The sequence below is a fragment of the Acomys russatus genome, chromosome 15 (assembly GCF_903995435.1).
Source record: "Acomys russatus chromosome 15, mAcoRus1.1, whole genome shotgun sequence".
In the NCBI taxonomy this organism is placed as follows: domain Eukaryota; kingdom Metazoa; phylum Chordata; class Mammalia; order Rodentia; family Muridae; genus Acomys; species Acomys russatus.
Genome location: NC_067151.1, coordinates 61512896 through 61582739, shown reverse-complemented (window position 1 = coordinate 61582739; position 69844 = coordinate 61512896). Strand labels below are relative to the sequence as shown.

Below are 69844 nucleotides of genomic sequence, written 5' to 3'. Positions count from 1 at the left end.
CAAGCACTTGGGGAGACAAGATCAGAAATTCAAGGTCACTCTGGGCTACACAATCTATTTAAGATGAGTACATGAGACCCTGTCCAAAATATTAAAATACCATAGGCCAGTTGAGATGACACACACCTTTAATCCCAGCACTGTGAAGCTAGAGGCAGGGATATCCCAGTGAATTTGAGGCCAGCCTGGCTTACATACTAAGTTCTAGGACAGCTAGGGTTATGCAGAGACGTCAGCAGTTTAAATCAGTTATTATAGGCATGGTCTGAGTGTTAGTATAGCAACAGGGTGCTTGCTTGCCTAACACTTAAAAATTCCTAGATTCAAACCTTAGGACCAGAGCCAGGTGGTGGTGGCGCACGCTTTTAATCCCAGCACCCAGGAGCCAGAGGCCAGTCTGGTCTACAGAGTCCAGGATAGCCAAGGCTACACAGAGAAACCCTTAGGACCACCACCAAATTTTTATTTTATAATCAAATAATAATAGAATTTAAAGACTTGAATGGTAGCCATGCAGTGCTGGCACATACCTTTAATCCCAGCACTGGGGGGTAGAGGGGAGTAGGCAGATCTCTGAGTTCAGAGGACAGCCTGGTCTACAGAAGGAGTTCTAGGACAGCCATGGCTACACAAAAAAGCTCTGTCTCCAAAAACCAAGATTTGAATGCTAAAGCCACAACTAATCCTTCTAATTTAGCTTTTAAAAATATTTTCCCTGGCTGGAAAGATGGCTCAGAGGTTTAAGAGCACTGTCTGCTCTTCCAAAGGTCCTGAGCTCAATCCCCAGCAACCATATGGTGGCTCCTAAGCATCTATGAGATCTGGTGTCCTCTTGTGGCATGCTGGCTCACATGTAGGTAGAATACTATATAAATATTAAATAAATAAATCTTTTATTTTATGTATATAGGTGTTTTGCCTGCACAGATCTGTGTACCAAATGTGTAGAGTGCTGTTGTCAGCTGCCATTTGGGTCATAAAATCTAAGCTACGTCCTTTGGAAGAACAGCAAGTATTCTTAACTGCTGAGCCATCTCTCCAGCCCAAGACTTTCTAAATTCTTAAAATACTCATTTTTATTACTTCTAATTGTATTTAGTATTTGCATAGATAGGTGCCCTCGGAGGCCAAAGGCATCATATGCCCTAGAACTGGACTTACAAGTGGTTGTGAGATATCCTACTTAAGTGGTAGAATGAAACCCACGTCCTCTGGAGGAGCCTCAAGTGCTCAGGGCTGGGAAATCATGTCTCCAGCTGCAAATTAAGTTATCACCCCAAGCTTACTTCATTCCTCATATAGGTTTGTTTTTTTAATTTCTGAGGTACTCTCAAGAGACCTAGGTAGGCCTATAGGCCACCGTGTGCACAGGGTGTCCCTGGAAACCTGATCCCCCTGTTGCCCCATCTGCATGCCAGGGTCAGGGGTTTCCACTAGCACACAGATCTCACGTTATGAAGCCTGTTCTCTCAGGGTTCTTATCAACTATTGCAGCCTATGCTGAGTACACTGAGAAAGAGCTGTGTGTCCTCAGCTCTTGTCCATACCTGATATAAATATACATGGGTTCAAAAGCTTCTCGGCCTGATGCTGGCTCAATGCAGCCTGAGCCTTTGCCTCGTAGGAAAACTTTGGCACCAGTTTCAATTTGAATGTGTTGCAAATAGGAGCAACCTGGACCTTCTACTTTCTCCTTAACATTAAAAGTGGGCACAGCATGTTCTAGACCCACAAATAATTTATCTTGAACATAATGCATCTGTAAGAGAACAGAGTACTTTGATTAGTAATAGAGAAAATAATAAAATCTCGTAGAAAACCATTATACAAAGCAGTGTAATCCTCTATATACTTAGGATCGCTTCCATGTGGACCCTTAAAATTTTCTATCCACAATCTCAACTGTCCTGAAATCCACAATACAGCCTAGGCCTCATAACCTCAACCCTCTAGCCTCAGCCTCCTAAGGAGGGTTAACCTTGGTGTCTTTATGCCAGATTGAGCAAAGGTAGACTTGCAGTTGCTAATATTGTTAACTGCCTCTATCAGACTGCCTTATTAGCATGTCCGTGGGACACTTTCTTGTAAATTGATGCAGAAGGCCCAACTCTAGGCATGTGGGGCTAGGGCTGTGTTAGATATGGTGGTTGATACATAGCCTAACACTTGAGAGGTCAAGCAGGTGGATCTCTGTGACTTTGAGGCCAGCCTCATTCATGTAAGGAGTTCCACAACAGCCAGAGCTACATAATGAGACCCTGTCTGGGGGGCAGGGACAGGGGTGGGGGGAGGCTGGTGAGCTCTCCAGTGTTGACAACCTCCCTATGAGAGCACGCCTCTCACAAAGGCTCTCCCTCATCCTCTCCAGAAGAAACTCTGGCAGCAGCGCCTGGTGCAGAGCCCCGACTCCTACTTTATGGATGGGAAATGCCCAGGATGCTGCCAAATCCCCGTGGCCTACCACACACCAGCAGTCTTGTGTGCTGGCCGCTCCACTGTCCTATCAGCCACAGAAGGTAAAGCAGAGCTGGCAGGAGGGTGCTCCTCCAGGAGACGGCACGGAAAGCGCCCGAGTCAAGATGAGGGGGAACCATCCCAGTGGACACAGTTTACATATATTTAAAAAGGGGTGCGGGCATGGTGGCACACACCTTTAATCCCAGCACTTGGAAGGCAGAGGCAGGAGGCTCTCTAGGAGTTCTGGGCCATCCTGATCTACAAAACCGAATCCAGGACAGCCAGGGATATTACAAAGAGAAACCCTATCTACAAAGAGAAATTCTGTCTCAAAATACAAACAAAATCAAAAAAAAAAAAGAAAGAAAAAAAGAAAAAAAGAAAAGAAAGGGAAAGGGAAGGCAGGAAGGAAAGAGGGAAAAGAAGGCACCGAGCAGCACTCTCCAGCGGTTTCTGCTTCAAGCTCCCGCTTGACCTTCTCTCTTGCCATCCATGACAGTATAACTGAAAGCTGAGATTGCTTTTGGTTATGGTGTTTGTCATAGCAACTGAATGCTAATTAGAATAAGGCCTCTGCCGTATGTCCAAATTTTAAGGAGTTTTGGGTATCTAAGAATGTAACTAAAGTGGCAGGCAGAGTGCTTGCTTACCTAGCACATAAATAGCACATGGTAGCATATGGTGCTAATTCCTGACAGGGGGTGGGGGGTGGGTGATCAGATGGTTCTGGTCATCCTTTGTTACACAATGAGTTCCAGGCTAGCTAGGGACCCCTAAGACTCTATCTCCATTTTCCAGCCTCTGTGCCTGAGTGCCGAATGGCATATGCCACTATAACCTGCTCTAAGACCCTATCTTTTGTGTGTGTGTGTGTGGGGGGGGGGGGGGGTGTAAAGACAGAGATTCTGTGTAACAGCCCTGCCTGTCCTGGCCTCGGCCTCTGCCTCCCAAGTGCTAGGATCAAAGGCTTGCACCACCAGGCCTGACTCTAAGACCCTATCTTAATGAACACTTAAATGTGTGGAGCTCAGGACATGTCAGTTAGCAGAAGGGTAGCCCAACATGCATGGAACCCTGGGCTAGACCCACCCACCCAGCACTGCATTAAAAAAAAACCAAGCATGGTAGCACATATAGCATGAGAAGTCAAGGTTACTGAGGCTAGCCTGGGGTACATGAGAACTTATGGAGCTAGTAGCTTAGAGGAAGAGTACTTTCCTAGCACATTCTAAGCCCTGCTTGACCAAACAGGCACCACAAAACCTAAAACCCTTCATGCTCATGTACCTATTATCTACCTTACCTACAAAATGATTATTCTGGCCGGGCAGTGGTGGCGCACGTTTTTAATCCCAGCACTTGGGAGGCAGAGGCAGGCGGGTCGCTGTGAGTTCAAGGCCAGCCTGGTCTACAAAGCGAGTCCAGGACAGCCAGGGCTACACAGATATTTCAGTCAAAGACACACTCATGCACATTTGCACGCACACACACACATATACAGTGTTGATTAAGCATACCCACTTCTCTTCAATTCTTGTTCAATTAATTTTAAAAAACAGCAAAGACAGTGCTGGAAGGTGTTGGGTAGAACAGTCAGCCCTGTGATTTTCTGCAGTAAGGGCAGCTCTCTCCACCCCTTTGTCTAGGAGGAGTGTATCAGCAAAGTCTTGCTTCATCAGACTTAGCCTTCTTGGTCCTCCAGCTGTCAAGCGTACACACTCTACAGTCTTGTGTGCCCTTTGATCTAGCAACCCCCTCCACTTAAAACCCAATCAATATGAAGATTTTTATTTAATTGGCATTAGTTAGTCCATAATATTATAGAATATCTATAGCTCACATACTTTTAATTCAAAAACCCAGACAGCCACAACCACAGAAGCCCTTGTCTCAAAAACCTATGTATAAATAAATAAAAATTAAAAAGTAGGTAATTCTCAGGTTGGAACTTTGGTATTGTTTTTCTTCCTAGGTTATTATTTTGCAAAGACATTTTTATAACACAAAAAAGCTCTTGCCAAAACCTACTCCTGACTGGAAGGACGGCTTCTGATTAATAGCAGGAGACAACTGAGCGATGGGAGCTGGCTGGTGATAGACAGTGACTGTTGCACCATTAAAAGTTGGACTTGTCCCTGTGGCAGCCTTCACCACTCCATTGGTGATTATTTCTTTGATGCGGTTTACAGCTCCTAGGGAAAAATTACAGACAGTAAGATGCTATACAGGGGCCTGGGAATACAGCTGGTCAGTAAAGTGCTTACATTGCATTCATGAGGCCCCAGATTTGAGTTCTTATACCACAATAAAGAATGAGTTAACTAATGCTCAAAGATAAACACAGGCCAATGCTCAATTATATAAACCTCAACTCAGTGTTTAGATTCACAAATATGCAGCTCCATCCCTCTACACCCTCGTAGCCCATTGAGAGGTCATAAACAGCAGGCAAGAGCGTTTATCCAGCACAGAAGTCACATGGGCTGAAAATTACTTACTGTCTACTAACTCCCGTGTCTGCCCCTGAACATGAAGATACAACGGTCGATCCCTGTAAAAGGAATATAAAAGACTGATCTCAGAGTAGGGGAGATAAGGAAAGACCTGAGTTTGATCCCCTAAAATCCATTTTTAAAAAGCCAGGTATGTACTCCTAGTACTAAGGAGGTTGAGAAAGGAGAACTCCTGGAGCTCACAGGTCAGCCTGGTGGTCTACTTAATGAGTCCCAGGCCAGCAGAGAAACTGGCTACTGGAGCTGGACGTGGTGGCACACACCTTTAAGCCCAGCACTCAGGGAGGCAGAGGCAGGCAGATCACTATGAGTTCAAGGCCAGCCTGGTCTACAAAGTGAGTCCAGGACAGTCAAGGCTACACAGAGAAACCCTGTCTCAAACAAATAAACAAAAACAAAAACTGTCTACTGGAATGAGGCATAGTAGCACATGCACTTAATTCCAACATTCAGGGGGCAGAGACAGTTTTCTGGGGTTGAGGTGAACCTGGTCTACATAGTGAGTTCCAGGACAGCCAGAACTATGTATATGAAGTAAGACCATGTAGCTTTAAAAAAAAAAAAAAAAAGCAGGGGGTGGGGCATTTGCTGGGGATGGAAAGATGGTTATGAGTACTTCCTGTTCTGCAAAGGACCTAAGTTTGGTTCTCGGCTCTTGTACATAAGGCAAAGGCAAAACACTCATACACACAAAATAAAATAAATATATTTAAAAACAAAGAAATAGCTCCAGAGAAACAGTCACTAGAGCCCCAAACCATCCACACATTGAACACACAAAAAGGATGCTTTCAAGCTGGCGTGATGGTGGTGCACACCTATAATCCCAGCACAGGCAGAGGTAAGGTAGACCTCTGTGAGTTCAAGGCCAGGCTGGTCTACAAAGAGAGCCCAGGGTAGCCAAGGCTTCACAAGAAACCTTCTCTCAAAAAAATCCAAAAAAAAAAAAAGAAAGAAAAGAAAAGAAAAAGAAAACGAAAGAGACTGAGCTGGGCATGGTGGCACAAACCTTTAGTCCAGCATTTGGGAACAGAGGCAGGTGGATCTCTGAGTATGAGATTAGCCTGGTATACAGAGCAAGTTCCAGGACAGCCAATGCTACAAAGAGAAACCTTGTGTCAAAAAAACAAAACTAACCAAAACAAAAACAAGAAAAAGTAACAGACTAGAAGGATGGCCAAACAGTTAAGAGCTGTTGCTGCCCTTGCAGAGGCCCCAGAATCACATCAACATTCAGACTACTCATGACTGCCACTGACTCTGGTTCCAGAGAATCCAACTCTCCTGTCTGGCCCCTGTGGGGACTGGCATGCACATGGTACACAAACAGATAAGCATGTATACAAATACATTAAATCAAAAAAGACAAAATAAAAAAGCTGGACATGGTGGTGCACACCTTTAATCCCCACACTCAGGGTGGCAGAAGCAGCTGATCTCTGTTCTCTGTGTTTGAAGCCAGCCTGGTCTACAAAGTGAGTCCAGAACAGACAAGGCTACACAAAGAAACCATATCTCAAAAAACAAACAAAAAGATATCTTACATACTAACAGAAAGAAAAATTTAAAGGTGAGAATATCTATATACCTACAGTCTACAACTATCATATGGCCAAAAAATAAAATAACACTGAAAAACTGAAAGGTCTGGGAATGGACATCAGCAGTTGAGCTATGGTTAGTCCCCAATGGGGATGGAGTAGGTTTTACAACACAATACAAGACCTTTTGTGGGTATCTCTAGGTAGCCCTCACTGTCTTGGGACTTAGTACATAGACCCCACAGATTTGCCTGCTTCTGTCCCTGGGACAAATTAAAGGTGCTCACTACCATGCCTGACATTTGGAGACTATTTCTATAGGAAAAAGGTGTGTGTGTGTGTGTGTGTGTAGACTGTTTCTGTGAACAGGGTACAATAAAATCCAGAGGTTTTTTGTTTTAATGTGTATGGGTCTTCTGCATCCACATAGGTCTGTGAACCATAGGCACACCTGGTGCCCATAAACAGCTGGAAGTGGAGTTACAGTTATAAGTCACCATGTGCTTCTAGGCATCAAACCCAGGTCCTCTGCAAGAGCAGCCAGTATGCTGTCCCAGCCCTGAACAAGCACTCTCGGTCTCTCTGAGGCCTGGAGCTTACATTCAGCTGTGCTGACTAGTAACCCCTAGAGGTCCATCCTGGGCCCCGGCTTCTCCAGAGCAGAGATTACAGACACAAGCCGCAGCCTCAGGACTGGAATGCTCAAACTCAGGTCCTCACTGTGTTGTCTCTCCAGCCCAGGAAAAATACTTAAGTATTGAGCTATTAATTGTTCCCCAAGTTATAGGATACACACCCAGGTCCCACTTTGGCTTTCTCCTCGGTGGTCATGAACCGTCCCCGAGTTGACACAGCAGCCCCACTAAGCCGGCTGATCTAAAAGAAGACATGTTCCATTAAAAAGAGAATACAAGGACTGAAGCACCACAAATACATATAATTATACAATTTGCCAGGCATGCTGATGCACACCTTTAATCCCAGCACTTGGGAAGCAGAGTTAGGTGGATCACTGTGAGCTCCAGGCCAGCCTGGTCTACAACCAAGGCTACAGAGAAACCCTGTCTCAAAGAACGAAAAACAAAACTATAGTTTGGTATTAAGGTGTTAATACCCCAGAGAACAGGACTGCTTCTCCCATTTATTTCACCAAGTATAAATTGTCAGGTATCTGAAATTCCGATTGTATCAAGCCCATCCAGGGAAGTCACCCACATCTGTTTCAGCTTTTGTTTGTTTTTCGAGTTAGGGTTTCTCTGTGTAGCCTTGGCTATCCTGGACTCGCTTTGTAGAACAGGCTGGCCTCAAACTCCCAGAGATCCACCAGCTTCTGCCTCTGCCTCTGCCTCCCAAGCACTGGGATTACAGGACTGCGCCACCAAACCGGCCCACATCTGTTTCACTATCATCCCTTGCCAATCCTGGCTTTATGACCCAAATCCCCTCGGGAATACTTGTGCTCAGAAGCATCTTTCTGACTTCACTTGCCACTCGTCCCCAACACACCTCATCTTGAGTCTGTCCTCGAGTCAGCAAGTTCCTACATGTCAGAGGCACATCATTGATTTCCACTTCGGCCACCACCAGGTCATCTTTGCTTTTATTGCTAGTTAGGCCTTTGCCAGGAGCCTGAAGCTACAAAATAGAAGGGGGGAGAAAAAGAATTAAAAGCTTTTATAATGATTTCAGTTGTCAGATTTACAGCAATCGAGTCCCACCTACTTCCTGTTTTTTCCTTTACCAACAAAAATGTTTTTATCCAGTCATTCTTCACAAATGATATTAAAAAAGATATTAAAAGCTCATTTAAAAAAAACTCATTTAAATGGAATCACAGGACTGGCAAGACAGCTCATCAGCCTAACTTCAGTCAAACAAAACAAAACAAAAACCAGAAAAGTAGAGACTAGACAACACAAAGTAGTTATATGGCACCTGTGACCATACGTGCACGCGCGCACATACACACACACACACACACACACACACACACACACACACACACACACACACACCACAAAATATCTCAAGTAGCGACTAGAGATAGTGCTTGACAGTTATGAACACTAACTGCAGCCGAGTGTGGTGGTACACGCCTTTAGTACCTGCACCTGGGAGGCAAAGGCAGGTGGCTCTCTGAGGCCAGCCTGGTCTACAAAGTGAGATCCAGGACAGCTAGGGCTCTACAAGAGAAACCCTGTCTCTGTGTGTGTTGGGAGATTGAGGGGGAATTCTTTGCATCCACATAGTAGCTCACAGTCATCTGTGACCTCCAGTTTCAGGGGATCTGACACTCAGTTCTAGAATCTGGAGAGACTAGGCATAAACACGGTATACATACATATATGTAGACAAAACACCCATATACGGTAATAAAATTACTCAACATAGACTCAGTTTAAAAGATTATCATCAGCTTTAATCCTAGCACTGGGGAGGCAGAGGAAAGAGGATCTCTGTGAGTTCAAGGCCAGCCTGGGAGAGTTCCAAGAAAGACAGGGCTATGAAGGATACTATCTCAAAACACCACCAACAAAAAATCCTTTGAAAAAATTTTTTTTGCTCTTTCTTTTTTAGACAAGGACTTGTTCTACACTCCAGGATCTTATGAAAGCTAGAATGGCTTGAAACTTGCTATGTAACTATAGACGGACCACTGTGTCCAGTTTTATGAGCACTAGGGGCCAAAACTCATAGCTGCAGCTATGATGAGTAGGCATTCTACCAAGTATACTTCAGTCATCTCATAAATGTTTTAAAATAATTTATTTATTTTTATTTTATGTGCATTGGTGTTTTGCCTTCACGTATGTCTGTGTGAGGGTGTCGGATCTTGGAGGTAAAGACAGTTGTGAGCTGCCATGTGGGTGCTGGGAATTGAACCCAGGTCCTTTGGAAGAGCAGTCACTGCTCTTAACCGCTGAGCCATTTCTCCAGCCCCCTCATAAAATTTAATGATGTAAAAGAAAGTACAGACCAGAGGTAAATTAAAGCTCAGAGTTATGACACTTCATTAATCAATCTGTTGCCTGTTTGCAGAGTAAAACTGTGGAAGAAAGATTCACAACAACCCATACACCTCATTCAAGCAATGGGAGCTCTATTTGTGCAACTTTTTGTTTCTTTTTGTTTTTGTTTTTTTGTTTTGTTTTTTCGAAACAGGGTTTCTCTGTGTAGCCTTGGCCGTCCTGGACTCACTTTGTAGACCAGGCTGGCCTCGAACTCACAGTGATCCGCCTGCCTCTGCCTCCCGAGTACTGGGACTAAAGGCATGCGCCACCACGCCCCGCTCTGTGCAACTTTTTTTTAGGTTTATATTTTTATGTTGCACTTTATGGCAAGGCAAAGCTTCTGTCTGAAGGTTTAATTATCCTGAGACTAGAGTGAAATAACCAAATAATGCTCTCAACTTGTCTAAGAGCAAAACAATCAAAACAACTTATTTCTCCATTTTAGCTCATTTATATTTAAACATAAAAATACATACTTAAATCTAATTAGAGATTGTATTGGGCTTTCTTTCTTTCTTTCTTTTTTGAGACAGGGTTTCTCCGTGTAGCCTTGGCTATCCTGGACTCACTTGGGAAACCAGGCTGGCCTCAAACTCATATGGATCCGCCTGCCTCTGCCTCTCTGAGTCCTGGGATTAAAGAAAGGTGTATGGCACCACAACACCCTGTTTATTTTTCAAGACAGGCTTTCTCTGTGTAGCCTTGACTGTCCTGGACTCATTTTGTAGACCAGGCTGGCCTCGAACTCACAGCGATCTGCTTGCCTCTGCCTCCCACGTGCTGGGATTAAAGGCGTGCGCCACCACACCCGGCAGAGCTATTTATTTTTCAAATAACGTTCAAAGCTACAGGGGCTTCCTCTGTGTAGCCCTGGCTGGCCTCCAACTCAGACACTCACCTGCTTCTGCCTCCCGAGTCCTCGGATGAAAGCCGTGTGTCACCATTATAGATACAGTTCTAAATTTTAACTCTTGAGTGACAGCCACACAGCATGAGCACTGAGTTTTAATTCCCAGAGTGCAGGAACCAAGCCAGACATGAGAGCTTGCTTCTGACTTATCAATGCTCCTGCAGCAAGATGGGGGTGCACAGACACAAGAATCCCTGGGCACTCAAGTGAACACAGAGACCCTGACTCAGACAAGATGGAGAGTGAACACTGACCTCCTACAGTCACCATGGCAACATGTACCCTCACGTCCTCCTGACAAAACACTTGAACATGTCATACTCACAGAAGGGTAGCGAGATGGTCAGAGGGCAAAAGTGCTTACTGCCAGGCCTGATAACCTTAGTTCAATCACTAGATCCCTTACATAGCCAAGCCCAAAGTCCTATGACACTTAAGACACATATACAAATTAGTATTTTTAAAACATTCACTTTATTTACCAGAACTTCATGTATCAGAAACATATTGCTTTCAATGTCTTTAAAAATTAAGTCAAGTGCCGGGCATGGTGGCGCACGCCTTTAATCCCAGCACTCGGGAGGCAGAGGCAGGTGGATCGCTGTGAGTTCGAGGCCAGCCTGGTCCACAAAGCGGGTGCAGGACAGCCAAGGCTACACAGAGAAACCCTGTCTCGAAAAACAAAAACAACAATAAATAAATAAATAAATAAATTAAGTCAAGCTGGGCATAGTGTCCCATGCCTGTGACCCAGCACGAGGGAGGCAGAGGCAGGTGGACCTCTGTGAGGAGGTCTAGGCCAGCCAAGGCTGTTGCACAGAAAAACTCTGTCTCAAAAACAAAAAACAAAGTAACACGACCAGTGAAAATTGCCTGACCTCTAGGTATGATCATGGAATCGCCTGTCATCCCCAGCACTTGGGAGAAAGAGGCAAGCGGATTTCTGCAAGCAGGCCAGCCTGGTCTACATACAGAGCCACTATCTTTAAAAAAGAAAAAAAGCCGGGCGTGGTGGCGCACGCCTTTAATCCCAGCACTCGGGAGGCCGAGGCAGGCGGATCGCTGTGAGTTCAAGGCCAGCCTGGTCTACAAAGTGAGTCCAGGACAGCCAAGGCTACACAGAGAAACTCTGTCTAGAAAAACCAAAAAAAAAAAAGGAAGGAAAAAAAAAAAAAAAAGAAAGAAAGAAAGAAAAGAAAAGCCTCAGCCTTATAAGAAAAATTCAACTAGGAATCCATGTGAAGACTCCCCAGTGTGATCTCAACTCTCTATCCATTTTCACCTTCACTAACCCCGAAGATTACGCAACCGAAAGGCGACAATACCTTCTCGGCGGCGTTCTGCGATGGTTTCAGCTTCCCTTTGGCCATGAGCATAGCATTGATCTTGGCGGCCACTGCAGCAGCAGCATCCAAGGCTCCCGAGGGAGCGGCCGTGGCGGCGCCCCCAGGGCTTCCCCCGCTGCCGGCGGCTTCCCCACCGGGGGCCGCTGGGGGCAGGAAGAGAAGCGGGGCCGGAGCCGGTTGGTCCCATTTGCTGCGGCGCCTACAGGTAGGAACAGGAAAATACTGGGGCCTGTAGGAAACCTTCCTTTGTGTTCTCTTAGGACACAGAATCCCATTCTCCCTGCGGTGTTCCGGATTCATCACCGAGCTGCCGATCTAAAACTCGGGTACAGTCGTGCCCCCCGCCCCCAAATCCTTAGATCTTTCAACCCCTTCCCAAAACATCCCTTTTCCGGTCACTTCCACTCAAAGACTCAAGCCGGCCCGGCGTGCTCTTGCGTTTGCCTTCCCCTTGGCTCGCCCTTCTAAAACACTCCGAGTTCCCTTGTCCCTCGCACCTTGGCCGGCCTTTTTCCGGGCGCCCGAGGCCTGCTCAACATTCGCTCCGGAACCCGGGCCTCGGCGTCCGGACGCGCCCCCACTTACGGGCTGTGCACCCGCACGCAGCCTCCCGGGGCTCCCCCCACCCGGGCCCGTCCTCGCTGCCCCCCGCCTGGCCCGCGAAGCCCTTACCCGCCAGCTGCAGGATGTGTCGCGCTCCCTGCGGACATGGCGGCCGGCTCTAGTCAACCACCCGCCAACTACCCACCACCGCCCTCCCGCCACTTCCGCCCCGACGCGCTGACGCACGGCCCTTTCCGGCCGTGAGGTAGGGCGGTTCCGGTGAGAACTCAAGACTCCGATTGGACTCGCTGGCATTTAAAGCGGTCCGGAGGTTCTGTGGCTAGTGCGCCGGCGACTTTGCGGCCAGCTCCTTTGCCCCCAAGAAAGATGGCTGCTACGTTTGTCTTAAGAGCAAGGACCGCGCTGGGAGAATTCATCTTTATTGTGGGCAAGCTAGTCGCCTGGAGGACAGCTTTAAGTCCGAAAATGAAGCCGGTTTTCTTCGAATTCAGTTTGCTCATGTGGAGTCCCTACCTGTAGCTGAGAAGAAATCTTCCCGCGACTCCCGCCCATATCTCAGTTCAGTTTTTCAAAAAGGAAAGGATTCTTCCCAAAGTTCATTTGCATAATTTACTTTTCTTTCTTTTTTTTTTTTTTTTTTTTTTTAATATTTTTATTTAATTTTAATTTTAATTTATGTGCGTTGGTGTGAGGGTGTCAGATCTTGGAGTTACAGACAGTTATGAGCTGCCATGTGGGTGCTGGGAATTGAACCCGGGTCCTTTGGAAGAGCAGGCAGTGCTCTTAACCACTGAGCCATCTCTCCAGCCCCTACTTTTCTTTCTTTTTTTTTCCTTCTTAGGGATATGATGCTGCAGGTGGTGGTAGTAGCCATGAGCCTAGCATTGATGTTGGCAAAAACATAGGCGCTTGACAACTGTAGAGTTATGAAACAAGCAAAAACTGAAGAAAAACTGCTCAGCGTGGTGGGGCATTAAAAAATCGAGCCTAGGGACTGAAAGAGGTAAAGACACCAGCGGACACACAAGACAGTCTACCTGGAGCACCCAGGGAAAGTTGGCCTCCCATATAAGCAAATAAAGAAAGGTAGAAGGATGCTAAACAGTGTAGTTAAGAGCTGCCGGGCAGATAGAGGCAGGCAGATCGCTGTGAGTTCGAGGCCAGCCTGGTCTACAAAGCGAGTCTAGGACAGCCAAGGTTATTCAGAGAAACCCTGTCTCAAAAACAAAAACAAACAAACAATAAAAAATAAAAAAAAGAGCTTGCCTTTAGTCCAGGCACTCCGCAAGCAGACAAGTGGATCTTTGTGAATTTGAGGCCAGGCGGATCTACAAGGTAAGTCCAGGACAGCCAGAGCTGTAACACAAAGAAACCCTGCCTCAAATAAAGAAAGAAGTTGGGTGGGGGGGGTGGATATTAATAATCACAGTTTATTAAGTCCTTTTCTGTGAGGGCTGTGTATTCGTGCTTGGCTGCCTTTTCAAAATACAAGCTTTGAATGCTCAGGAGTTTGACTTAAATCTTGAAAACAGATCCTTAATGTTTATGCAAGTACTCTTTCAATAGAGAAAACAAAAAGCAAACCCAGCATGCTAGTTTACATTTTCACATAATTAATAGAAAAGATCACTTGAAAGCTAAATAATAGTTTTTATTTTTTGGAATAAAATAAATATCCATTTGTGGTAGGGATGAAGGCATGGCTCTGTGGTGTCACCTACATCTGTGTGAGGTACTCTGCTAATCTTATAGGGTCAGGACTCTGGATAGTCTTTGGCTTTCACATGGGAAAGAGTTTCAGGGGATGGTGGGGCACACATTAATCCCAGCACTCCACAGGTGGACGCAAGTCTGAAGACATCCTGGTCTACAGAGTGAATTCCAGGACAGCCAAAGGTATTCACAAAGAAACCCTGTCTTGAAAAAAAAAAAACAAACAAACAAACAAAAAACAAAAAACAAACCAAAAACGGCTGGAGAGATGGCTCAGAGGTTAAGAGCACTAGCTGCTCTTGCTAAGGTCTTGAGTTCAATTCCCAGCAACCATATGATGGCTCACAACCATCTAGAATGTGATCCGGTGCCCTCTTCTGGCCTGCAGGCAGAATACTGTATACATAATAAATAAATCTTAAAAAAAAAAAGAAAGAAAGAAAAACAAAAACAAAAACAAAAACAAACAGCCGGGCATGGTGGTGCACACCTTTAATCTCAGCACTCAGGAGGCAGAGGCAGGTAGATCACTGTGAGTTCGAGACCAGCCTGGTCTACAAAGAGAGTCCAGGACAGCCAAGGCTACACAGAGAAACCCTGTCTCGAAAAACCAAAACCAAACAAACAAACCAAAACATCGCATGGGGGTGGGGGGAGTGTGGAGAGGTGATTCATCAGTTAAGAACACTGTCTGCTCTTCCAGAAGTCCTGAGTTCAATTCCCAGCACCCACATGGTGGCTCACAATCATCTATAATGGGATCTGGCGCCCTCTTCTGGCCGGCAGGTGTACATGCAGACAGGGCACCCATACACTAAATGAGTAAATACATCTTAAAACAGTAAAAAAAGAACTTCAGAACAAGCCCATGTGAAGTAGTGTTAGGTCCAAAGCTCACAAAACACCCCAGAAAGGAAGTAAAGAAGTCTTGAAGAAAAGAACAACAGGTTTCAGTTGTTTTTAACAAAATCTCCCAGGTTCAATTTTAAGGATAAAGACTTGGGAGCCAGATGCTGGGGTGGAAGCCTGTTAGCTCAGAGAGACCCAGAAAACACCTTCCTCCTCAGCCAAAGTCCCAGGAGAACGAATGCTTCTTCTTCACACTCTCTTAAAAATCCTCAAACCAGGACTGGAGAGATGGCTCAGAGGTTAAGAACACTGCCTGCTCTTCCAAAGGTCCTGAGTTTAATTCCCAGCAACCACACAGTGGCTCACAACCATCTATAATGAGATCTGGTGGCCTCTTCTGGTGTGCAGGTGTACATGCAGACAGAACACTGTGTATTTAATAAATAAACAAATCTTTTAAAAAAAAATCCTCAAACTGAATGTCCCTCCCTTCTACTTCCTCTGTGTGTGTGTGTGTGTGTCTCTCTCTCTGTGTCCTCCTGACTTCCTCTTACTCTCTATGGATTTTTCTTGATAATTCTATATTCACTTCTTGTCAACGGGTTGCTTGCACCACCTCTTGACCTGTGGTTGACTTTATTTAATCTTGTTTACAATATTCAAGCGGAAAACTCTTGGATTGCAGGTGTGTGCTAGGACTGAGGCACGCCACAACTAGAAACAGATTTTTCCAATAAACCACACAATCTCAGGGTTCAAGGAGTGGTGGCGCACGCCTGTAATCCCAGCACTCGGGAGGCAGAGGCAGGCGGATCGCTGTGAGTTTGAGGCCAGCCTGGTCTGCAAAGTGAGTCCAGGACAGCCAGAGCTACACAGAGAAACCCTGTCTCAGGGGGAAATAAAATGTGCAACATTAAATAGTTAAGTTATTTATGTGTTTGACTAAAATCAGCATGGCAAGGCAGCTTTGATTCTATACCCTTTCTTTCCTTTCTTCTTCTTCCTCCTCCTCCTCCTCCTTCTTCCTTTTGCTTTGTGTTTTGTTTTTCAAGATAGAGTTCCTCTGTGGAGCCCTGGCTGTTCTGGAACTCGCTCCGTAGACCAGATGGCCTCGAACTCAGAGATTTGCCTGCCTCTGCCTCCTGAGTGCTGGGATTATAGGTGTGCGCCAACACTGCCGCCACCACCTGGCATTCTCTCTGTCTCTCTCCGCCTATCTGTTTCTCTCTGTCCTCTCTCTCTCTCATTCTCTCTTTCGTCCAGGTCCTGCTGACGCTTTGTGAAAGGACATGAACCTACAACCACCACTTTTCTAACAGAATAATTCCTAACAACAATGAAACATTTACCCTTTACCCAGAGTTACCTGTAGTCCTCACCTCACGTCAAGGAAACTCTTTGCAGTAGACAAAGACCACAACCAATCAAAATGAAGAGCTGTTAAGCCCAGACGGGGGACATCTATAAAATACTCCCACATCTAAGGCTCAGGAAACATTGTCGAAGAGATGGCAGAACAGTTGTAAGAGCAGGAGGAGTTTGCTGAGAGATTGTGTCTTGTGGTAGTACCAGAAGCTACAGCCATAAAGTCTCACCAGGAGCTGAACAAAGACAAGGCCATTAGCTATGCCACCTTCATAGGTTACTTAACTGTCTTAGAGTAGATTTGAACTTATGACGCTCCTGCCACATCTTTCCAAGTGCTAGGATCTCAGGCACGTACCACCACATGCGGCTTTCCTGCAGTTCAGTGGTTTGTTGTTCCTGCTATTGTTGTTGCTTTCTTACCGGATCTTATATCATCAAGCTGTTCTCAAACTTCTGGTCCTCCTGCCTCCACCTCCTAAGTGACAGGGTTATGTGTGGGCACTACTGTTGCGGGCAGCCTCCTCTGAGAAACACATTCTATAACTTAGTGTGCTCTGATCCTTGGTAGACTAAGGACAAAGGAACATGATCTGTATAGCATATTTTTAGCTCAAGGAGCTGGAATGTGCTATTTTTTATTTTATTTATTTATCTATTTATTTTGGTTTTTTCAAGACAAGGTTTCTCTGTGTAGCCTTGGCCATCCTAGACTCGCTTTGTAGACCAGGCTGGCCTCGAACTCACAGCGATCCGCTTGCCTCTGCCTCCCGAGTACTGGGATTAAAGGCGTGTGCCACCACGTCCGGCTTACCCGGCTATTTCTTAAGAAGTAAAGGCTTGAGCCAGGCGTGGTGTGCCACCAAGCCCGGCTCAAGCTTTTAATCCCAGCACTCGGGAGGCAGAGGCAGGCGGATCTCTGTGAGTTCGAGGACAGCCTGGTCTACAAAGTGAGTCCAGGACAGGCAAGGCTACACAGAGAAACCCTGTCTCAAAAAAAAAAAAAAAAAAAAAAAGGAAAAAAGGAAGTAAAGGCTTATGCTCATATATAGTTCTTGTTCGTGCTTCTTTGTTTTTCTTCTCCTTGGTGATCTATTATTGCGTTCTATTCCTTGTAAGCATAGGTTTACTTATTGTGCATTACTTTTGCATACAATCACCTCTAATGAAAGCTCAGCACAAGAGGCATACTGGACACTCAGAGGTTCTTTAATGCTCTTTGGGTCCCCAACCTCCCTGCTGAAAACCCACATTCCAGACTCTTACTTCATGAATGGAGCTTGCTGTCCTCAGCTACCACACCCAGTTTTCTGTGCTTCTGGGAATGGAAGCCAGAGCTTTACGCTTGGTAGGCAAGCTACCTACTGAGCTACATTCCCAGATCTCTCCAGCAAGTGTGTGTGTGTGTGTGTGTGTGTGTGAGAAAGAGGGGGCGGAGTCAGCCAGGTGTGGTGGTGCACGCCTTTAATCCCAGCACTCGGGAGGCAGAGGCAGGCGGATCGCTGTGAGTTTGAGGCCAGCCTGGTCTACCAAGTGAGTCCAGGATAGCCAAGGCTACACAGAGAAACCCTGTCTCGAAAAACCAAAAAAAAAAAAAAAAAAAAGAGGGGGCGGAGACAGTGCACAAGTAGTCATGCGTGAGTACAGGTTGGCATCAGGTGTTTTCCTCCATTGCTCTCCACCTTGTAAGTTAAGGCAGGGTCTCAGGTCTCTCACTTGAGCTGCAGACTTGACAATCAGCTGGTCTAGATAACCAGCTTGCTCTAGAGAGGCCTGCCTCTGCTTTCCCCAGTGCGTGGATTACAGGCAGTATGACACGCCCACTGAGTATTTATTTGTTTGCTGAAGATGCGAACTCACTCCAGTTCTCAAAGGTGCATGGCAATTGTTTTATCCTCCGAGCTGTTTCCTGTAGCCAGGGTTGAGCTATTTTGTGGGTCCCTTTTTCTCCCTCCTACCCTTATTAACCCCCTAGACAGGAGAGGAAGAAAAGATAGAGGGGAAACGGCGTGAAGTTCTTACTAGGCTGCTTCCTGCTGACTCGGGGTGTAGAGTTCCTAAGAAGGTCTTCTCATTTCTTTGGACATGACTATCTGACAACAGCAACCAGCAGCATGCAACCACCAAGCAGCCAACAACAGCCACTCCACCTCTCAGGGCTCTCGCGTTTATATATCCTCGGAAAGGTTCCCAGAATTTGAAACGTCACACAGTCGCAGAAACTATCTGCAACTAGCAAAACCACACCCCTACTAGAGCACTAGGCAAATCATAGTCACCTGCTGTAAAGCAGCCTCTTTTTTTAAAAATTTATTATGTATACAGTGTTCTGCCTGCATATACACCTATATGCCAGAACAGAGCACCAGATCTCATTATAGATAATTGTGAGCCACCATGTGGTTACTGGGAGTTGAACTTAGGACCTTTGGAAGAGCAGTTAGTGATCTTAACCTCTAAGCCATCTCTTCAGCCCCTTAAAGCAGCCTCTTATCCCACATCTGGAATTAAAACGAAAACGTAGTCCCGTGGGGTTTTTCTGGGGGCCAGGGAGGGATTTTAAGACAGGGTTTCCTCTGTGTAGCCTTGGCTGGCCTGGACTCGTTTTGTACACCAGGCTAGTTGTTATGGGTTCAGGAATAGCTGCACACTGACCACTCATGCACCAGACTCAGACTAATAGAAGTTTATTGAACGCTGAACAAACTGCCATGTGGGTTCTAGAAACTGAACCCAGGTCCTCTACAAAAGCAGCAAGTGGGGCTGGAGAGATGGCTCAGAAGTTAAGGGCACTGACTGCTCCTCTAGAGGTCCTGAGTTCAATTCCCAGCAACCACATGGTGGCTCACAACCATCTATACTGGGATCTGATGCCCTCTTCTGGCCTGTACATGCAGGGAGAGCACTGTATACACAATAATAAATAAATAAATCTTAAAAAAAAAAAAAAAAAAAAAAGCAGCAAGAGCTCTTAAGTGCTGAGTCATCCCCTCCAGTCCCTCGCAATTTGGCTCTGACCCTCTGGGTTCAAGACTAGCCTGGGCAACTTGGAATACTCCTCACAATAAAAACTAAAGAAGGGGCCATATAGGTCAGCAGTAGAGTGTTCAAGGCCCTATGTTCAATGCCAAGCAACACCAAGTAACAAAGCCCAGAGGACTTGAGTCAGCCAGCATTTTTTTTTTTTTTTTTTTTTGGCCATTCTGTGTTACCGTCATCCCTGATTTATCCCTGCAGGCAAAACAGTGCTGGCTTCCCACAGACAGAGGGTGGCCATTATAGCGCACTGACTTAGAGAGTTCATTCTATCTTCTCCCGTTTAATTAAGATTAATTAAGGGGTTCAGGGATGGGCATGGTAACACCCAAATGTAATCCCAGCCCTTGTGTGGCTGAGGGAGGAGGGTCACGAAGCCACTTTGGGCAACGCAGCAAAACCTCCTGTCAAAACCAAGAGTCAGGCGTCATCTGTGGTAACTCCTGTCTCAGGAAGACAAATACCTGGCACCTGGAATGGAAACCCACTTGGGACAGAAAGGTTGGTGTCCCTGAGTCACAGCCTGGGATACCCCAAAATGTACCTGGCTCCAGAAATGCATTCAGCAATGGGATTGTTCTGTTTCAGAAAGTTGGGCTTTTTGTTTGTTTGGTTGTTTGTTTGTTCATTTTTGGCCTTTCTCTGTGTATTCCTAGCTGTCCTGGAACTTGCTCTATAAACCTGGTTGGCCTCAAACTCAGACATCCATGTGCCTCTGCTTTAATATTTTTTTCTGTGTGTGTGTGGTAGGGTGGGGGTGGGGGTAGGGGTTCGAGACAGGATTTCTTTGTGTAGCCTTGGCTGTCCTGGACTCACTTTGTAGACCAGGCTGGTGTTGAACTCACAGAGATCTGCCTTCTGAGTGCTAGGATTAAAGCTATGTACTGCCACCAGCCTTGGGAAGACCCACTTTTAATCCAGATCTTCTGAGGGTGGAAGCCTATATAAAGGAGACGGAAAAGGGAAGCTCTCCCTCTCCCTGTCTGCTTGCTCTCACTCTCACTGGCAAATCCATTCCTTCACTGCCATTAGAGACTGCTTCATTCAAGATCAGTATACTAGGGCTGGGCTTGGTGGCATACACCTTTAATCCCAGCACTCGGGAGGCAGAGGCAGGCAGATCACTGTGAGTTCGAGGCCAGACTGGTCTACAAAGTGAGTCTAGGACAGTCAAGGCTACATAGAGAAACCCTGTCTCAAAAACAAAAATTCAGTATACTAAAGACCAGCTGAAACACCCAGCCTTGTGAACTGAATGGTTACTGGATTCTTGGACTTTCAGTTGGTAGACAGCGGTTGTTGGACCAGTTGGACCATAGCTTATACACCAGTCTAGTAAATCCCCTTTTGATATCTAGAAAGACAGATAAATAGGACAGATGAATACATGAGTACATACGGTTTGCTCTTCTGGAGAACCCTAATATAGCCTCTACCCTGATATGTAGCCAAATAGGATTCTCCACTTTTTTGTTCTGTTTGTTTTGAGACAGGGTTTCTCCATATAAAAAGCCCTGGGTATCCTGGACTCGCTTTGTAGACCAGGCTGGCCTCCATTATGGTAACCCACCTGCCTCTGCTTCCTGAGTGCTGAGATTACAGGCATGCACCACTGCTCCTGGCTTTTGTTACTGTTTGTTTGCTTGTTTGTTCGTTTTTTAGGTTTTTTGAGACAAGGTTTCTCTGTGTAACAGTTCTGGCCGTCCTGGACTCAGTTTTGTAGAGCAGGTTAGCTTCGAACTCACCACAATGCTCCTGCCTCTGCCTCCTGAGTGCTGGGGAAAAGGCATTGGCACCGGCTTGTTGTTTTAACCTGCAATCTAGGGATGGACTCAGGGTGTCAGGCACGTACCACGTTGCTTTTACCCAAGGAGCCATCTTGTTAGCCCAAAAAGAGTACATTCTAGGAGTCAAAAGACATTTATCTAGCTTGGCATGGGCATACGTTTTAGGCCAGGCTGATCTATGTAGTGAGTTCCAGGACAGCCGGGGCCACATAGTGAGACCCTGTCTCCAAAAAACAAATGAACAAAAACCATTTCTCTCAACTCACACATCCACCATCTCTCCCCCATAGCTTTGGGCAAGTCCTTTTCTGTGAAATGAGAAATGGAATCAGCTGCTTTCACAGTTTCCATCTGAAAAGGTTTATAATTTCCAATGAGGACAGTCATGTTTTGTGTCTCCACAACATCTAGCATAGTGCCTGACACAAAGTAGTAAGTGTTAGGGAACTGCTGAGATCAGTGAATAAGTGGGTGAGAGAACAAAAGAACGGAAAAAAAAGACATGCTGAGTGGTGGCAATGACCGTAACCACCAGGGGGCGCTGATGATCTCAAAGGAAAAGACTTTAGACTGGAAATGTGTAATGATCAGAAGACGTGTGTGTGTGTGTGTGTGTGTGTGTGTGAGTGTGTGTGTGTTTTGTTGTTTTTCAAGACAGGGTTTCTGTGTGTAGCCTTGGCTGTCCTGGTCATCTCACTTTGTAGACCAGGCTGGCCTCCAACTCACATCAATCCGCCTGCCTCTGCATCCAGAGTGCTGGGATTACAGGTGTGCGCCACCGTCCTCAGCCAGAGATTCATTACTGACAATTGTTTTGTGGAAGTTAGTGTACCAATATGGCGGGTGCTTTAGAGGCAGGATGCTAGAATCCTCTTCCGCTGTTCTTTTATCACCTTGAGTCTGGGTCTCTTACTGAACTGAAATTTGGCTGCTTTTAAAGATTGGCTGACCAGAGAAGTCTCAGGATCCAGCTGCTGTCCCTCCATTGCTGGGGTTTTAGGGCTATGATATGTGCAACCATGTCTAGCTGTGAGAGGTATTTTATTTTATTTTATTTATTATTATTATTATTTTTTTTTTTTTTTTTTTTTTTTTTTTTTTTGGTTTTTCGAGACAGGGTTTCTCTGTGTAGCCTTGGCCACCCAGCTTTGATTCCTTTCTTTCTTTCTTTCTTTCTTTTCTTTCTCCAGGAAAGGGTTTCTCTGTGTATTCTTGGCTGTCCTAAACTCACTTTGTAGACCAGGCTGGCCTTGAACTCAACAGTGATCCACCTGCCTCTGTGCTGGGATTAAAGGAGCCACCACCGTCTGGCAGCTGGTTTTTCTTTTTTTTTCAACTAAATTTTTTTCACTTCGGGGCTCAGCACTTAAGGGTGCTTATTGCTTTTGCAGAGGGTCCCAGTTGGATTCCCAGCACCCACAGGATGGTTTACAACCATTCATAACTTCAGTTACAGAGGACCCAGTGCTCCCTTCTGAGCTCCATGGGCACCAATCCCACATATGGTACCCATGCATACATGCAGGCAAAACACTCACACATGAAATAAAATGGGTAAGTTCGGCAGTGGTGGCACAGGCATGTATTCCTAGCAGTCTGGGAGGCAGAAGCACTCCCAAATAGCATCTCTCTCACCTCTGGGGTTCTGATATGGGCTTAAGCCCCTCTGCTCCCCGCAGCACCACAAGAGAACTCAGCATCGGATACTGTCTTAGTCAGGTGAAAGGTGACCAACCCCTGAAAACAACCTCACTCTTACCTCCCCACACCATGCTCTCTATCCATCACAGCCCCACAGTGGGTAAAGACGTGGGCAAAGGGCTGGGGAGATGGCTCAGAGGTTAAGAGCGCTGCTTGCTTTTCCAGAGGTCCTGAGTTCAGTTCCCAGTAACCACATGGTGGCTCACAGCCATCTGTAATGAGATCTGGCGCCCTCTTCTGGTGTGTTGCCATGCAGGCAGGCAGAATATTGTATAAATAATAAATACATCTTTAAAAAAAAAAAAGCTGTGGGCAGAGGAAGGAGATGACCTAGTGAGGCCTTTCTCCAGTTGGCACTGAGGTCATGGGGAGACAGGATGAGGTGGGGTGAGGGCTCCTCTCAGGCTCCAGAACTCCACAATGGGGCATGGAGGAATGTGGTTATGACTGACTGACTTCACCAGAGAGATGAGGAGGGGGTGGGGCAGGCTGGCCAGAGTGCTTAGTGACATAGGGCAGGAGGTCTGGAGGCGTGCCCGTGTCAATCCACCTACGGCCTCACCAGTCCAGTGTGCCCAGGAGGGGTGCACAGGAAGCTGTGACTTCCCCCTTCTCGTCCTCTCCCCTTCTTAGCATCAAGGTCACATGTTGCTGGCAGTGAATTCTGACCTTCCTTTCAGTCGGTGGCGGTATTCCCTCAACGTGACACCAGCTGCTCATTGTCCCTTTCCCTTCCATTACAAATCCTCCAAACCTCCCCCTCTGAAGTTACAGTCATCACGCAGAGGGTGGCACAGGACTGGCTCGCGTTAGCTCACCGCACCAGTACAAGGAACATTCTTCTCCGATCTAACTTTTGTAAGGATTTTATCTTATATGTCTGCCTGTCTGCATGTATGTATATGCACCCCATGTAAGCCTAATGCCCACGGGACCAAAAGAGGGGGTCATGCTGGGCAGTGGTGGCGCACGCCTTTAATCCCAGCACTCAGGAAACAGAGGCAGGCGGATCACTGTGAGTTGGAGGCCAGCCTGGTCTACAAAGTGAGTCCATCCTAGCCAAGGCTACACAGAGAAACCGTCTCGAAAAACCAAAAAAAAAAGGGGGGGGCATATTCTCAGGAACTAGAGCTACGGATAGACAGTTGTGGATGTACATGAGGACTGGGAACCAAACCCAGTCATCTGCGAAAGCAGCAAATGCTTTTAACTACGGAGGCATCTCGAGCTCCAATGTAAAACAATGTTTAAGTAGTATTTATTTGCCTAGGTGGGCACAAATGCGCACTGTGCTGCTGAAAGCATGCAGATGCCAGGGGGCAGCTTTCAGGAGGCTGTTCCCGCCCTCCACGGAACCATCTCCATGGCCATATTCATTCTTTTTTTTTTTTTTTTTTTTTTTTTTTGGTTTTTTTTCGAGACAGGGTTTCTCTGTGTAGCCTTGGCTGTCTTGGACTCACTCTGTAGACCAGGCTGGCCTCGAACTCACAGCGATCCGCCTGCCTCTGCCTCCCGAGTGCTGGGATTAAAGGCGTGCGCCACCACGCCTGGCCATTCATTATTATTGTTATACCGCCAAGGTTCGCCTTCCAAGTTCTGGACTCAGGTGATCCAGTTGCCTCAGCCTTGCTGGTAGCAGTGACCAAAGGCACTTCGCATCTCAGTGAACTTTTGTATATTTTCTTTTTAACATTTGGTGGTGGGCTGGGCGGTGGCGCATGTCTTTAATCCCAGAACTCAAGAGGCAAAGGCAGGTGGATCGCCAAGGGTTCAAGGCCAGCCTGGTCTATAAAGAGAGTCTAGGACAGCCAAGGGTACACAGAGAAACCCTGTCTTCAAAAACAAAAACAAACAAACATTTGGTGGTGGATCACACCTTTAATGCCAGCACTTGGGAGGCAGAGGCAGGAAAATCTCTGTGAATTCAAGGCCAGCCTGGTCTACAGAGTGAGTTCCAGGACAGCCAGGGCTGCACAGAGAAACCCTGTCTTGAAAAACCAAACAGATAAAAACAAAACAAAACAAAAACCAGCCAGGCGTGGTGGTACACACCTTTAATCCCAGCACTCAGGGAAGCAGAGACAGGTGGATCCTGTGAGTTCAAGGCCAGCCTTGTCTACCAGGAGAGCCAAGGATACCCAGAGAAACCCTGTCTCGAAGACAAAAACAACAACAAAAAACAAAATATTTTGTGGGGTGGGGGTGCCTATCACCACTGGACTACAGCATGAGTGTGGAGGTCAAAGGGCAGTTTGTGTCAGGTCTACCCTTCTGTGTGGATCTTGGAGATATTAAATTTAAATTACCCGGCTTGGCAGCAAACCCCTTTACCCACAGAGCCACTCTCTCTGGCCTGCCCACACTGACATTTTAAGCAAAGAAACACAGGGGAGTTAATGCGACTCACTCAGAGGGAACCGGCAACTGTGGGACACACGTTCTCTCTCCTCTCTCTCTCCTCCCTCTCTCTCCTCTCTCTCTCCTCCCTCTCTCTCCTCTCTCTCCCCTCCCTCTCTCTCTCTCTCCTCCCTCTCTCCTCCCTCTCTCTCTCTCTCCTCCCTCTCTCTCTCTCTCCTCTCTCTCCTCCCTCTCTCTCTCTCTCCTCCCTCTCTCTCTCTCTCCTCCCTCTCTCTCTCTCCTCCCTCTCGTTCTTTAACACCATACTCCTCCCCTTGTCTTTTTGGAGACCTCTCCTTTTAGCAGAGGGCTCTCTGCAGCCTGGTTCTGTCACTCCAGACAGTTCTAGTTTCTCCCTTTCCCTCTCTGTCCTATGCATGTTTGCAGTGTGGACATATCCCTCCCTTGCGCTGCCCCACCCACCACTGTTGTCCAACAGGGAAGAGGTAGGCTGTTCTACCCACACCCCTCCCTCTCGGGTGTGAGCATGGGCAGGGGCTCCTACGAGCCTGAAGCTCCAGACCAACACCCAGATTCCAGGTGTCTCCTGAGAGCTCTCCTGAGACTGCTGTGGAGCTTGCCAGTCCAGTGGACGGCCACTCCCAGGCTCCCCTCCTCTGCTCTGATCCAGCAGCCTCCGATGCCTTGTGATGGCCCCATCCAATTCTTCTGCCTCTTTGCCCACTCTCTTCTGGGTCAATGGCTCTGCAGACGGCGTGCTGAGTACCGACGGCGCTGCAATGCCTGCCCAGTTCCTTGCCCTGAGGATCATGGTTGCAGTGGCCTACGGACTTGTCGGTCTCATCGGCTTGCTGGGAAACTCGGCTGTGCTGTGGGTGCTAGGTAACTGTGCTCAGCGTGCCCCTGGCCCGCCTTCTGACACCTTCGTCTTCAGCCTGGCTCTGGCCGACTTGGCACTGGCCCTCACTCTCCCTTTCTGGGCAACTGAGTCAGCAATGGATTTCCACTGGCCTTTCGGAAGTGCCCTCTGCAAGATCGTCCTGACCAGCACTGTCCTCAGCATCTACGCAAGCACCTTCCTCATCACAGCGCTGAGTGTCGCCCGATACTGGGTCGTGGCTATGGCTGTGGGACCAGGAAGCCATCTCTCGGTCTTTTGGGCCCGTGTGATCACCCTGGTAGTGTGGGTGGCGGCTGCCCTGATGACTGTGCCCACAGCAATCTTTGGGGCCGAGGGTGAGTTGTGGGGCGTGCGCCTCTGCCTTCTGCGCTTCCCCAGCAGATACTGGCTGGGGGCGTACCAGCTACAGAGGGTGGTGCTGGCCTTCGTCCTGCCCCTGGGCATCATCACCACCAGTTACCTGCTGCTGCTGGCCTTTCTACAGCGGCAGCAGGGAGGCAGGCCAAGACGGTGGCAGGACAGACAGGTGGTAGCCCGCTCCGTCCGTATCTTGGTGGCTTCCTTCATCCTCTGCTGGTTCCCCAACCATGTGGTCACTCTTTGGGGAATTCTGGTAAAGTTTGACCTGGTGCCCTGGGACAGTACTTTCTACACCTTCCATACGTATGTCTTTCCTGTCACCACCTGCTTAGCACACAGCAACAGCTGCCTCAACCCTGTGCTCTACTGTCTCCTCCGACAGGAGCCCAGGCAGGTTCTTGTCGGCTCCTTCAGGGATCTCTGGTCAAGGCTGGGGCCCCAGAGCAAGGCCTGCACGGAACAAGTGGCCCTAAAGGAGGTAGGTGGGAGATGGGTGGCCGGCACCCAGGAGGATGGCCCTTCTACAACAGGCACAAACACAAAGGACACTTGGATGAAAGATGCAACGTAAACACTCTTTTCTGAGATCTATCAAGGGGCACAGCCCGCAGGTTCTAGGGAGAAGCTGTTCTCTCTGCTTGGCTGCAGATCACCAACTCTGGGCGTGGTGGAAGCCAGAAGACGGGAGTCTAAGGGAGGAGGTGGGTGTGGCAAAGTTTATCTCTGGAGATGGCGAAGAGGAACTGTGAATAAACCAGATTATACACAGACCGCCTTGACTATTCATGCCAGTACAGCACAGGATAACTTCCAAACTACTGGGTTTAGACACACTGGTCAGGAGTCGCCCTGTCCCTACTCACTTTAGAGCAGGGCGTCCGTTATGTTTTTTTTTTTTTTTTTTTTTTTTTAAATGATGTATTTATTTATTACATATACAGCGCTCTGCCCTGCATGTACATCTGTACACCAGAAGAGGGCATCAGGTCTCATTATAGATGGTTATAAGCCTTGATGTGGATGCTGGGAATTGAACTCAGGACCTCTGGAAGAGCAGACAGTGCTCTTAACCACTGAGCCATCTCTCCAGCCCCCGTTATGTTTCTTTAGTACCAAAACCAGAAAGCGCATCCTCTGGCCACTCAGCTCAAGGGTCTCTATAGAAAGGATGCACACGCCTCCCCTTCAACACCTGTAGTTTGGCTGCAGGAAGATGCGAAGCTGGGCTTACTGGGACCTTACATGCCTGTCAGACCCTGAATGTCTAGCCCTGGTGAGAACAGCGAATCAATCTGTCTCTTTCACTCAAGGGCTAAAGGGAAACAGTCACAAGACGAAGACATCACGGGGTAGAGGGAGGTGAGAGGTGCAGAAGAGGGGGGAGGCTCGGGGTTGGAAACCAGGAGTGTTGAGGGTCACCGCGGGCATCTGAGTTTTAGCCGAGTGCCACAGTGTGTGGGTCTGAACCTTCCCCTCAGGGAAATTATTTGTACAAATCAGTTATCTTCTCTTTAAATTGGAGACAGGGTCTCATGAGACCAGGCTGGCCTCAAATTATGTAGCTGAGAGTAGCTTCGAACTCTTGCATCTGGGTCCCTAGACTCACAGGCATGTTTGGCTCATTCCTGCCCTTTCTTCCTCCTTTTGCGTCTGTGTGTGCTTGTATTCACGCATGCACATTTGGTTGTGTTCATACTTGCACCTGTGGATGCCAAAGGCGGACATAAGATTTCTTCTTTAGTTTATCTCCTTGTCTTTTGTTCTGTACTGAGATAGGGTCACCCTGGATGACCTGGAAGTCACCATACAGACCAGGCTGTTCTTGAACTCGAGACCCACCTGCCTCTGCCTTTAAAGTATTGGGATTAAAGATGGGTGCCACCACCGCTGGGCTAAAATTTTATTTGGTTTTGTTTGTTTTGAGACAGGGTTTCTCTGTGTAGCCTTGGCTGTCCTGGACTCCCTTTGTAGACCAATGTTGGCCTCAAACTCCAGGTGGTGGTGGCGCACACCTTTAATCCCAGCACTAGGGAGGCAGAGGCAGGTGGGTCCCTGTGAGTTTGAGGCCAGCCTGGTCTACAAAGCGAGTCCAGGACAACCAAGGCTACACAGAGAAACCCTGTCTCAAAAAACAAACAAACAAACAAACAAAGCCCTAGGTGGTTGTTAGCTGCCTGGCCTAGGTGCTGGGCACCAGATCCAGGTCATGCTGGACGTCAGCAACCACTCTTGACTGCTGAGCTAGCTCTCTCGCCCCATCTTATTTTTGAGTCGGGGTCTCTCATTGAACTTGGAGCAGACCTACTGGCTTGACTGGCTGACCAGTGAGCTTCTGATACTGCTTCACCTGGCTTTTTTTTTTAAAAATTATTTATCTGCATTGGTGTTTTGTCTGCATGTATGTCTATGGGTGTCAGATCTTGGGAGGTCAGACAGCCGTGAGCTGCCATTTGGTTGCTGGGAATTGAACTCAGGACCTCTGGAAGAGCAGTCAGTGCTCTTAACCTCTGAGCCATTTCTCCAGCCCCTGCACCTGACTTTTATGTGGGTGCCAGGTCCTCAGGCCCTCCTGCCTGCATGGCAAGTACTGTATTGGGCCACCCGTCTCTGTGTGTATGTTTGTGTGTGACGTATGTCTCTGTGTGCATGTTTGGGTGTGGTGTGTATGTGGTGTGTATATGTGTGCATGCGTGTTATACCTCAGGTTGGCCTCCAACTCAGTATGTAGCTACACTGGCCTTGAACTCCTGACTCTCCTCTAGTCTTTCCCTCCCACGTTTTGGGATTATAGGTGGGTACTCCCATGCCCAGCTTTCTATCCAGAGCCTAGGAATGTCTCAGTTGCTGGAGTATTTATCTGATGTCTTAAGTTCAAGATCTCCCTAAACTACACAGAGCTCAGGGCCAGCTCGGACCAGTGACTGTCTCAAGAAAATAAAAAGATGTTGAGGATCCAATAGTGCCGGGGGCAGTGTTACTAGCATTTTCACCTTCCGTGTGAAATGGAAAGGAGGCAGTAAGGGCAGCTGGCAGACAGGTACAGGAGAGCCATCGACATCTTTTGTATTATTTAACACGTTCTTGTTTATGGTGTATAATGAAAGTCTCACATAAAAAGACCTAGTCGTGCATACCCACACATGCCCACCATAAACACACATACATAATAAAATAAAGACCAGCAAGATGGCACAGCAGGGAAAATACCTGGCACACGAGCCTGTCAGCCTGGGTTGGATTGCCGAATCCACACACAAATCGACTGAGAGACCCAAGAATGCAACGTTGTCCTCTCACCTCCACCCATGTGCTCTGACACGCATGTCACTTACTAACATTAGAAACAAAAACAAATACAGGGGGCTGGAGAGATGGCTCAGTGGTTGAGAGGACTGACTGCTCTTCCGAAGGTCCTGAGTTCAGTTCCCAGCACCCACATGGCAGGGCAGCCCACACCTGTCTGACGCAGTTTTCTGGTGTGTTGATGTAATGTAGACAAAGTATCCATATACATTAAATAAATAAGTTAAAAAAAAAAAAAAACAGGGAGAGCACTGTGGATATAGTACTTGGAGCAAGTGCGCTGAGTCCTTGCGCTCAAGCTCCCAAAGCAATATAAAAGCCACTGGATACAGTGGTGCTGGGAGGAAGACGAGGATCCCTGAGACTCACTGGCCAGTCCAGCCAAACCAGCAAGCTCCCAGCCTCAGCAACATATCTGGTCTCAAAAAACCAGGTGAAGATCAAGGTTGAAACCAACATCAAGCTCTGCGAAGAGATAGACACTACAGGGTTAGTCCTTCCAAGGCCCCTTTGCAAGTAGCTCTTGAGCAGTGGGTTCCCCTTGTCATTTAAAACCTTAATGACCTAAGCTGGCCATCAGGAAGGATCTTGCTGGGGGCTGCTTCCGGAACAAAGAGGAGGCAGCAGCTCACTCCGTGCCCTCCCTTCAGGACCCGACTCTGGGGAAGCTTTGTAACCAGGATGTGACCAGTCAAGGCCCCAGAATAGCGGCACCTACGGAGGAGACGCCCTCAGCAATGCTCCAGGCGCCACCGCCTGTCCCTGCCAGTTGCCGAGGAGCATTTAAGAGTCGCCCAACTCACAACATATTAAAGGATGGGAAACAAGATTTAATTAGCCTCTTGATGTTTAATTTCCTCTTTATGATAATGTTTAAACTGGCTTCAAAATGCCAGGTGTATTCCCAGCCATCCGGGAAGGTGGGCATGGTCCCCTCTGCCCCCAGCAGCGTCCCTGATGGCCTGACTGGGGCGGATATTGCCTTTTCTTCTGGTGGGCATCTGCTTTGCAGAACCCCGGGGTGGGTAAATATTGACAAAACCAGCTCAAGTAACTGAATGTAGCCCTACTTTCTAAGGGAGCAGTGTGATTTAGGTAAACAGCTGGACCCTGACTCCCAGAGCACACAGGCACAGAAATTAAGGTCAGAAAAATTAAGGGATTTGGGGAGGGGAAGGGCAAGGAACCAATGAGGTGGCTCTGGGCTCATGAGGAGGCGGGGCTATGCTAACAGCAGGAAAAAATCAGCTACTCAGTCTCAGGGTCTAGGTTTTTTCTCCTGGTCCCTCTGGGGAATGCTGGGAAACTGTTCTTCCCGCCCCCCACCCCCCACCCCCACCATAGTCTACCACAGTCTCCTCCACTTGTCCTTTTCATGCTTGGGCTCCAGATCCTTAGTGCTGCCTGAGGCTCAGCATGCTTCTAACTGAAGGGCTGCGGCTTGTAAAGGCAGAGGATGTGAGGCCTGGCAATTTTGGGGAACCAATTGTATAAAAGAAAAACAACGTAGGCGGGGCATACTGGCTCATGCCTGTAATTCAAAACATTTGGAAGGCTGAGGCAAGAGCATTGCTGTGAGTCCAAGGCCAGCCTGGGCTTCATTGCAAGACCTGGTCTCAAAAGTAACACTAAAGTAAATAAGTAAACATATAAAACAATGCCTACGGCCCAAGAATCCCATGATTGGATAGAAAGTGCTGCCTAAAGGCCAGAGGCTGACGGAGAGGAAGGTGCTGGCTGCCCCACAAAGCGGGCTGCCCAAGCACTTTCAATTCCCCTTTTCCGTTGGGGTCCTGAGACCCTTCTCCTTACCCTACCTCATAGGCTGTGTGTGTGTGTGTGTGTGTGTGTGTGCACGCGCGCGCACGCGCTAAGTGTAGGGCCTAGAAACAGGAAGTGGAATGGACCAAAAACCAAGAACTGAAACCAGTTACTGCCTTTCCAAGAGACAGAATGAACAGGCTGCTGCTGACAAGTCAGCCCTGATGCTGTGGGAATGAAACGCGGGGGGGGGGGGGGGGGGCGGGGGAGGAACTGAGGGGTGGCAGCATCCGGACGTGATATCCAAAGCACAGCATACAAATGAAGATGCAAACTTCAGTTTTCTAATATTGGCATCACGGCCAGCCACTGGGGGCTGAGTGCCGCTTCGTTTCCATCCTTGTAACTTTTGAGATTTGTAACAAGGCAGCTTCATTTGTTAGTGCCCTCTTCAGTGAGGTAGTGACAAGCCCCTTTACAGAAACCATGGCCGCTGCCTGGCTGCAGGCACCACAATCCTTGGAATGGGCATTGAGACAGCACCTCATGCATTTCAGGTTTTTCATCCCCCCCCCCCCCCCGCTTGAGCGTTTTGTTTTCCTTTGTCCTTACTGTTTTTGTCCTTTTTAAAAAACAAACCAAAAAAAAAGAAAAAAAAAAACAATCAAATTGGCAGACAAATAGCTATTGATGATGGGCATTAGGGTTGGGCTGCATTGAAAAACAATCTCTGCCCCACCCCATTCTTGCTTACAGTTCAACTGTAGTTGCCATGGTGGGAGATGAGCTGAGAGGGAGAGGGGAGAGAGGGCTCCCAGCCCACCTCAGCGCATCTCTCAACTGCTGAGGAGAATCCCGAACAGGAGCCCCTGGCTATAGATGAAAGCAGCCAGTCTCCCCAATTCCTCAAGTTCAAACACATGGAGCTAGAAGTGCCTACAATCTTCTTTTAAAAATATAAAACACGTGCAGTTGGCTTTGGTACAAAAAACAAAAACAAAACCAAAAAAGAAACAAACAAAAAAAAAACCCCCAAAACATTCTGGTCCCTGTGGAGTCTTTGTCCCCCACCCCAACACATATGGCCATCCTAGCCTCTACACCATCAACTCCAAGGAGCCAGATTTCCATGGAGGATGAAGAGAAGAAAGACCTGCAGGAGGAGGCTAAGGGGAGTGGGGACAGGGACACGGTCCTACCCACAGCCCCCCCTAAAGGGGCAGCAGGTTCTGTGGCCACAGATGGGTGTCACTGGGGTGGGGGGTCAGGCTGTGTGGCTAAGCCTAAGCCTATCCCAGTGGTATTACAGTAGAGGCCCTCTGATCCCTATGGCTTGGTTCCCATGTCCCTGGTCCTTTAAATCACACCCCCCCCACATTACCATTAAACAATAAATAAATAATTTTTCCTAAGTAGAGGGAAGAAGGCATGAAAAACTGGCATCTGTGCTACTGTAGCTCTTGGATGCCACCAGGGGTGCTGTGGACTCTAAATCCCCTGTCCTACACGGGCCCCCAGCTATCCAAGGATCCAGGGGCTAGCAAGGACAATGAGCAGTTCTTTCAAATATTCCCTCATTATTGGCAGAATGGAGTCCCCAAGGTTTGCCCCATTTTCTAATGTTCTTCAGTGGGGCACCAGGCAGGGGGGAAGGGTCCCTTTAGCTCTCTGAAGCTGTCGCCTCGCCGTCTCGGCTTTCCGTCTCCTCTGGGATGTCCTGCATTCGTGTGAAGTCTGGAGGTGTGACACACAGGGCACAGGTGATGAGAGAGGAGACAGGATCTCCCATGAGGAGTAGCACAGAGTCACACAAAGGCCCTAGGGTGGGGGGGCGGGGCCTCTGAGCACCTTGGCGGGATAACCCTCGGCAAAATCACTATTGTGACAGGAAACTCTAAGAGATATGTGACACCTTTGTACTTCCTTACCTAGGCCATGGCAGTCTTTAAACTATTTTAAAATGGATTTTTTTCCTTTTTTTTTTTTTTTTTTTTTCTTTTTCTTTTTTTCTTTTTCAAGACAGGGTTTCTCTGTGTACCCTTGGCTGTCCTGGACTTGCTTTGTGGACCAGCCTGGCCTCGAACTCACAGTGATCTACCTGCCTCTGCCTCCCGAGTGCTGAGATTAAAGGCGTGTGCCACCACCGCCTGATTTCTTTCCTTCTTTCTTTTTTAAGTCAGGATTGTCTGGCTGTCCTGGACTCACTTTGTAGATCAGGCTGGCTGTCCTTAAACTCACAGAGATCAGCTTTCCTCTGCCTCCCTGAGAGCTGGGATTAAAGGCTTCACCACACCAAAGGTTGTGAGTCACCAGCCAATGGAAAACACTACTTCTTACAAGTTCCTCAGGAGTCACTTAGAATACATTTAAAAGCTGCAGTCCCGATGGCTCAGACCCAGACCCCACACCCCCAACTAGGGTCTCACCTCGTGGACTGTGGGGTGGAGACAAGCGGCCACTGCCTTCCTCCTCACTGCCGGTGTCAGGGTCACTGCTGTCCTGCAGCCGCTCCTCAGGGCTCTCTCGATCATCAAAAGGTCGGTGGAGGGAACGAACAGTCACAGGCAAATCGAGGCGGTCATGGCCCCGGCTGGGCTATGGAAAGAGAAACAGAAGCCCAGTGTGAAGACTACAGGCAAGAGTGGGCCGGGCAGTGATAACCAGACATCTTGGGGTTCAATCCTCTCAGTGAGATAACCATATTGCTTGCCTTGAACACTCTGTAATCCACTGGGCTCAGCTGGTCCTCCAGTCTGAGCCTTCATATGCGAGAACTCCAGGTACTCATAATATCCCAAATAGACTACTAGCAGAAAACTTGAACAGAGCATATTTGTTCCTTGCAAATGCTGGAGACCTGCACAGGCCTCTGCCACGGAACTGAGCCTTAAATCTTTTTGTCTGTATGTGTGTGCACTCTGTATAAGGAAGCCAGAGGTCATACTGGACCTGAGGAAAAAAATATTTCCACTGGGCATGGTGGCACATTCCCGTAATCCCAGCACTCTGGGAAGGCAGAGGGAGGCAGATCGCTGAGTTCAAAGCCAGCCTGGTCTACAAAGCGAGTCCAGGACAGCCATGGCTACACAGAGAAACCCTGTCTCAAAAAACCAAACAAACAATACCAACAAAACCACACACACAAGAAAATAATAATAATCCCCCCACACACAACTGTCTAAAGCAAGCTATATTTAGAAGTGCAAAGGGGCCTGGCCAGATGACTGCTTCCCCCCTAAGTTGGGGTTTCAGAAAGCAGACCCTTACTGGCCTTTGGGGTCCCTTTTATGGGAGTTAGGGTTGATAGAAAACAGCTCTTGAGAAAATGGGCTGTTAGCACCTGGACTAAAGAGCGGGGGACCCGGAGCTCAAGGCTGCCTGAGGGGTAGAAAAGTGCAAGAACACACCAGGAAGGGGAGAGGAGGCATCACACGTGGTCAGGAGCCTAGCAAGGCAAAGTAGTGGGATAACACTGCGGATTACAACTTCAGCACAGGGGGCTGCAGAGATGGCTCAGAGGTTAAGAGCACTGGCTGCTCTTCCAGAGGACCGGGGTTCAATTCCCAGCAACTGCATGGCAGCTCACAGCTCTCAGTAACTCCAGGATCTGACACCTCTTCTCTCAGACACATATGCAGGCAAAACACCAATGCACATAAAAAACAAACAAACGAACAAAAAACCCAAGTTCAGCACAGGTTGAAAAGCATGGTTTGCAGGATACAGTGGGTTTATAGAAAAGAAACTTGGGGCTGGAGAGATGGCTCAGAGGTTAAGAACGTTGCCTGTTCTTCCAAAGGTCCTGAGTTCACTTGCCAGCAACCACACGGTGGCTCACAACCATCTATACTGAGATCTGGTGCCCTCTTCTGGAGGGCAGGGGCACATGCAAGTAAAACACTGTATACTTAATAAATCTTAAAAAACAAAAACACTTACTCTTGTAAGGCATGGAGACTTAATAACAATGTATACCAATGTTGGCTCCTTAACAACAATGTGGCTCCTGTTTTGTCTTCACAGTCAACGTTTATTTTATGTGCACTGGTGTTTTGCCTGGATATATATGTGTGAGAGAAAATGCCAGATTCATAGGAGTGATGTGGGTGCTGGGAATTGAACCTGGGTCCACTGGAAGAGCAACCAGTGCTCTTAATTGCTGAGCTACGGCTCCAGCCTGAAAGATGATGTGGTGAGGCAGCTTGATTCCCCCTTTTTTCTTTCTTTTTAATATTATGTGCATTGACTTGCCTGCATGACTGTCTGTATAAGGGTGTTGAATCCCCTAGACCACGCTTTACAGACAGCTGTGAAAGGCCACGAGGGTGCTGGGAATTGAACCCAGGTCCTTTGGAAGACCAGCCTAGTGGTCTTAATCACTGAATCATCTCTCTAGCCCCGGGTGGAGTTAGCTACTTGAGCCGGGCATGGTGGCGCATACCTTTAATCCCAGCACTTGGGAGGCAGAGGCAGGCGGATCACTGTGTGTTCAAAGCCAGCCTGGTCTACATAGTGAGTCCAGGACAGCCAAGGCTACACAGAGAAATCCTGTCTCGAAAAAAACAAAAAAATAAAAAATAAATAAAAGTCAGCCACTTTAGCCTGGTGGTGGCCCACACCTTTAATCCCAGCACCCAGGAGGGAGGCGGAGGCATACAGATCTCTCTGAATTACTGGTCAGTCCGGTCCAAAGAGTGAGTTTCAGGACAGCCAAGGCTACACAGAGAAATCCTGTCTAAAACACCCCCTACCCCACGCCATCCTACAAAAAAAGAGTCATCTACCTTGATTTATGAGACATGGTCTTCTATTGGAACTCATCAAACAGGCTAGGCTGGCCGGCCAATGAGCTGAGAGAGCGAGCCTGTCCCTGCCTCCCCAGGACTAGGATCAGGCTTTGAACTCAGGGTTCTTGGGGGGGTCAGACTGAGGTTGTCATTTTTACACCGCAAGCATTTTACCAACTGAGACTTTCCCACAGCCCAAAGAGTACTGTCATTCAAATCTGTTGTCTGCAGTCACTTGGGCTCAAATCTCCAACAGCTGGGGGTGTCCTTCGGGTTTCTTAGGTTCACCAGTGTCACTTCACCCTTCCAGGCAGCCTTACCTGAGGGGGATTGAAGCTCAGGTACAGGGCATCACCTGCAGGAAGGCTCCTGCGCCGAGGGTCCAGAGGCCTGCGAGCCCACGGCGCTTCCGCTGGGAGTGGCTCACTTTGGCCCAAGGCGGCCAGCTGCCTGCGAGCCTCTTCAGCCTCTCGCTCCAGCAGGGCCCGGGCTTGCTCGCTCTCCCGGAGCCGGGCTTCCAGGCTGCCAGCTTCGGTTGCCCGCTCTTCCCCGAGCCGCCGGCAGCGCCGCAGCTCTTCCTGCAGCAGGGTGTGTTGCCGCTGCAGTAGTGCCAGCTCCGTGGCTTGCTTCTCAGGAGCCCCCGGAGCAACCGCAGGCCGGCCAGCTTCCCCATCGCGAGAGTTGGCTCGCGACAGCTTTTCCCACCGTTCAGGGCCCTCGGGGAACCGGGCTTCCATCAAAGTGTCCTGCTGGGCCACAGCAGCCTGGAGGAGGGTGGGGGGTGGGGTGGGGATGAGGCCAAGAGGTGCTTCAGAAGCCATTTCCACCCTCCTTTCTCTCAAACTGAGGGTGACACGGGACCCAGAGCGCTTGGCTTGGGGGAGTACTTAAGCCTATTAGGCAGACTGTCACCTACATGGACACCTCTGGCTGGCTCCTCCCCTTGCTCACTGACCTGCAGGCCGTGTAGAAGTCCATAAAGATTGACCAATCGCTGTAACGCCTCCTGAGGACAGAGGAAAGGATGCGGTAGTGTACCCAAGCTTCTGGACCGGCTAAGTGCCCAGAAGCAATCTCGAGGGTGTGGAGGCAGCGATGTCTTGAGGCATACTTAAAAGTACAGGCTCTCCCCTAAATCACCCCCACCGGGCTATGATTTCTCAGATACCACAGAATCCTCATCTCACCTCCTGGGGTGATCGTAACTGATTTCCATTCCGATCCTGCAAAAATAAACGCCAATGGGGAGTCAGCAGGCACAGACCAAGGGGCCTGCCCCAGCTTTCTCTCTTTCTTTCTTTTTGGTTTATTGAGACAGGGTTTCTCTGTGTAGCCTTGGGCTGTCCTGGACTCACTCTCTAGACCAGGCTGGCCTCGAACTCACAGGCTGGCCTGCCTCTGCCTCTGGGATTAAAGGCCTGCGCCAACCACCCGCCCAGCCCCAGCAGCTTTCTATTGAAGATCCCCAGGCCGCTGTGCCCTTCCTCTGGCCACTCCCTGACTCTCCGGAGAACCCACCTTCTGGCTGGGATCCGAGTCTGCTCTACAGAGCTCAATGGCGCCATTGAAGGTTCTAGCCTCTCCATCTGTTGCAGAAGGGAGGAGGAGGAGCAGGGTAAACGTCTTCTAAAGCCCGGGACCCATCCCCTTTCTCTAGCCACTCCCATCTTGTTTTCATGCCCCATACTCACTGGCCGTCACCCCAGGACTGGTGTTACCACTGTCAGATTCCAAGGGCAAGGCTGGTTCTCGGGGCGTCGAAAGCAGGTCCACACCAGGCCCCACCAGCAGGTCTTTCAGGCCTTCCACTGAAGGGAAAGGAGAGCGGGTGAGGATGGGAGACACAACCCCGTGGGGGGTTCACCCAACACACACTGACCATTCAAACACTTAGGGAGTCCACATCTGGGTAGTGGGCTTTCAGTCAGCCATGTGGCATCCAAGGGACATCAAAAAGACCCGAGAGGCAGCAAGCACAGCCTGCCAGAGGGAGAGGCAGCCAATAGGAAGGTCAGATCTCCTCCTCTGCTCTTCCCGGGAATTGGACCAGGACAAACCCTCAGGGGCCTCTATGGGTTGACATCGTCCTGGTCTAGGGCCTCACCATGTGACGCTGAGCGAAGACCCTACAACGCTTCACTGGGAGAGAGCCCTCACCTTCACGGATGGCATCCCTCAGCAGCCGCTCGCCTCGAGGGGACTCAAGGGACTCAGAACGGAAAAGGCCCCTGGGCAGGGTGGGCAGAGTCATCCCGCTGACACCATCTTCTTCGGCCTGGAAGTGGGTCATCTCAGCAAACAGCCCGACCTTCTCCTGGAGCAGCTCCACCAGCGCTCGGTCCTTCTGCCGCAGTTCCACTGCGGATGGGTACAGGTGAGTGTGCAAGGAAAGGACTGGAAAAGTCTCGGAGGGAGGGGCGGCCCGAGGCAGAGGGGCTGGAATTCACTGTTAGGCTTGGAGCATTCCCTCACGTGAAACAAAACAAAAATGTGTGTGTGTGTGTGTGTGTGTGTATGTGTGTATGTGTGTGTGTGTGTGTGTGTGTGGTAGATCATCGTGACGTTTGTTTAGAAAAGTCTGTACATAAGGGTTGAGGCGGCCTGCCTCGTTCTCCCCATGCTAACCAGAGCTTGTGGAGACCTGCTCACTCAGCGGCTGAAGCTTCCCACAGTGACTTGCAGCTGTATGACTAACCTGGCCTCAAACGCCACACACAGTTGAAGACACCCTTTGTGGTAGTTTGAGTGTGATGTCTCCCATGAGGCGCAGGCATTTGAATACTTAGTCCCCAGTGTCTCTGGGGAGGACTAGGAGGTGGAGCCTTGCTGGAGGAAGTGTGTCACTCGGGGCAGCTGTCCTGCCTGCCACCTGCTGTTCCCACCATTTTCAACCCTAACTCTCTGGAACTGCCAGCCCCAAAGAAATCCTGCCTTCTTTTATTTATTTATTTATTTTTCTATTTAATTTAAAATAAATATGTTCAGCAGGGCGTGGTGACGCACGCCTTTAATCCCAGCACTCGGGAGGCAGAGGCAGGCGGATTGCTGTGAGTTCGAGGCCAGCCTGGTCTACAAAGTAAGTCCAGGATGGCCAAGACTACACAGAGAGACCTTGTCTGGAAAAACCAAAAAAAAAAAATAAATAAATAAATAAATAAAAATATTTTCTTTTCCCTCTGTGTAGCACTGGTTGTCCTGGACTTGCTTTGTAGACCAGGCTGGCCTCAAAATCCTTCCTTCTTTAAGGAGCCTTGGCCATGTGTTTGGGGGGGGGGGGTAGAGGGGGGTTTCAAGACAGGGTTTCTCAGGCTGGCCTCAAACTCACAGCAATCCACCTGCCTCTGCTTCCCAAGTGCTGGGACCAAAGACAAGCGCCACCACACCCGGCTTAACCTGTTTCTGTTTTTTGAGACAGGGTTTCTCTGTGTAGCTCTGGCTGTCCTAGAAATCACAGAGATCCTCCTGTCTCTGCCTCCCAAGTGCTGGGATTAAAAGCCTGGCATTAGGGGCTGAAGAGATGGCTCAGAGGTTAAGAGCAGCGTCTGTACTTCCAAAGGTCCTGAGTTCAATTCCCAGCAAGAACGTGGTGGCTCACAACCCTCTACAATGAGATCTGGTGCCCTCTTCTGGCAGGAAGGCACACATGTGTGCAGAAAGTGTATTTTTAAAAAAAAAAAAAGGCCTGGCATTAACCTCTATTTTTGTTCATATGGGTGTTTTGCCTGCATGTATGGCTTTGTACCATGTACATCTATGCACATGTGCAGGTAGTGCCCTCAGAGGCTAGAAGAGGGCATTAGATGTCCTTGGGACATAGAGATATTAGATACTCTATTACACATGCACACTTGCGCGCGCGCCCACACACATCTACTTCTATTTGCACTAATCTTACAAAATTGTTGCATACACTTCACATTATTTTAAACCTGGCTTTTTTCTTTTTTCCATTTATTTATTTATTATTATGTATACAGTGCTCTGCCTCCATGTACACCTGCAGGCCAGAAGAGGGCATCAGATCACATTACAGATGGTTGTGAGCCACCATGTGGTTGCTGAGAATTGAACTCAGGACCTCTGGAACAGAAGACAGAGCTCTTAACCTCTGAGCCATCTCTCCAGCCCCAAACCTGGCTTTTTTCATTTAAGTTTATTTTGGGGGCCAGGAGCAATGGTATATGCCTTTAATACCAGCACTCAGAGAGGCAGGCGGATCTCTGTGAGTTTGCGGCCAGCCTGGTCTACAAAGTGAGTCCAGGACAGCCAAAGCTACACAGAGAAACCTTGTCTAGGAAAGAAAAACCAACCAAAAATTTATTTTTGGATAGACCTCTACTAGCCTACATGAAACTTTCATCCCCCCCTCAAAGATTTATTATTTTTTTCCCTAAGATTGTTTTATGTAAGAGTTTTGCCTGCATATATGTATGTGCACCAGGCATGCGCCAGTGACCGAGGTAGCCAGAAGACTTTAGCGATCTTCTGAGCTGGAATTAGAGATAATTGTGAGTCAGCAGGTTGGTGCTGAGCATCAAACCTGGGTCCCGAAAAACAAGGCAGGTGTTTTTAACCTCTGAGTCATCTTCAGCCCCTCTCTCACCTTCTGAGAGTATTGTGGCATCTGGTATAGACATGCCATAAATGGGCCCACTCCCTGGGAGGGGACTTACTCTTGATCCTCCGGAGGTAGGCCTCGTCCTCCGTCTCGATCAGAGGGAAGTCCTCCCTGGATGGGCATCTGCAGGGCGACAGGCAGGTTGGGTTTATAGAAAGGGCACCAGCAATCAGCTTTCCCTCCTTTGCCCACGTTCTGCAGGACCCTCCCCTCACACCGCGGGCGGCTCTATCAAGTCTCCGCACCAACTTCCCCACCTATCACCATATACCACCCCGAAGGCCTGCACTGAGGATGTCGGCCTGGCCTGGTACACACAAGGCCCTGCATCCAACCTCTAGCTTTGAAAATACAAAGAAGAGTCTATTCTGTCCATGGTCTTCAAGAACTCATTTTGTCAACGTCTTTGCTATTGTTTTCAACTTCTGATCCTCTGTGGGTCAAAACTCAGATTTAAGTGTGCTAGGGTGGGACACAGGGCCTCCAGAATGCTAGGCAAGCCCCCACCAACTAAGCTACATCACTAACTCTGCCGTAGCTTTTAGCGCTTTTTGTTTTGTTTTGAGACAGGGTTTCTCAGACGAGGCTCGATCTCAGAGATCTGCCACTACTGCCTGGCTTGTTGTAGGTTTTGGTGTTGCTATAGTTTTTCGTTTGTTTCTGTTTTTTTGAGACAGGGTCTCTCTGCGCAGCCCTGGCTGTCTTAGACTCACTTTATAGACCAGGCTGGCCTCGAACTCACAGTGATCCGCCTGCCTCTGCTTCCCGAGTGTTGGGATTAAAGGCCTGCGCTACTATGCCCGGCTTGTTGTAATTTTTAAGACAGGACCTCAGACCAAGCTGGTCCTGAACTCCTTATGCATCAAGATTGGGCCATTAACTCTGACTCTTCTGCCTCCACTTCCCAGGTACTGGGGTTACAGGCATTCATACCACGCCAGGCTGTCTTCCACGTTTTTGCCTGAGCTTTTTACTTCTGCATTGCAATTAGACACCTGGCTGACTACTTAAAAATCCAACGGCTGTCCTAAGGACAGCCTAAGGACTTACTGGTTTAGCACAACTGGTTTACTTCTTGCATCTACTGCTTGGAATTTATGGATAAAACATATTCTGTTCTCTAATACCAATGCTTTTTATTTTATTTTATTGCTTTTTGAGATAGGGTTTCTCTGTGTAGCCTTGGCTGTCCTGGACTTGCTTTGTAGACCGGACTGGCCTCGAACTCACAGCGATCTGCCTGCCTCAGCCTCCGGAGTGCTGGGATTAAAGGTGTGCGCCACCGTGCCTGGCTATACCAATGCTTTTAATCACTCTATCCTTTCACTTTTAGAAAGTGAAGGTAGAATGTAGCATAACCCAAATAAGAGCTTTCCTCCTATTGCCAGTGACGTCGGTGCAGCTGCCACTACGTGACTTGCTGGCAGACATGCCACTACCATGCAAGATCTCTCTACGCAGCCCTTTGTTACTTCAAAGTGCTATGGAGGGCTAGCTGGGTTGTCTGAATAGAAATTAGAACTTCCCATGTGCCCTGTCCAGTCTTGGCTCATCTTGTCTATCCCCAGCTCCTGCCCCAGCCCAGCCCCTCATGATGGGTTGTGTTTCCAGGAAGTCTTCTGCTTAGGACCCGAGGCCACACACTCACACGCGCACACTCTGTTGAATGACACGGATCCAGGTACTACGGTCATCTCGGGATGCTGTGTGCACCTCATACATCTCAGGAGGGCCAGCACTAATCAGAAACATCCCTTTCACCTGGTTGGCAATGTCTCTTACAATCAGATTCTGTAAGGACACGACCGAAGGCTTGTCCTGTTAGGGAAAAGGAAAGATTAAGCCTAGGAATTCTAATCCTTTTTTTTTTTTTTTTAATTTATTTACTATTATGTATACAGTGCTCTGCATACATGTACCCCTGCAGGCCAGAAGAGGGCATCAGATCACATTATAGATGGTTGTGAGCCACCATGTGGTTGCTGGGAATTGAACTCGGGACCTTTGGAAGAACAGCCAGGGCTCTTAACCTCTGAGCCACCTCTCCAGCCCAATCCTTTTTTTTTTAATAGATAGATTTATTTATTTATTATGGATACAGTATTCTGCCTGCATATGTGCCTGAGCATTAGAAGAGGGCACCAGATCTCACTATAGATGGTTGTGAGCCACCATGTGGTTGCTGGGAATTGAACTCGGGACCTTTGGAAGGGCAGCCAGTGCTCTTAACCTCTGAGCCATCTCCCCAGCCAGAATTCTAATCCTTAATAGCTGGGCTTTCAGTCCAGAAATAACAGAAGGATTGAAGGTGCTGCAGTATATACAAGAAGCCAAGCATCAGCACCAGCCAAGACGACTTAAAAGTTCGTGTGAAAAAAAAAAATAAAATAAATAAAATAAAAGTTCGCGTGAGACCCTTGATATTCACCACCCCCACCTTACGGCTCACTATGTAGCCTAAGCTGGTGTTGAACTCACTATGTAGCCCCGACAAGCCTCAAAGTTGCCTCTGTTTCCCCTGTTTTACTGGGATTGTAGTCTTGTGCCTGCTTTACTTTTCTTGCTGTGTCTTTTGAGACAGGGTCTCACCCCTGACTGGCTTGGAACTTGCTCTGTAGACCAGGCTGACCTGAACTCAGGAGATCTTCCTGCACCTGCCTCCCAAGTGCTGGGATTAAAGGTGTGCCTCACCATGCCACAGTAAGTTTACTTACTTACTTATGGGGTCTCATGAAGTCCAGGCTAGACTTAACTCACCATGTGGCTAAGAAGGACCCTAAAGTCTTCATCCTCCTGCCTCTAACTCCCAAATGCTGCTGCCATTACAGGCATGTATTTCCATATTTGGCCTCTAAGCTTTACTGTCATCATCTACAGAATTATGTTAACAACAACAACAACAACAAACAAAGAAACAAACAAACAAAAAAAGAATTATGCTAACAATGGCTTTCCTCCCTGGGTAAACAGCCCTGTGCACAGGGATGACACCTGGTTACTAGCTGACCTTTTATTACATAGAATGAACAGCTGTAACAGGCATTTGACTCTGTAAGGCTGTCTTGGGCTTGGTAAGAAAAGCAATGGAGGGGCTGGAGAGATGGCTCAGAGGTTAAGAGCTCTGACTGCTCTTCCAGAGGTCCTGAGTTCAATTCCAAGCAACCACATGGTGACTCACAACCACCTATAATGTGATCTGATGCCCTCTTCTGGCCTGCAGATGTATATGCAGGCAGAGCACTGTATACATAGTAATAAAATTCTTAAAAAAAAAAAAAAAAAAGCAATGGAGCTGGGCAGTGGTGGTCCACGCCTTTAATTCCAGCACTCGGGAGGCAGAGGCAGGCGGATCGCTGTGAGTTTGAGCCCATCCCGGTCTACAAAGTGAGTCCAGGACAGCCAAGGCTACACAGAGAAACCCTGCCTAGAAAACAAATCAAAACAAAACAAGAAAAGCAATGGAAGGCCAGCCTGGTCTACAAAGCAAGTCCAGGAGAGCCAAGGCTACACAGAGAGACCCTGTCTCGAACCATCCCCGCGTGCCCCCGCCCCCCCCACACAAAGAAAGGCAATGGGGGGGCTGGAGAGATGGCTCAGAGGTTAAGAGCACTGACTGCTCTTCCAAGGGTCGTGAGTTCAATTCCCAGCAACCACATGGTGGCTCTCAACCATCTATATTGAGATCTGGTGCCCTCTTCTGGCTTGCAGGCAGGATATTGTATACATAATAAATAAAGAAATCTTTTTAATAAAAAAATAAAAAGAAAAATAAAAATAAAAAAAGAAAGGCAATGGATGAAGAGAGCAGAAGGTAGGCTATGCTCACCAGGGCAGGAAAGATGTACTTCTGGTCCTTCTCCTGGAGAAACACTAGCACATCTGTCATCAGCAGCATCAGCACATCTGGCCAAGACACAAAGTTGGAAAAACGGTCAGCACTAAACGCTCAAAGAACGAACTGTTGACCTCCTCGCTTAGGACCAGGGTCACCTTATCAGACTGTTTTCCAGTCCCCCGCCCCAGGTCTCTCTTCCTTCTTGTTGCTTCCTTTCACCCTTTCTGACCTCCAACCTCCTCCTGTGTGTGTGTGTTTCAAGGTTCAAGACAGGGTTTCTCTCTGTAGCCCAGGCTGTCCTGGAACTCAGAGATCTGCCTGCCTCTGACTCCCCAGTGCTGGGATTAAAGGCGTGCACCACAGTGCCTGGCCAAAAAAAAAAATTTTTTTAAAGATTTATTTATTATGTATACAGTGCACATTAATTAGATCATGTTACAGATGGTTGTGAGCCTTCATGTGGTTGCTGGGAGTTGAACTCAGGACCTTTGGAAAGCAGACAGTGTTCTTAACCACTGAGCCATCTCTCCAGTCCCCCAAAATTTTTATTTTTATTTTAATCAGCCAGTTTTGGCCAGGTGTGGTAATCTCAGCACTCACGAGGCAGAGGCAGGCAGATCTCTAAAAGTTTGAGATCAGCCTAGTTTCCATAGCAAGTTCTAGGCCCACCAGGAACTACATAACAAGACACCGTCCCAGAACTTACTCTGTAGATCAGACTGGCCTCAAACTCAGAGATCTGCCTGTCTCTGCCTCCAGAGTGCTGGGATTAAATTCACCACCACCACCTGGACAGTTCTGATTCTTTTTTTTTTTATTTCAAGACAGGGGTTCTCTGTGTAGCCTTGGCTGTCCTGGACCAGGCTGGCCTCGAACTCACAGAGATGTGCCTGCCTCTGCCTCCCCAGTGCTGAGACCAAAGGCGTGCGCCACCACTCCCAGCTCAGTACTGATTCTTTTTTTTTTTTTTTTTTTTTTTTGGTTTTTCGAGACAGGGTTTCTCTGTGTAGCCTTGGCCATCATGGACTCGCTTTGTAGACCAGGCTGGCCTCGAACTCACAGCGATCCGCCTGCCTCTGCCTCCCGAGTGCTAGGATTAAAGGCGTGCGCCACCACGCCCGGCTTCAGTACTGATTCTTTAAAGTTCATTCTGTATGTGTGTGTTTGTCTGCATGTGTGTATGTGTACCACATGCGTGCAATGCCCAAAGATGCCAGAAGAGGGCGTCAAATCCCCTGGAACTGGAGTTACACAGATGTAAATTCTAAATTCCTGTGCTGGGAACTGAACCCCGATCTTCTGCAAAAAGTGTAAGCGCTGCTCACCACTGAGCCATCTCTCCAGCCCCTAATTCAGACTTCTTAACCGAGAGCCTTCTGCCACCCCCCACCCCACCCCACCCCACCCCACGCCTGCATAGCCACTGCTTGTTCTGCAAACCCACCATTACATAAATAGTTACATATGTTAACATATAGGTTCAAGCAATTCTCCTGTCTCAGCTCTTGGATAGCTGAAAACTACAAGCAAATATAACCAGGCCTGGCTCGATCCAGGATTTTTCTGTTAAAAGATTCCCAGAACAAGGAGCGTTGTGTCCTTAGGCTTAAGCTGCATGCCTGACGTCTGACATCTAACACGGTACCTTTTAAGGTACTCTAACGCACTTTTTACACACAGAGGGACAAAGTCAATTTCCTTGCAGTAAAGCAGGGCTGAAGTCACCCCTCACCCATCACCCCTGACTAATCTCATCTCCTCTAACCCCAGAAGGCCCTGCTTCATTTGCTTTCTCTTGCCCAACCTCCAGGCTCTCAGATCCACCTCAGTCCATCACGCAGGGGGAAGGGAGGAACCAAGGACCAGCTCTTTAAGACCTGAATGCCACAGTCAAGAAGACACGGTCCCCTTTTGCCTGTGGGGATTTTACTAAACTATGGACACAGAAGGGGAGGGCTTTTGCTAATCGCTCAGAAATAGAGCTCTCCAGCCTCGCTATTTTTAATCCTCGATGCTTTATATTCTTAGCTGCTGTGTGGGAGGGATGGGAAGGAGAGAAATGGATGGAGGAGAGAGCCTGGTAAAGAGTGACAGTACCCAGGCCCAAGGAGCATGAATTTCACAGCACAGGTGGAATTTTATATGGGCTCTGGCTCCTTCACCTCTAAACCCGAGGTTTAGAGGTCCTAATTTCTTGTCCTGATTTAGGGACATGGACTTTGGCAGTGCAGATAAATTCTAAAAATTGAGCCTAGGGTAGCACACCCTGACACATGTGTGCTGCGCACACACACACACACACACACACACACACACACACACACACACACACACCCAACACAACCCTGTAGCCTGACTGCCCTGCTCCAACTTCCCTGTCCTCAGTGTTCGGTTCCCACCCTGGGTCTCCCAGATGTATTTCTGCTGGGACTGTGGTTGACAGAATCACCTGATCTGTGTCTCTATGTCCTCTTAATTAGGATGGTGCTTCTCTGAGCACTCACAGATCGCAGAAATGAATGTAACCAAATAAAGAGGTCTCTGACTGGGCCCAGGCATCAAATGCAGAGCTCAGACCTCTGTAGCAACAGGCTACACGCCTTTTCCCTCCGAACCTCACCCTTGGCGAAAGGCTGTAAACATCGTCCCTAAAGGCTGGCTGCAACTTCCATTCAGATTATCTATGATTTGTCATCGGGTCGGCTGAGAGGACCACTGACCTTTGAAGCGACCTGTGGCTGTCTTCCAGAGCAGGCAGCCATCGTGAATAAGTTTTCTCCGCAGAAGCTCCTCTCGGCCGAAGGGGCCCTTGCCAGGCACGGGGGTCTGAGCCCGAGGGTCCATCCGGTTGTAGATCTCCTGGAGGCGGGCCCCTTTCTCCAGCTCATGCACATCCTGGTCCACGTTGGACAACAACTCCTTCACAAGCCCTAGGGCTGCCGTCAGGTCTTGGCACTCTTCTTCAATCCCTGGTGCCGGAGGTCCAGCATGAGAGAAGAGTTCAGCTGGTGCCACTCCAGCCCAGTTCTACCTGAGACTGCTCAGATCCCCTCCACCCACCCCACCCACCCCCGCTTCCCCCGCCTCCCATCCCTCAGCCAGCCCCTGGGTGTCCCCAGGCAGGCTCTTCCTCACCGTGGGAATGCTGTAGGATCCTGTTGATGAGCACTGGATATTTGGTGATCCGCTGTGTTACCAGTAGAATGCACTCCTGAACCCCGTGTCGTTTCATCACAGCTGAACGGGTCACTTTCTGTAAGGGAAGGCTAAAGACTAAGGGGACAGAAAGACTAGGAGCCCACGCTCTGAAGCTGGCCCACCCTGGCACCCGCCCCATGTTAGCCTAGGTGAACAGCCTCAGGAAAACGGGGGACGAGAATGTCACAGGTCTGTGGTGATGAGCAAACCGATAAAGACAGGAGAGAAACTAATCCAACATCCTCTTGCCCGGTGAGGGTTGGCTGCTGATCTAGGGGTGAGCTGGGCGTGGTGGTGCACACCTTTAGTGCCAGAGCATGGAAGGCAGAGGCAGGTGGATCTCCTGAGTTTTGAGGCCAGCCTTGTCTACATAGTGAGTCCCATGACAGCCGCGGCTGCATAGAGATCTAAGAGCACAGGCTACCCCGGGGATGGGAGGTTTGGGCGTGCACCATGAGAAGGTGGGGCCTGGGCTTGGAGACGCTCGCTCACCCGGATGAACTGCTGGAAGCGCTTGTCTCGCGCGTACAGCTCCTTATAGAGCTTTAAGGCCTTGGTGTGGCGGCTGCAGAACTCTGAGTAGGTCTTGCGCATCTGCTCCGCGTTGGAACCTGAGAACTTGAAGTCAGGGGAACAGGACTAGATCAGGACTTCCTGCAGAGCTGCACGTCACCCCTCACACACCTCTGGCCTTCTGCTAGACAGCGAGCGTCCTCCTCTCCAGCTCTCCCCCTCCCCCATTCCTTTCCAGCCATCAGAGTTTGTTTGGAGGTAAGAACTGCTCACTCCTCGGCCAGCAAGATGGCTCAGCAAGTAAAAGCACTTGCTACTGTGCCTGACAATCTGAATCCACACACACACACACGCGCACACACACACACACACACACACTCCAGGCATGGTAGCACGCACCTCTAATCTCTGCACTTGAGAAGTAGAGGCAGACAGGTCTCTGTGAACTCAAGGCTAGCCTGGTCTACATAGTGAGTTCCAGGATAGCCAGGGCTACATGGTAAGACTCTTGTCTCAAAGCAAGAAATGTGGGCTGTTCTGTGGTAGCGCACGCCTTTAATCCCAGTACTTGGGAGGCAGAGGCAGGCAGAATCTCTGAATTCGAGGCCAGCCTGATAGCCAGGACAGCCAAGGTTACAGAGAAACCCTCAGAAACAAATCAAAACCAAACCACTAACCAACCTCCTGCCCCGCCCCAAAAAAGAAAAACCAACCAACCAATCAAAAACCAAGAACTGAGCCGGGCGTGGTGGCGCACGCCTTTAATCCCAGCACTCGGGAGGCAGAGGCAGGCAGATCGTTGTGAGTTCGAGGCCAGCCTGGTCTACAAAGTGAGTCCAGGATGGCCAAGGCTACACAGAGAAACCCTGTCTCGAAAAACCAAAAAAAAAAACAAAAACAAAAACAAAAAACAAAAAAACAAGAACTGTTCAGTTCTGGCCTGACTCCTCCTACAAACATCCTCCAGGAGCCCGGCCTTTTCTTACCTGGTTGATGAGCAAGTCACCCAAGCGAAGGATGACAAAGTTTCGGGTGCTGCCTGGACATAGGGCCTGGCGCCTGCGCTCCAGCAGCTGACTGAGGAAGCGTGTGTGGATGTCGCTAAGCTCGTCCACGCAGGGGAACAGGCCCTGCACCACACCTGGCTCCAGCTGCAACTCTTCTAGCATGCCAGTGCGAAAGAGGCGGGTCATGATCTTCAGGGTCCTCACGTGGTGCAGCTCCGTCTGAATCAGCTCTATGGGACACAGGGACATTTGTCCCTGTCAGCTACCTCAGGTACAACACATGGGACCCTAGGTGGGTCTCTTCCAGGTTAATGATTGTATCGCTCGTCACCTTAGATCATGGTCTAGTTTCTTTTTATCTCTATGCCTTGCTCTTTCGAGCATTAAGTGATTTTCTATTTTAGGGCAAGCATCGTGTGTGTTAGGTATGTAGGGTTCCCTGTTCCGGGCACAGTGCTGGGCATGGAAGAAGCAGAATGGAGACCAGGCGAGGCCTTGGGAGCTGCGTGCAGTGGTGCACACCTGTAATCTCAGAATTCAGGACGCTGATGCAAGGGGACTAACAGTTTGGGACCAGCCTGGCCTAAATGGTGAGACTCTTATCTCAGAGAAACAAAATAAAAAAGCCCAAACGGAGCCAGGATTAGTGGTGCATGCCTGTAATACCAGCACTCACGGAGGCAGAGGCAAGCAGATCGATGTAGGTTCGAGGCCAGCCTGATCTACAAAGTGAGTCTAAGACAGCCAAGGCTGTACAGAGAAACCCTGTCTCAAAAAAAAAAAAAAAAAAAAAAAAGGAAAAAACCAAAAAAACCAAGCCAGGTATGGTGGCGTATGCCTTTAATCCCAGCACTCAAGAGGCAGAGGCAGGCGGATCACTGTGAGTTCAAGGCCAGCCTGGTCTACAAAGTGAGTCCAGGAGAGCCAAAGCTACACAGAGAAACCCTGTCTCAAAAAACAAAAAACAAAACACACAAAAAAGGGGGGGCCGCGGGGGCCGGCTGGAGAGATAGCTCAGTGGTTAAGAGCACTGACTACTTTTCCAGAGGTCCTGAGTTCAATTCCCAGCAACCATATGGTGGCTCACAACCATCTATAATGTGATCTAATGTGCACTGTATATATAATAAATAAAACTTTTTAAAAGATTTATTTATTTACTGACTATCTAGACAGTGCTTTGCCTGCATGTACACCTGCAGGCCAGAAGAGGGCATCAGATCATATTGCAATGCGCCATTGGCCTGGTTCAAGGCCTCTGCCTTCTGCTACGTTATCCATCCTGGATCCTCACTGGGGATCCCCTCAGATATCCTGTTGTTGTCCTGGGCCATGGAGATGCAGCTTTGTATCTGTAGGACCATCTATAATGTGATCTAATATGCACTTATATACATAATAAATAAATAAGTCTTAAAAAAATAAAAAATAAAAAAAGCTCAAAAGTTAGGAGCGCAGGCACGACCTGGTGCCCCAGGGACATGGAGGCCAAGGCTAGGATGGAGGTGTCCCGGCAGGTGGGCGGCAGAGGGAAGAGGCAGCTCAACGGGACCTGAGAAGGGAGGACCACGGTGTCCTTGGCTCGCTTACCGTAGATGACATCTTGCTGTTTCATCACATCCTTTTTGTGCTGCTGCAGGAAGCTGCTGTCCACGGCGAGGCTCCATGAGTCCGCCGCAAAGTCCTTCTCATCCATCTCAAAGTCGCTCATCAGTTCACTGTAGATCACTTCCGCACCTGGGCATGGGTGCAGCGGGGACATCAGAGCCCAGGTCTCCTCTCCCTCGCCCCCTCCCTCCCTCCCCCTTCCCACCAGCCATGCCAACACCCTTCTCCCTGAGGCCCAGGGGCTGCTCACCTTCATCAATAAGGGATTCCACGGACTGGGTTCGGTTCCGCATGTTGAGTGAGTCTGTGGACTGGGAGAGGATCCGACGCAGCCCCAGGGGAGACTCATCATTGAAATGTCTGAAGGAAGTGGAGGCCATCTGCATCACCCCCCACTCGGGCAGGAGGTCCCTTCCCAGGTTGGGACCCAAGGTTGGGGCTGCTAGGGGTGGCTACTCTGGCCTGGAACTTATCTTTCACGTTATCTGTCTCTCCGGTTCTGAACTCAGGGGAAGAAATGATTGCTCTCGCCTGCCGGGCTCCCTTCTCCCCAAACAGAAGCTCACCCAGCGATATTGGTGGTGGAAACACTCTTGGCCAAAGACAAGGAAGAGCGGCCACGACGGGACCCTAGGAGGGACTGCCGGAAGCTATCGGAGGGATAGATGGCAGAGCTTGGCCGCTCTCTGGTGGTTGCTGTGAAGGAGGAGACCAAGCAAGAGAAAATGTAATTCCTTGGCCCTTTGGCTTCCCAGGCTCCTCAAATGAATCTGAGGGAAACTCTCTGGCCTGTCCTCAGCTTCTTATGGTCGAAGAGTGTTAGCAAAACCCACGAAGGTAACACCACCGTCCACTTGCTGTGCAACCCTTGTGCATGAATTTCAAGCCTGTTCTTTTATGTTCGTCAAACCCCAGAGAAGCCTATGAGCAAACTGAAGGCCAGGACTGTTGGAGGAGGAGGTCTTTCCTCCCGCTCCCAAGCGAAACGTGAGGCCTGTCTGGGGTGACCCAAGTTGCTGAGAAGGAACTCAGGCACCCTGCTTTTTCTGAACAGACACTTGACTGTTGCCACGGATAGCCCCCAAATGAAGTATAGCTAAGTGGCTATCGTAACAGGATGTGGCAAGGCTCAAGTAACCAGCCGTCCCTGTCCCTGTCCCTCACCCCTATTTGGATGAGCCTGTCTTGATACTAAGGCCAAGAATAAGGCCCATCCCTTATGCCGCCCCCACCCGCGACACTTCCACTTAAAAGGAGCTGTGCCCGGGTATGACCTCATGGGGGCAGCAGAGCCCACCACAGGCTTAGAAGGCTGGTGGTCCAGTGGCTCATGGGAACTTCCCTGTTACTCACTCTTACTTCGAAGAGAAACAGACTGCAAGGCAGTGTTGTTCTTGAGCAGTGCAGCTTTCTGTTGCTGTGAGACACAGAGCAAAAGAGAGAGAGAGACACACACACACAAAAAAAACAAAAAACCAACTGTCACCCAGGGACAATCCAGGATCTGGCAGCTGCAGTTGAGGGCATCGGGGTAGGTGAATTAGTGTTGCAGGCCTATGTTTACAGTAGACCTGTGGCCTAGGGTTGCTGGTCTAGGCTGCCCACGGCAAGGAGAGGGGCCTAGGGTCAGGAATGAATGGAAAGGCCCCCACCCCCACCCCACTCGCACCCGCACCCTCTGCCCGCCCTGCCCTCTCACCTTCTGCTTGACCTTGGTACAGTTGGCCAGGGTGTCTTTACAGCGGTTGTGGATAGTCACATTGCAGGCTGGGAGGGTGGGGTAGAGAGGGTGAAGGGAGGGCTGGGTGGCACAGGAGGGGGACACACCCACATGTAAACACCCAGCTCCACAGGCCATACATTCTGCAGACACTCTCCTAGCTTCCCAGAATTGTTGGCCATCATCACATGCCAATCCCTCCTCTGCCTCCCTCTTCCTTCATGCAAGATGGGGGGGGGGGGCGGCGGTAGGGGGATTGGGAGGATTGGGGGAGATAGGAGGGGGTGTCTGGTGTGCACAAAGGAGAAGGCACCGGATGAGCATGAGGACTCCCAAGACCAGAGGTGGCAGAGAGGGCCAGAATGCCACTCGGTCCCTGAGGAAAAGCTCCCAGCGGCCCCTTCCCATCCCCAGCTTGGCAGTCTTCTGCATCAACTCCATTCAGGCTGCTTTCTCCCTTGTAGGCCTGGGAAGTTCTGTTCCCCACTAAGGCGAACTACAGCTCCCACACTCCATCTGCTTCTCCCCATCCCCCTCCCCACTTCTCCATGAAGTAGGAAAGGAAACAGGAGGAGCTGAGCCTTAGGCTCAGGACCATGGCTGTTCCCTTCCTGATATGCCCTCGGCTCTACAGCTTGCTTGCCCACCTCCCATCCCACCCCACCCCAACACCACAGGAAACTCTGCTAACTCAGAAAGACAATGCCCAGCACCACGCTCACTTCCACAAATACAAGGCGCACAGGGCGGACCCAGAAGGGGCCCCCCTTGACAGAAGCAGGGCTGTGGCAGCAGCGCTCACCCCCGCCCCGCCCCGCCCCCCGGAGCTCCCTTCTCCTACCCCCAACACCTAGTGTCTCTGGATCAAACCTCCGCTTTCCACCTGCGCTCAAAATAGTGCTACCCACCTCCCCAGTTCCCCTGGCAACGAGCTTCCGGATTGAGTATTCTGTCAGGTCTCTAGAGGGATGGAGATTGGGGTCACCGCTTCATCCTTTTTAGGTCTCTATGAAGTGGTAGAGAAGCAGTGAGGCAGGCCTGGCTCTTCCCAAAGTCCCAAGGGGATTTGGAGGCTAGAGCGGGAGTTATGCTGGTCAGCCTAAGGCTCAGAGGAAGGCCTGGGGGTGGGGGTGGGGGTGGCCAGGACGGGGCTGGAGCCCTCTGCACTGGGATCCTAAAGAGGCTGGAAATCCTCCCGTTCAGTACAGGGTCACCCTGGGAGAGGATAAAGGTCAGACATGGGCAACACTAGGAGTTTGGAGTCCTTCCCCCGACCACACTGGTCCCTGCTGCATTTCTTTGCCAGGGATAAAAAGGGAGAAACTCAAAAAAAAAAAAAAAAAAAAGAGAAACTCCCATCTTGTCCTTAAATCAGCAGACTTCAGAGTCTACCCACATGCAAAAGAAATGCGGGGGGGGGGGGCAAGGGGATCCCCAAGTCCAAACTGTCCAGTGGGGCCCAGGAAGACGGGCAGAAGCAGCTGCAAGGCTGGCGGCTGCTTTCCCTCTGGTCCGTAGCTCCTCTCCCACCCTGGGTCACACACACATTCCTGCTCATTCTCCAAACTGTCAGCAGCTGTTCAGGGAGCGAGGGGGACACCCAAGCGAGGGACAGCTGCGAGGGCAGTAATCCCAGCCTCTGTCAACCCACACCCAAGAGGCCAGCTCACACCACATTCCAACAGCCACCACCCCAGTGGGAGGAAGGGTAGCAAGGGACCTGAGCCCAGCTAGGGCCCAGAAAGTAGAGTCCCCCCTCTTTAAGGATCCAGGGAAGAAAGGGCAGAAATAAGGATGAGGGCTGGTGGGAACCAAAGCCAACAACTTACTTGGGCAAATGAGGGCTTCCTTGGCTGTGATGCTCTTGTTGCAGGCATAGCACATAGTCATGCCTGAAACTGAGATGGTGGTAAAGAGGTGGCCGTTGGTGTAGCGGGCATCCTTGGCCTCCTTCATCTTCTCCTTTTCCCGGGTCTGCGGAAAGGTCGAGAGACAGAAGTGAGGCCAGAAGTTCCCTAGGTACCTGGCACCCAGAGAAACGGGCTGAGTGAAAGCAGAGGCATGGAAGAAGTGCCTGCCTAAGGGAGGGGAAATGACACCAATTGCTGGAGCACAGCCTGTCCGGGCATGACCAGGCCCTGCGCAGCCAGTCCCAACGGCTCCCAGGCCTCTGACCTACCTGACCCCGGCGACTGGGCTGCCTCCTGTTGCCACTCATCTCCCTAGCTCTAGATCTGCGCGTCCTCACTCCACCTCCCAGCCTCAGCTCTGCTCCTCGCCCCCGGGGCTGCTGTAAGCTTTCTCTCTGTGCTGGGGGAAGATGCGCAGAGAAGAGGGGAGGACCAGCGAAACAGAGGGTGCCAGCTCACCAGCGCTTTCCAATCTATGGGAGTTAGCTCCTCTCATAACCATGACAACGGGTGTTGGAGCTGCTGTCTTCAAAGCAGTCATGGGGGAGCAGGGATGGGAAAGCAGGAGATCCCCTTATTAGATTGGGGGGCCCAAAAATGTCTCTTCAGTCACCCCCAAGCCAGAGGTCAGCACCCTAAACCTCTAACTCTTCTACTTAACACTCAGTCAAAACCCAAAAGATGCCTTTCTGGCCGTGTGTGTGTGTGTGTGTGTGTGTGTGTGTGTGTGTGTAGGGGGCGGGGGCTCAGGTACCCAAAAATACCCTTGAACTTTGAATCCTCTGGCCTCCACTGCTCAGTGCTGGGATTACAGCGCTCTTCTATTCCTTCTTGCCTGAGATATGCCTTTGCCTTTAAGCTTTCTCCGACTTCCTCCAGCTTCTGCAAGAGTCCTTGACTTCTTTTCTATGCCCTCCCCACCCCCACCCCAAGCTCCTGACTTTTCCAAGAGCCAGAAAAGGTGAAAAGACACCGCCGCTGTCATAGCTCATGCCTGTTATTTCGCTGTCATAGCTCATGCCTGTTATTTCCTGCACTTGGGAGACTAAGACAGGAATATTGCAGCAAGCCTGGGCTATAGAACAATAAAAACAAAAACACAACAACACATACACACACACACACCACTGAAGAAGTGGAAGCAGAGAACTTGGGAGTTCAAGGGTATCTTTGGCTATATAGTGAGTGATATGAGGCCTTATCGCAAAACACCAACACACACACACACACACACACACACACACACACACACACACTCACACACACACAAAGGTTAGGGGTCTCAGCAGTTAAGAGCACTGACTGCTCTTCCAGAGGACCTGGGTTCAATTCCCAGCACCCACCCGACAGCTCACAACTGTCTGCAACTCCAGTTCCAGGGGCTCCGACACCCTCCCACACATACATATATAGAGGCAAAGCCCCGATGCACATTTAAAAAAAAAGGTTAGAAGTGGGCAGACAAGAAAAGCAAAGGCACCTGCTGCCAAGCTTGATGACACCAGTTCAATCCCCAGGCCCCACACAGTGGGAGAGCAGAATTGACACCCACATTCAAACCACAGCATGTACCCAGTAAATTAGAAAGGCCAGGACAGCTGGTACAGCGAGGCACACAGCTTTAATCCCAGCACTTAGGAGGAGAAGCAGGTGGATCTCTGAGTTTGAGGCCAGCCCAGCCTACAAAGCAAATTCCAAGCCAGTAACAGCTTCATAGTGAGAGCCTGTATCTAAATTAACTAGCTAACTAATTTAATTAAAGATGTTAGCAGCCTAGGGCACCATGCAGGTGGCTGAGGCTGAGAACAGGAGCCCCAGGTTGAGGACACTGGGACCCTAGGACAGAGAGTCACAATTCAGTGAAAAACATTCAGCCCAGGCCTGGACAACCACTAACAACACGGGGAGTCAGAGTGGGGGAGGGTGGGGGAAAAGGGGAAGTGTAAAGATGCTGCGTCAACAGTGCAGGGGCCAGAGAGCAAGGGACCACAGCGCCCTCAGTCTTGGGTGTCCAGGACCAAGATCGCCCTGTCTTGGTCCTCCTAAGTTAGGGCAGCCTGAGGATGACAGAGCCCAGTGGCTGGGACGTCATTTGTTTATCATTCGTCTTTGTGCTCCTTGTCCACCTCGGCCACTCACTTTTCCTCTCTCCTCTACTGTATTGTGTGGGTTGTTTGTTTTGTTTGAGTCAGAGTCTCCCTATGCAGCCCTATCTGGCCTTGAACTAAAGGTAGTCCTCCTGCCTCAGCCACCCAAGTACTGGACTTGCTGACAGGCGCCACGAGGCTGGAGCTTCTCTCCGTTTCCTGCCTCCTCTCTCTCTTCTGTCCTGAAGTTATGGTCTTCTCTCCCTGTTCTCAGATCTTGGCTCAGGCACTCTTCCCCCACACCTCTCAGCCTCACATCTACTTCTCCCCTAATGTATGGGCGTCCCTCCCTCCCTCCCTCCCTCCCTCCCCCTGCTGCTAGCTCCTCCTCTCCTAAGAGACACCCCTCCCTTAGACTCTAGTCTCCCATCACTTCAGTGTCCTCCTTCTCCAGTGGCACCTACCTACCTGAATCACTAGAAAAGGCTCCCATTGGTCTACTCTCCAGCTGTCTTAGGGGGAAAAGGACAGCTCTTTAATCGGATGCTCTTAGGCCAAAGTCACCTCAAATTCACCTTGTGGGACTTCAAAGGCCAAGTCTAAATAACTCTCCTCACTACTATGTACTCTTTCCCCTCTCTGACCCCGCCCCCTTCTCTAGGACACCAATCTGAAGTATGACCACTTAAGACAATTTAATTAAAAACAATAAGCAAGCAGCCACGAGACTAGCAGTCAACAAAACAACATGCCTGGCAAGGGCCTCTCCAGAAAGAACAGTTAGGTGTGCAGATATGCTACAAGCTGCCATAGGCTCTTTGCACGTGGCTCTCTGTACTACCTGCCTGGACAATTCCTCTGGGAGTGGCCAAGGGAGAAAGGACTGAGGCCAGAAAAGGGCTCTTCCCTCCTCGGCGGCGCCACTGCCCATCCAGACCCCAGTTGCCCTCTGGTCCTTGCCTTCGACCTGCCAACACTCACCCTCTCTCGGAGCGGGCCCTGCTCTGGGTGGGCAAGCAGAGGGCAGCGGCCACAGCAGCAACAGCACATCCCAGCACGGACACTAGGCAGCAGCGAGCAGCGAGCGGCCCTGGCACTGCCTAGCACTATTGTCCCAGAGATGGCTGTCCTGAGCCCGCCCCAGGGCTCAAGCCGTGGAGAGCAGAAAGACATGGGAACTGCTTACCAGGGGAGGAAAATGGGCTGACTTGATTTATTCTCCCCCCATTTGCCCATAGCAAGCAGAGCGACTCTTTGCCTCCTCCATGGCCCAGCATGTCCACCAGGAAAGGGCCAAGCACAGCTAGGGGTGGTGTCCACACCTAGTAGGCCAGTACTCAAGAAGGCTGAGGTAGAGGGGAGGATGCACTATTCAAAGCCAGCTTGGGCGACTTAGCAAGATTCTCTGTCTCAAAATTCTAAAAAAGGGGTGGGGATGTTGCTTAGGGTTCAAGGATCCAGTAGGCATGAAGCTTGACACGACAGGTTTCAATGCTGGAGCACAGAGGCAAGAAAGACCGGTCACTCCCCAGTCCAAACATCCACCCCAGTGCTCAGAGGCCTTTCTGCTGGACCCAGCTCAGGTGGGACCTCCTGCTTCCTCACAGATCTGAATGAATACTCTTCCTGGCTTACCGTCGTTATCCCAGCTAATGTTACACATTGGGTTAACCAAACGTCAAGGTGAACAGACCTGGGCGTTGTGGCATACATCTGTAACTCCGACGCTTTGGGAGGGGGGGTTGAGGCAGAAGAGTTCAAGGCCAACCTTCAACCTGAGACCCATACCTAGCACAAAGCCTCATGTACAGCAGGCACCCAATGTGTGCTGGGCAATGGAAGCAAAAAAGGAAGAAAAGGGCAGGGTCCCCAGCAGCTGCCCTGCTCGGAGACACCCTTTACTGCCTATGAGAACCTTTCAAACTTCAGTCCCCGTTCCTGTCTTTCCTCTCCCTCCTGCCGGAGCACTCCCAAGCCCAAGTCGCCTACTGCCTCTGACTGAGACCAAGAGGCTTCCCTTGGGAAGTCAGAGCACCAACTCAAAACCTCCTTCCACATTGGAGCCAAATCTTGGCCACTGCTGGGGGATGGAGCCCTAGGACTGAGAGCTGACAAGTTCGCTCCATCCTGTGCTCTAGGCTGAGAAAAACAGTGTTACACATAAAGGTAAACCTAAACTCTGGCTTCCCCAGGCTCCACAGGGTGAGTCAGAGCTGCTCTCCCGGTTCTCACAGCCCTCGTTTCTCCATACCAAGGCCTCTGGGAAAACTGTGTGGTATTCACAACCATCTCTGTCGACAACCGGCCACCGGCTGAGGCATCTTCCTCAAGACTGCCCCCACCCACTCAGAGGACTCTTGAAGGAGCCCCCCTAGGACTAATTGCCTGTGGCTCCGCCCTGGATAGCCAAGACACGGGTCACTGGTTGTGAAGGGGACCGGCTGCTGCTCAGCAGGGAAGTGCTTGCAAACTTGGTTTCAATCCCACCAGGGGAAATCTATGAGACTGAGTGAAGAGAGAAGACTCCTGCTGTGAGTCCCAGAGGAGGGCTTTGGACGGTCTGGACAAGGCCCTGCGCCTTCAGAAGCTCCAGGGAAGGAAACGCAAGGCTGGAAGCTGAGAGAGCGTGGCCAAATGCAGACACCAGAGCCAGAAACAAAAGAGAAACACATCACTGTGCACAAAAAAGGCACTTAGAGAGCCCCTGCTTAAAGAAGGGTGCTAAACCACTGCACAGTGGGACGGGCCAGCATGCTGGTGAAGCAGAAAAGCACTTAAGCCATAGGCAAAAATAAAATCCAGCTAGAGACTCCCAGACCCAGGTACCCTGGACCCCAGCCTGCTCCCCACCCAGCCACACCTGTCGGGCCAGGAGGGAGAAGGCAAGAGGCAGACAGACGGGCATTTGTACAGGCGAACAATGGCAGTGCCAGACTCCCTGCCCTCCTGGCACAAGGCAGGCCAGCTGAGTTGGGAGGGGGTAGCTGCCACCGCCTGCAGCCCTACCCCCACCTCCCCGAGGAGACACAAACAAACCCAGAAGGGTCTAGCCAGCCTTCTCAGCCATTTCTCTACCATGACCAATTCACTCAGTGCACACACATCCTACATCAACAAAGAGGCTCAACTTTAAACGGGAACTACCTCCTTACGGCCACAGGGCACCCCCAGAGCATCTCTGATGGAGAGACACACCCCCAAACACAAGTAACACCCACACATGGGAATCAGAGTCCGATCCTCAGTGGGACAGAGAGCAGGCTCTTCTCCCCCTCTGGTGCCCCTGGGTGTTCCCCAGGCGCTCTTCAACCATCTTGCAGCCCTAGGTGACCCCTCTTAAGTCTTCAGCTTCCTGTGCCCAGTTTTGCTTCCCATGACCCCCTAGAATATTTTTTGGATGACCCCCCCCCGAAACCACAACTTTCTAAAAGACCCCCCAACCCCTCAAGTCTTCCTAACTATCAAGGGTATTTATTTTCCTCCGGGGCTCCCCGAGCCCTGCCCTCCTGGCCCTGCACACAAAGCCAGCCACCTCTCTGGTACTCAGAACAAAGGCAACCCGCTTCTCCTGGCTCCTCACCACACACACACACACGCACACGCAGCAGGGTGTTCAGGAAAACCCGTGGTGCCCTGATCTCCGGCCCCTGCTTTGTTCTGTGGGCCAAGACTGTTAGGGCTCCGGAAAGTGGGGAGGAGAGATAAGGGGGTCTAGAGATGGAAAGAACATCTTTGAGGCTTGAGGAGGTAGGAAGTAGGGCAGAGAGAGCTGAGGGGGTGGAGAAGAAGGAAGCAGCACTGAGGGTACATGGAGAAGGAGCCTGTGCCCGGGGAAGGAGAAAGGCGCAGGTTACACTTGAATTCTTCCTTCAGTGAAGATACCCTAAGAGGAAGGAATGAGGTGGGGGAGGGCAGCAGGCCTTGCCCAGACCTTTCTCTCCCTCATAGGTAGCAGGGAAGACCGTGCTCCTCAAATAATCTCATTTCCAGTGGGCCCCTCCACTTCCCACCACAGTATAAAAAGAAAGGAGACAGCTGGCGCGCTTGGGGAGGGGGGAAGGGGGAGCTCCAGGGTTCGGTTGGCTGTAAACCAACTCCCCCACTTCGGTAACCACAGCTTTCCGGAGGTGTCCCTCCCCTTCCGACCAGCTCCAACTGACAACCTCCCTCCTCCCTGCCCTCTCTGAACCACTCACTGGTCCCTGTCCCAGTCAGATGCCCCAAGCCTTCCTCCATGGCTAGTCAAAGGATAAAAGAGCCAGGCTTCTGGATTTCCAGTTACTGTGTTATGGGGGGGGGGGTGGGGGGCGAGGGGGAAGGAAAGAAAAACAAGGCATGAGATGCCAGGTGTCTGGGCTAGAGAAAGGCCCCTGAGAATGTCTTCATAGGGCCCCCACAGGTCTGGCCTCCAACTCCCCCATGGCTTTCCTTTTTAGGGTGGAACCAAATTTCCGTGCTTTCAAAAAGTCCTCCCTTCCCGCCGCCCGCCCCCCCTCCAAACCCTGGCCCTACTCCAGGGTCTCTGCTCAAACGGTTGAAAAAATAAACAGACTTTGGGAGCTGGGCCTGGCCAGTCGCTAGGGTTGTTGAGAGCCTGTTTGCCATCTCACAGTTCACACTTCAGTCATCTCACCCTGGAGCTAGAGCCCTGCTAGCTTTCCTTCCGGTTAGCAGACACCCATCCCAAAACCCTAACAAAGGCCTTAAACTGAGCTAACCCCTGAGGCTCTCCACCCCAATCGACCTTCTCCCAGTGTTAGCACTAAGATAAAAAGCTAATGCTGGAACCAGGAGGAGGAAGAAGTGTGGCTTGCCAGCCTGAAAAAAAAAAACAACAACAATGTGCTTGGCTGGCTGCAGGAGGGTCACTGCGCTCCCTGGGAGGACAAGGATTAAGATTAAAACCCCTCCCCGCCTTGCCTTATAATGTGGGGGCACCGAGGAACTGGGAGGCGCCGTCAGCCTGAACCAGGTCCCTCCCAGCTTCACTTATTCATCCACAATTCCTCGGCCTCACCACTTCCTGGGAACTGAGGTATGGAAAGTCGTGGCATTTGGGAGTGGGTCTGAATACAAAGACAGGAATAAAGGACACTTGTAAAAAGCGCGCTGGAGAGGTCGTGATGCAGTGTGCGTGCTGATAATTACACAGCCAAGACTCCAGATGACAGGTGAAGGGCCCCCAACCCGAGGCGATAATTGAAATATGGCTGCGGGGACTGGGTCAGCAGAGGTGGCTGGAGAACTAGGAGCCTGGAAGCCAGTGGAATAGATAAGGTTGGAAACAAGTCTGGGTTCCTGGCACCGCGGCGCTCGGGATGAGGGAAGGCATCCCAGCTACACAAAGGCGGCTCGCTTCACCTGAGGGAGTCGGCTTGGCCTGGCGGCGGGAGGGGAAATGGGCTGTCGCTTGCTGTCCTGACCCCAGCCACCCGCCCACCCCAGGCAAGAACTGAATCACAGCTGGAAAGTCCATCCGCAAGAAGAGGAGGAGCTGACTTTTGTCTTGGAGGGGCGGGAAGGTGGGGGAGGGAGCTGGGAAACCACCCCCTCCGGCCCCCTCCACCCGATGGTGGGGACAAAGGGGGAAACGACGGAGCCAGCGCTGGGGAGCACCGCCACGAGCAGCCCGGCGGAACTGGAGCGCAGAAACAGACGCCCAAGAGCGTCGCCCCCCAGGAACCCGACGCGTTCGGCCCCCCTTTTCCCACCCCGTCCCTTACCAGAGCAACTTTCTTCTGAGCGGCCCAAAGCGCTAGGTCCCGCCGAACCGCTGCTGACCCAGCTCCGCTCTCTTTAGATCTCTGCACAGAAGCTGCGCGGGTGCTGGAGACGCGGGTCACGTCGCGGTCCTCCAGCCCCCTCCCCACGCGCCCGCAGCCCCACCCACCCCGTCCAGCCGCTGCGCGCGGACTCGGGCGCCCCAGAGCGGGCGGGGGGAGACGCGGGGCGGAGGCCCCGGAGGTCGGCAGGGCGCCCCGGGTCGCAGAGCCAGCCCACCTTGATCGCCAGCTCCTTGCTCCGGTCGATCCGCGCGCGCGTGAGGGATTCGATCCGAGACATAATCCAGCGGGAGCCGCGGGAGGACGCGGCGGGCCCCGGGCGTCCAGCTCCGGCGGGGGAGGGGTCCGGCCGCACGCGTCGGCCTCGGGGACAGGAAGTCTGAGTCCCCTCGCCCCGGCACCCAGCGCCAGTTCCTCAAACCCTAGTCTCCTCCCCCGCCCGGGCTCAGGAAGGGGGGAGGCGGAGCGGAGGCAGGGCGGGGTACCGGCGCACCGGACGGGACGCCAGGGTTAGTACCACGGCAGCCTGGAGGACAGGGGTCCTTACACAGGTCCAAGGCTTCCTCTTGCTTGCCTTTTCCTTTTAGCGCCTAGGAGCACACGCTTGACTCTTAGCTCGGCTCTCCCTAAGAAAACACTGTCACCGGTTCCGGGTAACTTCACTCTTTAAGGACCCTCAGGTTGGAGGCCGCTGGGGGAACTAGCCATAAGGGCCCATCATCAAGCAGGCTTGAGTACACAGACCTCATTTACAGTGGAGTGGTGCGACAAGAGGAAGGAGGGAAATCCAAAGGGGAACTAGAATCGTCTTCATTAGCAGATTTCACCCTTCCCCAAAAGAGTGAAGAGAAGAGGACTCATTTCCAAAGTCAAGGAATCCAGTGGGGAGGGTTCCTCCGCAAGCCTCCCACCCCTCTGGGCCTTGTGGACCTCGCTCTGACCACCCTTCGCAGCCCCACCTCTTCGGTCATGAAGCTAAGAAGTCTTCACCTTTCCTCAGGCTAGCCGCGGAAATCCTTCCTTGTGTCCTGACACCAGTTCCCTCAGCTACGAGTTAAACCAGACCCAGAAGACCAGAAGCAGCCTGCCCAGGTCAGGAAGCATTTCCAGCTTGCTGAGGAGTGTGTGTGGGTTTTTTCATCTCTCGCTGGACCCTTTGAGTCAACCTGAGTTTTCTGCCCTGGTGGGGAATTCTTTCTCCAGTCTGCTCCGTTTCCACCTTTCAAGGCCTCTGATTGCTCTGTAAAAACCAGAGCACCCTGGGACAAAGCTTTGTAAAAATTTAGGGTCCTGCCTAATCTACTCCCCCCACCCCAAAAAAAGTGTGTGATAAAGATGGAGGGAGCTTCTGGCCTTCTCAGTGACAGGGCAGCGTGGTGCTGGGCTGCAGGGTTTCAGCCCAGCCCAGCGCTCTTGTAGTGCCAATTTTAGCCTCCGTCTCTATTTTGGGTTCCACTGCCTCAACCACAGGCTGTGAGGCTCCTCACCCCTGCACCACTCCTGACCTACCCCCTGCCTAGCAACTCCCTCACCTTCTACACCCATTCCCCTCTTGTGGATCCTAATATAGTAAAGAGAGAAAAAGAAAAACAAACTGTGCCCAGTCTGGGCTAGCTAGATGACGCAGAAAGGACAGTCCCAGGCCAATTCTGGTTCCTCTAAAACTGAGGGAAGGCCATAGGAGCTCCTGTGTACCTGCTGGCTCTGGGATTCTAGACTTGCCTCCCTTGAGTGACCAGCCAAGGCCAAGAAATGACTAACAGCCAGCTAGCATTCAGAATGTTAGCTATGGAGCTTTTAATGCTGGAGGCTCAGAGACCTCAGATGGGCTAGGACCTCACTTTTCTCCAAGGCCTGGGCCAGAAATTGTTGTAAACCAAACTCTTGAGTCACCAGTAAATCTAGGTTTACGCCCAGACTCTTTTGTTGTTGTTGTTTTGTTCGGGGGTGGGCGGGTTGTTTTGTTTTGTTTTGTTTTTTGAGACAAGGTTTGTCTGTATAGCCTTGGCTGTCCTGGACTCACTCTGTAGGCTAGGCTAGCCTCGAATTCACAGAGATCTGCCTGCCTCTGCCTCCCTGAGTGCTGGGATTACAGGCGTGCACCACAGCACCTGGCTTACCACCAGACTCTGTGTGGGACCAGTCAGTACATAAAGTCTATGGAGGAAGATGATCTGACCTCCCATCCTTTTGCTGTGTTTCCTCAACCTTCAGCTTGCTGTCCACCTGACCTGCTCTCACCGCTCCCTAAACCCCTGCCCTGGGGAGGAAAAAAAAAAAAAACAAGCCTTCAGACCCACATGTATTTAATGAGCTATGTCTTCAGCTTGACTCGGTTTCTGTTTTCTATCCTCTGGAACAATGAACATTTTCCTTTCTTCTGGTATCTTCCTTTTTCCCAAACCCTTTTATTCCAACCTTCCTGTAATACTATCCAATGACATCTTTCAGAAATTGCTTGTGTGTGTGTGTGTGTGTATGTGTGTATGCAAAACCTCTGCCAGAATCTAAAAGTAGCCAATGTTTTCATTGGCTCATTTAACTTGGGGAAAAAAAAATGTCGAAAGTACCACTCCCATCGACAGCTAGGGAGGAAGGGTCTGGTTTCCAAAGAGCCACTGGAGGAACCAAGAGCGGCCCTAGCAGCCTAGGCCCAAGCACACACAGTCCGCAAAGCGGCCTTTCTTCTGATGACTTTGAGCCTTGGAGATGCCTCAGGGGTGACTAAGGTAGACATAACTGCAGTGGCTTCCCAGCAAGAGCTGGTGCAGGAAGTCTTTTGGGTTAAGTGAGGGAGGCATAGGCCACTTAACATGAATGCTGCACCTCAAGCAAGCTGAGGGATCTAAGTAACCCAGCCTCCAGGTTATCTTGTCTGTGAAATGGTGATTAATGTACCACCACGGCTTATCTCTGCCAGAGCCATTCCCAGAAGTACACGATGAGCTCCAGGAAAGTGTTTGGCCACCTATTTGATGCCAGTCAAGTGGGGAGGAACAAACTACCTCCTCCTCTCCATCCCTAGCAATGTACAGAAGTGGTACCCAAGCCGGGAACAAGGGAGACCAGGATAGCATGATGTAGGCATACGCATTCAATGAGGGCATAGAGACGGTGGGTGGGGTTTCAAAAGAGAGATACAGAGATGCAGAGACCCTGGTGAAGATAGGCCAGCAAGCAGAACAGTGTACTGACCTCCACTGGCTCTTCTTGTTCCCTGTCCATGCACCAGTCTACCCAGGTTCCCCTTCTTTAAGTTACTCAATCTCCTATCTGGCTGTTAGGCCAAGGGTGAGTAAAAGCAGTGTGACAGTCTGACGGAGCCTGCATCCTGGGGGTGGGGGGAATTCAGACCCTAAGGGCTTCCTGCTTGCTTTGTTTTCTAGCAATCAGATTCCTGGCCCCACCTGTCTCCTCCCAAGTCCAGGGTTTTTAAAATGGTGATTTGCGAAATCATGTCTCCCAACAGCCTCCAGTCCCTAGCAATGGACCTGCTGACAGCTCTACCGTCCCTGTCCCTGCCCACCTGTAGGGAGGGAATCCTGGCCTCCAAGAGAGCCCTGCCTTTGCTCTTGCTGCCTGACTACCAGCTGAGTAGGATAGAGTCTCCTCCAGGCTCCTCTCAGTGACCAGTGATCAGAGGTGACCTCGGGATGGGAACACACCTTCAATCCCAGCACTGCACTCCTGCACTCGGGAGGCAGAGGCAGGCGGAGCTCTGTGATTGCAAGGCCAGCCTGGTCTACAGAGTGAAAGCCCCGGGACACTCAGGGCTACACAGAGAAGAAACCCCCGTCTTGAAAAACCAAAAAAAAAAAAAAAAAAAAAAAAGGAAAGAAAGAAAGTAGAGCCTGTAATACCAGCACTCAGAAGGCTTGAGGCAGATGATGAAGGTCAGCCAGGCTGAGGATCTAAAAGAAGAGGAAAGGAGGGAAGGAAAGAAGAAAGGAAGGGGGCCTTCACAGCACGGTGTGGTGGTACATGCCTGGTTTCCCAACACTTGAGATAGAGGCAGAAGGATCAATAGTTCAGGGTGATGGGGGCTGGAGAGATGGCTCAGTGGTTAAGAGCACTGACAGCTTTTCCAGAGGTCATGAGTTCAATTCCCAGCAACCACACGGTGGCTCACAACCATCTATAGTGTGATCTGATGCCCTCTTCTCATGCAGGTGTACATGGAGGCAGAGCTCTGTATACATCATAATAAATATCTTTTTTTAAAAAAATACAAGAGTTCAGGGTGATCTTCAACTACATAATTTAGGCCAGCCTGGGCTATATGAAACCCTATCTAAGAAATAAATAAAAACCATAACTAGCCAAGGCCACACAGAGAAACCCTTTCTCAAACAAACATTAAAACCACAAAAAGCCGTGTGTGATGCCCCATTCCTACAATGGAGAATCTCAGCACTCCAGAGGCTGACACAGGAGGAAAGTCAACATTGAGACTTCTGCCACCGGGCAGTGGTGACTCACTTAATGCCAGCACTCGGGAGGCAGAGGCAGGCGGGTCGCTGTGAGTTCGAGGCCAGCCTAGTCTACAAAGCGAGTCTAGGACAGCCAAGGCTACACAGAGAAACCCTGTCTCAAACAAAACAAAACAAAAACAGTGAGTCTGAGCTACAGACTGAGGCCTTGTTTCAAAATAACAACAACAACAAATAAAATGGCTCAGAAGAAAGACCGTGGAAAATCCGGGTTGCAGCTAATGCGCTGCCCTGCCTCACCAGAGCCGAGGAGTAAATGACATAGGAGAGAGAGAGGAACATCTTTGCTTCCTGGCCTCAGAAGACACGCGGCCACACACGTGCTGCATAATCACATACCTCTCCAGCTCCCACTCTGCCTGTGGTCTTATTTCAACTCCCTCAGTTGCTGTACCCACCCATAAAATTATGAGTGTAAAAGCACTTTGAAAAACTCTAACACCCTATGAATAAGTGAAAGGCCTTGCTGTAATTATCATTCTTGTGTCCAAAGGGCAAGGTTTCTGTTGCCCACCTCTCAGCTATGGGTGGCCTAAAGTGAAGGAGCCCTGGGCCATTTCTCAGCTCCTAGCTGTTTTTCTCTTCCACTTGTCTGCACCAGCTGTCTGCTAAGCTGAAGGTGGGGGAGGCGGGGCCTCACGGGGCGGGGACAAGGAAAGGCTGATGTACTGGGACACCCCGAGCTTTGAAAGTACATCGTGTGTTCTCAAAAAATGAGGGTCCTGCCGGGAGGTGGTGGCACACGCCTTTAATCCCAGCAGTCAGGAGGCAGGGGCTGGTGGATCGCTGTGAGTTTGAGGCCAGCCTGGTCTACAAAGTGAGCCCAGCCCAGCCAAGGCTACACAGAGAAAACCTGTCTCGAAAAAAAAAAAAAAAAAAAAAAGAGAGAGAGAGAGAGTCCCTGCCCTGAATCTGTTACAGGAGAGTTGGGGAGCGGTGGCCAGCAGGGACAAGGAGGAAGAGACATGTGGAGGAGCATAGCGGGTCTGTGCCTCGGTTTCCCAGGCTGACTCCTACCTTGGCCTTGCCGGTCATGCCCAAGAAGAAGCTGAAGGTCCGTCGCAGCGGGGAGCCTGCCCAGGTCCCAGAGTCCACTTCCAGCTGGCTACTGCTGCAAAGAGACAGGGAAGAGTTGAGGAGAGGGAGCTGAGGGGAAAAACAAACCACGAGGATGGAAATAACTCCCCACCTCGTAGCTCCCCTAGATCTGCATGTTCAGGTTTTCCAGGCCCCTCAATTTATGAAGAAACCCCAGACTCCTCCCTCTTCCTCTCCAGCAGGAGATGGGAGGGCAGGGCCCAGTCCCTCTCAAACTGTTCTCCATCTGAAGTTGCCTCCTGGGGCATTTCTCCCGCTCTCAGAACAAGACCCTCTGCTGTTTGGAAAAAGCCCCTGGGCCTAAAGCCAATAAGAGCCGAATTTCCTGGGATTTCATCAGCCCATCCCATGAGCTAATCCCGGCTGGAGCCAGGAGGTTGTGTCAACTAGAGAATTTTAGGATCACAAATCAGAGCCCGATTCTTAAAGGGGCCATGGTTTGCTCACAGAGACACACTAGTGGGCCGTCGGCCCTAGCCTAATAAAGCTTTGGCCACCCGAGCCAGATAAACAGGTGCCAATTTTGCATGCTTATTTGCATAGTTATTGAAATGTCCAGCATCCACCTCCTTTCTAAGCTCCATTTCAGACCCTGTCCCTCTTCTGAGAATCCCCACAGCCCCAACTAGCTCTCCTTAGAATCACTGTCCATCGGCCAGTCACCCACCATCCAAAGCCACCCATGGTCACGGTCCACCCAGCGGCAGAATGGCCAAGCCCCCCTTCTGTCGCCGACAACAGCCAGCAGATCTTGCTGCCATTCGGCAGCTTCCGTAGGGTTTGGCTACTCTTTCTCTCTCCCTAACTCTTCTCCCATCCCTTCTGGCTACTATACAACAGAACGGAAGTGGATTCTGTGTGCCTCAGGGAGATGGCTATTTGAAGGCCTCTCAGAAGCGTTCTGGGGAACAGTGTTTGAAGAAGCAGAGAGTCTTAAGGATGCAAAAACCATGGCCCACACCCATCACTCCTCCACTTAGGCCTTGGATGGGTTGAGAATCCCCCAAAACTCACCATCTGCTAAGGTCTGTGGCCGAGGACTGGACCGAGCTGCCTGCTAATACACAAGAAAAAGAGAAGTTGTCTAGGAAAAGGCAGACAAAGGCTCCTAAGGCAGCCTCCCCAACCCCCTCCACCTGGATCAGGTTCCCAAGCTGCAGGTGCATGTGACGCCATTCCTGAGGGCGGCCACTGGGGAAGCAGGGACAGAGGGCGGGGTCTGAGGAGAGCACACTGAACAACTTGAGAGCCAGCTAAAGCACAGAACTAGCTGGAGCTGAACGGTTCAGTTCCGTCCTGCTCTGGTAAACGGAGAGGGCTGAGGTTCTGCACTGAGCTCCCCAGACGCCATCTTTCCATGCCTACTCACGGTTATCTACCTGTGTGCATGTCAGGGGAGGGGCGAGCATGTGGGGGCTAGGACAGTCTCTCCTACCCTAAGCGCCGTGTGGGTCCCAGGGATTGAAGTCATGTTGTTAGACTTAACGGCAAGCACTTGTACCCACTGAGCCCATGTCACCTTCAGGACAAAGACACACTTCAAATAACTGTCCCCCGTCTCTCTAATGGTAGGAAAGGCCTGGAAAGACCCCTTCTGTGCCCTCCTCCACTGGCAGGCCAGTCTCAGAGATGCTGGTGTCCTGAATAAGACTGTTCCTTCATTTTAGCAAGGCTGTGGAGGCAGAGGCAGGTGGATCTCAGAGTTCGAGGCCAG

General features: G+C 50.1%; 3 protein-coding genes and 1 non-coding gene across 6 annotated transcripts in view; 1 reads left to right on the top strand and 3 right to left on the bottom strand.

Annotated features, from left to right (window-relative positions):
* Window positions 1-12611, bottom strand: part of Khdc4 (KH domain containing 4, pre-mRNA splicing factor) — a 25198-nt gene extending 12587 nt beyond the window's left edge. For both annotated transcript variants that reach the window (XM_051157483.1, XM_051157484.1), the window contains exons 1-7: window positions 12451-12611; window positions 11758-11977; window positions 8018-8146; window positions 7308-7387; window positions 4956-5008; window positions 4486-4649; window positions 1548-1759 (exon numbers count right to left, since the gene is read on the bottom strand). In XM_051157483.1, coding sequence (XP_051013440.1) covers window positions 1548-1759; window positions 4486-4649; window positions 4956-5008; window positions 7308-7387; window positions 8018-8146; window positions 11758-11977; window positions 12451-12488 — 896 coding nt within the window. In that variant the 5' untranslated portion in view covers window positions 12489-12611. The remainder of the gene's footprint in view (window positions 1-1547; window positions 1760-4485; window positions 4650-4955; window positions 5009-7307; window positions 7388-8017; window positions 8147-11757; window positions 11978-12450) is intronic.
* LOC127199665 (small Cajal body-specific RNA 4) lies at window positions 4033-4160 on the bottom strand. Its single transcript, XR_007831945.1, has one exon. It is a non-coding gene; the product is annotated as a small Cajal body-specific RNA 4 (non-coding RNA).
* A 13229-nt stretch (window positions 12612-25840) lies between the features above and the next one.
* Rxfp4 (relaxin family peptide/INSL5 receptor 4) lies at window positions 25841-27161 on the top strand. Its single transcript, XM_051156924.1, is given in 3 exon segments — window positions 25841-26954; window positions 26957-26992; window positions 26995-27161. Coding segments are annotated over 3 exon segments (1317 nt in total).
* Window positions 27162-32989: 5828 nt separating this feature from the next.
* Window positions 32990-63274, bottom strand: Arhgef2 (Rho/Rac guanine nucleotide exchange factor 2). Of its 2 annotated transcripts, none has more exons than XM_051157481.1 (22): window positions 62760-63274; window positions 54592-54736; window positions 52742-52809; window positions 52396-52459; window positions 51609-51738; window positions 51293-51402; window positions 51025-51171; window positions 49414-49664; window positions 48407-48532; window positions 47852-47969; window positions 47437-47685; window positions 44708-44784; window positions 42530-42699; window positions 40937-41004; window positions 38421-38621; window positions 37955-38071; window positions 37782-37849; window positions 37451-37486; window positions 37219-37269; window positions 36584-37027; window positions 33903-34071; window positions 32990-33210 (listed from the first exon to the last, which is right to left on the bottom strand). In XM_051157481.1, exons 1-22 carry the CDS (start codon window positions 62820-62822, stop codon window positions 33137-33139), a joined length of 2946 nt encoding a protein of 981 aa, XP_051013438.1. In that variant the 5' UTR covers window positions 62823-63274; the 3' UTR covers window positions 32990-33136. The 2 variants fall into 2 exon arrangements, with proteins under 2 accessions (XP_051013438.1, XP_051013439.1); XM_051157482.1 differs by lacking the exon at window positions 62760-63274 and adding an exon at window positions 54942-55235.
* Window positions 63275-69844: the final 6570 nt, after the last annotated feature.

Coding starts and splice junctions, on each gene's coding strand:
- Arhgef2 (XM_051157481.1), bottom strand. CDS start 62,822: ATGTCTCGGATCGAATCCCTCACGCGCGCGCGGATCGACCGGAGCAAG. Junction 38,072..38,420: donor GAGGGATGCCATCCGTGAAG/GTGAGGGCTCTC, acceptor CTTTCCCTTCAG/TGGAAGGCCTGAAAGACCTG. Junction 37,850..37,954: donor CAGTCCTGGGGTGACGGCCA/GTGAGTATGGGG, acceptor CTTCTGCAACAG/ATGGAGAGGCTAGAACCTTC.